Source organism: Sceloporus undulatus, chromosome 8 (genome assembly GCF_019175285.1).
Source record: "Sceloporus undulatus isolate JIND9_A2432 ecotype Alabama chromosome 8, SceUnd_v1.1, whole genome shotgun sequence".
NCBI classification, from domain to species: Eukaryota; Metazoa; Chordata; class Lepidosauria; order Squamata; family Phrynosomatidae; genus Sceloporus; species Sceloporus undulatus.
The window spans coordinates 37,021,383-37,093,471 of NC_056529.1; positions in this window are offsets into that span (position 1 = coordinate 37,021,383).

Below are 72,089 nucleotides of genomic sequence, written 5' to 3' on the forward strand. Positions count from 1 at the left end.
GTGTCGCTGCCGTTTTAGAAGATGGAGGAAGAAGAGAAAATGCCAGTGAAATTCTGGAGAGAGGAGTGTGAGAAATATGCTCCTATATACTCCTATATTTTTAAATGTGTGTATGAAGGGGTTTATCACACTGGGACTAATTTTGGCATTGAAGAGAGATGAAAGCACCTTTAAAGCATCCTGCAAATAAAGTGAAAATGATAAGTAATTGTGTGAATGGTTATCACACGCAGTTGTGCAAATAAAGTAATATCGGAAATGCATTGCCGCTGAAATCCCAAAAATAAGAAGATGTGTGTTAATGCTCCTTTGTGACCACTTTAACACCAAGTTTTGTGCATTTTGTGTAATTACATGATTTTTCTAGGATAAACTCCCAATCTCTTTCGTGTGATAAACTCCTGTGTGTGTTAAAGGGAGTGATTCCCAAACTTTGCTCCTCCAGATGTTTTGGACTTCAGCTCCCAGAATTCCTAACTGTTGGCCAAACTCAGATTTTATTGTACGAAGCTGAGAGCAAATGATGGCAAAAGAGAGCAAAAGGGATGGATCAAACTACGAAATATTCAGGTAGTGTTCTTATAGTGTGTGGGAATTTACAAGGAGTGACCAAATTAAGAAAAAGTGGAAGCTTTAGATATTTCAAATAAATACTCACAACTGATAATAAATCCCCAAATCTTTCTCATGTATCAGCAAATAGCTTGGTTTTCAACATCCAGGAGGGGAAAGAAGGTAGATGGTCATTTTTTGCACAGAACGTCTCCGCTCCTTAAAGGTTCAGCACAGCTTTCCAAGTTGTACAGTCAGCCCTCCTTATCCACGGATTTTTTTATCCACAGATGCAAGCATCCATGGCTTGAAAATATTCCAAAAAAGTATACATTCCAAATAGAAAACCTTGATTTTCCATTTTATATAAGGAACACCATTTTACTATGCCATTGTATTTAATTGGATCTGAGCATCCATGGATTTTGTTATCCACGGAGGTTCCTGGAACCAAAGTCCAGCGAATAACAAGGACCCACTGTATTCTCTTTTGAAATCTTTGAAAATCCCTGGCACTTTCTCATCCGCACATAGGTTAGACTTGATCTCATTTATGATTATTGTTTCCAGCTGATGCTTTGACACTAACATTTCATACCAAGTCATTCGGTGGCAAACACTTAGATCTGAGCCCAACGTTCTCAGCTATGAGTAGCTTTTCTTGGTCAAATGTGTTTCAGATGCCTATAAATTTTACTTTCTTATCAAGACCTGGGAACACATTTTTGTTGTTGCTAACCACCTTTGCATTGACCCTGACTCATGGCGACGCTGTGGTTGAAACATCTCCAAGACTCCACTGCTCCAAAGGTGAACTATGACTGGTGAACATTTTGATGAAGAAGGTGATAGATAGCTGTTGACTTCCATCTCAGGGCTGCAGTGAATGGACTACTCTGGGTTTTCTCCCAGGCTTTAAAGGGTGCCATCCAAAATCCCAGTCCCTTTGCCCATGGTTGGTTCAGCACCTGAGATAGGCCCTTTAAAGTGTGAAATCATATCCAAAGTAGATTTGTTACAATGCTGATGTGGGAGCCATTGCTACCGACTGCGGTTTTGTCACAGTTTCTTGTAGATTGCACACTTGTGGTGTCAAAGCTGGGCTTGTTGTGGTGTAATGTGTGATACAGTCTAGCTACTTGCAAAAATTCAATCTTCTATTGGAATTTTTTCTTCAACAGAAGAAAATTGGGGGCAGATACAACAAAGACAAATAGATGCCAGCTCACACAAAACCAGGGTGCTGTCTGCCATCCCCACTGATGGCATTGCAGAGGATTTGAATCTTCTTTCGTTGGTAGGAACTTACTGGGAATCAGTGGTGGATTTATATCCGCCATGAATATTCGGATATCATTTCATGCAGGAAGGCAAAGGCAGGCGAAGGAAATCCTAGTGTTGGGAAGCAAATGCCGACAGAAACAATGGAGATCAGTTCAGCATTTCAGAGACTTAAGCAGGAATGCCTCTTTTATAAAGTGAAACAGGAATAGAAAGAGCTTTACGTTGCATTAGAGCAAATCCAGGGATGAGGCCGAGAGAACAATATAGCCATGTATCTTTCATGCATGACTGCTGTTGTAAAGCAGGATGAGAAATTATTTGACCTACAAAAGTACAGCGGAAAGCACATACATTTTTCAGAAAAGCAAATTGCAGATTTGCTTTGGAATTCTTAGAGGCATGTCAGAGAACTAGGGAAGGGGGTGAAAAACAGACAAAAGAATAGGGGTATCCAAAGGCACAGAGAGCTTCTGTGGACATTGACGAACATAAGAAATTGGCTTTTGTGGAGGTCCAGGATATGCTGAATGCAGAACGTTCAGAAGTGTCTTAGTTTTTACCTTTGCTTAACTGGAAGGGCAAGAAAGGAGATGTTATTTGGACCACAGCATACAGGATGGGGAGATTTATTCCCCTCTTCTCTGGCCACGAATAAGTGTGTAGCCACAGTGAAACACTGGAGCAGTTTGAACATCATGGCTCCTTGCTACAGAATCCGGGGATTTGTAGTTTCTTAAGGTACTCGGATGTCTTTAGCACACACCCCAGACTACAGGCCCATACAGACAGGCCAAAATAAAGGTGCTTTGGGTCACTTTTGAAGTATGCTGCTTAAATGATGCATGCATCCTAAAAGGCCAGAAGTCACACCAAAGCCATGCTCCAGTCCTAAGGAAAGAATGCAGCTTTGGCGCAGCTTCTGGCCTCTTATGATACATCCATCATTTAAACAACATACTGTACCTCCAAAGTGACCCAAAGCACCTTTATTTTGGCCTGTCTGTACGGGCCCTACATCACCTGCAAGCTTTTGATAGAGAGTCTCATTCCCTTAAGGAATTACAAATCCCAGGACTCCACAGGATGGAGCTATGGCACTGAAAGTGATAGCAAAGTGTTATAATTGTGCAACATCAGTCCCATTCCCCAAGTTTCATGTTGGGAGTTCTAATATATAGGTTTTACACTCCTGGGCCACCTAGTTCCATAGAACCTGCCTAGAACAGATTCATTTCTGCACAGCTCTCTCCTTCTTCTTCTTTGTACTTAAATTCATCAACATATCCTGTGATGAATTTAAGCACAAACTAAGAGAGCTATGATATTTTTTACAGGGGCAATGGCTACTCTTTACCGTTTCAGGGACCTTCTCTTCAATTTATGAGTTGACATTAGTGAAAAGATTATAGTGGAGGAATCTCTTGTATTTTTGTCTTGGGATGTTTTCTCTCCAAAAACATGTGGCACTTGGAATAATCTGATTCGTATTACTTTGGGGGATTTTATCACATGAAGCTTGAGAATAAGAACTAGAGCAGGATAGTAGCACTTGTGGCCGTACCTTATCTCACAACGCCATGTCTGTCTTGTAGCTGCGTTGTCTTCCATCTGTTCCTGGAGTGCTTCTTTCCATTAATGGGGAAAACCCATGAATGCCTCCCAATTGCGTGGCTTTTCCATGATGGATTCACATGTGATAAGTTCCTCTCACTGTAGTTCCAATATGCAGAAAGTCACATAGTGCAAATAGGAGTGATTCTGCTTTTCTCCTCTTTGCTGTCTCCTCCTCACTATTCCCAAGCAGACTGTTTTAATTTTTTTCTAGAACTAAGGAAAAAGTCACCAGGTTTGACATTTAGGCCATGATTTTTGGATCATTTAGACACTACTAGGCCATCCACAGCATAATAATAATAATATAGGTGGGATACAGACCGCCCAAAAAGGGCGGTCTCCTGCCACCCTGGTTTGCTCCGTGATGGAGCCGCAGTGGACAAACTGCGTGGCTCCATCATGGAGCAAAAAGAACCAGCAAAAAGCAGGTTCTTCTTGCGGCTTATTTGTGATGCCTCAATGCGCCAATGGCGCACTTGGGGCGTCACAAAGGCGCCGGGACATGCGGACACTAGGAGTCCATCACGTCAAAATGGCGGCGTCCATATGTACAGGGCGCTGCCATTTTGAGCCGCCAGTATGTACTAGGCTAACCCTAGTACGTCCTAGGGTTAGGGAGTATGTGAATGGTGCGCGCTCCCTAACCCTAGTACGTCCTAGGGTTAGGGAGTGTGTGAATGGTGCGCGCTCCCTAACCCTAGTATGTCCTAGGATTAGGGAGTGTGTGAATGGTGCGCGCTCCCTAACCCTACTGCCGCCACCGCCATGCTACAAAATGGAGGTATGTATCCTGCCATAAGTCCCCAAAGCAAACCACTTTATATAAGGGGCACCATTTTGCTATCCCCTTGTATACAACAGGACACGAGCATCCACGAATTTTGATATCTGAGGGATCTGGAACCAAATCCAGTGAATATCAAAGGCCCACTGTATAGAGGTGTAAAGGCCATAACCACCATAATAATTCTTCTATTTTCACAACTGTACATTTCATTTTGGAAAAAAAAGAATGCATTCCTCAATTTGCTCTATTTGCAATGGTTTCTCTCTCAACTAGCCATCCGCAGATGGCTCAGGCATATGCCTTACTTTGAGCCTTGCTCTCATTTCCAACCTGAACACTTAAATGATTCATTATCCCTATTAAAAACAAACAGTAGCTTTCATTTGCTCAGAGAGCCAAACAATTGCAGGTAGTAAATTTGGGCTGGGAAGCACATCGGGGTAAGATGTTATTTTTACCAAGTGAGGAAACGCTTTTTGGCAAAGCGGTAAACATGAATACAACACACAACAATTTAATTTAGTAATACGGGCAGATGAAAAATGGAAACTTCAGGTTTAATAAGAAGGCGGGGGGGGGGGGGGGGAGAGAAGAAGAGGAAGACAAGCATATATCACCCAAAATGATAATTATGAGGAACTGTTTTGTCTGATCCTGTCAAATCAAAGCATTTAATGCTTTCTTATGTTGTCAAAAACAAGGCGATGCAGTGTCTTAAAAATTGAGATTTTGCAGACTGTGGTACCAAGAAGAAATATCCTCCTTTGATAAAATATGGTGGGTCTCTCTAGTTGGATAGGGAAAAATACAGTATATTACTTTTGAAATAAAGACAGCTACAGATGTTCTAGTATCTAGGACCTAGTTCATGGTTGCTGTTATTACTTAAAACCCATTTTGTGTGTTCTTCCAGATTTGATTTGGTACATTCCTTACCTTCCCCTTTCAGCCAAATAAGGGAGGAGAATGTGAACACACAAACACATGTGTTCACAAACACACAACCCACATCTAAGTTGAAAAAGCTATGAACCAATGGGAATGTTATATTATCTTGCCTCCTTATCTTTTTCTTCCTCTTCTTCCTCCTCCTTGTCCTCCTCTTTCTTCTTCTTCTGCCATGGCCATTGATGGTCACGGGTGGCTGTTGTTTGCTCTTGTTGTGTGCCTTCAAGTTATATCTGACTATCACAAGATATTCTTGGCAAGTATGCCATTGCCATCCTCTGAGGCTGAGAGAGTGTGACTTACCCAAGCTCACCCAGTGGGTTTACATGGCAGAGCCAGAAACCGAAACCCTCTCTCCAGCGTCATAGTCCAACGCTCAAACTAATATACTACACTGGCTCCTTAACAAAACAAGTACTAACTAGCATCTCTTGGGTCTTCCCCACATCCCAATATACCAGCCAGCAGACATTGTGAGTGGGGGGATCACTGTGGGATTTGAACCCTGGTCTACAGAGCCACAGTTCAATGCTCAAACCATTACACCCCACAATATTGATGGCACAGACATGGGCCTCATTCCTGCTGCCTTTTAAATTGGATCTTGAATTGCTTTGAACTGGTTCAGACATCCCTGGTTCCCACTTAATCTGAATCGCTGAAGCGATTCTGAGAGGGTGGGCCATGCTCTAGACCCATTTAACCCACATCTTTTTTACACCTATTTTTCCCTGCTTCTTTTTTGATACATCAATTTCGTGCAAGTGGGAACCACAAGCGGGTCGGAATCGATTCACATTTCCCCTTCGGGCGGCTGGAACTGAATAATTTTGATTTGATTCTCGTGTGAATGGGAACCACAACTGGGTTATTTTGGTGTCAGAAAAGGACAGAAAATGTGATTGGGGCAAGTGTAGTGTAAACCACGATCTGATGTCGAATTGATCCATTGATTTGGACTGCAAGGGCTGTTGCTGTGTTTGCTGGGCGGCTCCCTGGGTTTGGCTGGAGACCTGCACAACTGCGCACCAACTCAGGGAAGCCGCCTTCTGACTTCTCCATCTTCCAGCGCTCCAGCAAGCAAGCAAGCCAGGACTGCAGGGGGACTTGGAACACCTGGGGGAAGGCGGGGAGAGGGGTGTGTAGGTGGCAGCGGCACGCTCAAAGCCAGCCTGCCTGGTCTCCTCCTACGCCCTGCCTCCGTTTGCCTCCCAAGGACTGTTGCTGTCGCTGCTGGGGCTGTTGCTGTGTTTGCCGAGCATCTCCCTGGGTTTGGCTGGAGACCTGCGCAACTGCGCACCAATGCAGGGAAGCCGCCTTCAGACTTCTCCATCTTCACAGTTGCGCAGCTGCGCATTTGCACAGTACCGGTGGGGGGCATGAGAGGCGTGTCCCTTGTTAGCGTTGCAGCTGTGGAGAGCAACAGTTGTCTTGCTTTTCCACTGTTATCTTGTACGGTGAGGGAGGGAGGAGGTTATGGATAAGGGGAATGTTCTGGTTGGGGAGGAGGCGATGGTTGGTATGAGCGGGGCACCTATTGGAGTAGTGTGGGTACAGGGGGAGGTATGGCGGTAGGAAAGTGGAAAGGCGTTATAGGGGAAGATGAGATCGATGTGTAATATCTATCTCACCTTCCTTCCACCTTCCTAACCAAAGAGGCCTGAGGGTCATCCAACCGTACCACAAACCCTGTCTCTGCTCCTGTGCAATGCCAGGTCTGTGAAGAACAAGACCCACATTATATATGATCTGTTAGAGGATAAGAACTGCGACCTGGCTTGCATTACTGAGACCTGGCTTGGGCCTGGAGGTGAAGCTGTGTGGGCACAGGCCTTCCCTGCTGGGTTCTCAGTCAAGGACCCGAGCAGGTTAGGTGGGGGGGGGGGGGGGGAGTTGCCTTGATTTACAAAAACACCCTTCCTTTAACCAGGAACCATGTTCGGCAAACGTCTTATATCGAGTTTGGGGATTCTGTTGGTCTACCGGCCACCCTGTGCGCTAACAGACTCCCTGGCTGAGCTGGTCTCGGAGCTGCTGTTGGAGTCCCCCAGGCTTCTTGTCCTGGGGGACCTCAACATCCCCTTCGTGGCCAGCCATAGTCCATCCGGTGCGGCTTGGGTGTTCATGGATTCCATGTCTGCCATGGGCCTGTCTCAACTGGTCATGAGTCCGACGCATTCTGCTGGTAATACACTCCATATGGTCTTTTGTATGGACATGGCTATACACAGTATGGCTCCCAAGCATCCTCTCAGGCCTGCTTCCAAAAAACAGCCCTGGTATACGGAAGATCTCCGGGCAAGGAAGCGGGTCCTGCGACAACTAGAGCGCAAATGGCGGAGACACCAGCACTTACCCGACAAGGCACTCCTGACCTCTCTTTTGGAGGACTACGGAGTGGTGATAGACGCAGCAAAGAACTCGTTCTATGCTGCGCGTATCGCGTCCGCGGAGTTGCGTCCAGCAGAGCTGTTCAGGGTAGTGAGGGAGCTTACACAGCTTCCCTCCTCTCTGAACCCTATTTTGGAACCATCCAAGGCCTGCTGTGACCCAATTAACAACTTCTTCGTGGATAAAACCTCTCGGATAAGGGCTGATCTCAACGCCATTATTGGGTCAGAAACCAGAGTAGAGGTCTCCAGAGCCTTCGTGGACTCAATTGTACTGGATCATTTTGAGTCTGTAAGTACCGAGGATGTGGACAAGATCCTTAGAAGTGTTAGGAAGACAACTTGCTCTCTTGATCCCTGTCCCTCGTGGCTAGCGGCTCAGGGGTGTGTGGTTGTATCTACTTTGTTACACCGCATAATTAATACATCACTCAGGGATGGGCAATTCCCATCCAGCTTAAAATTGGCCATTGTGAAACCACTGATTAAAAATCCCTCCTTTGACCCCCTGATGCATAACAATTATCAGCCTGTTTCGCTACTGCCTTTCTTGGGAAAGGTGATCGAGAGGGCGGTTGCATTCCAGCTTCAATCGATCTTGGATGATACTGATTATCTGGACCCATTTCAAACCGGATTCCGGGCGGGCTATGGAGTTGAGACTGCCATGGTCGCCTTGGTCGATGATCTTCGTCTGGGCATGGACAGGGGTAGTGTGTCCCTGTTAGTGCTCTTGGACATCTCAGCGGCTTTCGATACCATCGACCATGGTATCCTTCTGGAACGCCTGAGAGAGTTAGGAATTGGGGACACTGCACTCCAGTGGTTCCGTTCCTACCTCTCGGGTAGATTCCAGATGGTGCAGCTGGGAGACGTGTGCTCCGATAAGAGGGCACTTACATCTGGTGTCCCTCAAGGAGCCATTCTGTCTCCCATGCTATTTAACATTTACATGAAACCACTGGGAGAAATCATCCAGATTCATGGGGCGTGGTGTTATCAGTACGCTGATGACACTCAAATATGTTTCTCTGTGTCTCCGACTGTTGCAGTGACCAGGGATGGCATCTCTCCTCTAGATGCTTGTCTGGACTCGGTAATGGGCTGGATGAGGGAAAACAGACTCAGCCTGAATCCAGAGAAAACAGAAGTACTTGTGATAGGTTCCCCGGGTCCAGGTTTGGAAATTTGTCCACCTGTCCTGAATGGGGTCACACTCCCCCTGAAGGACTCTCTTCGTAGTCTGGGGGTGCTCCTGGACTCGTCGCTCCACCTTACATCTCAGGTGGACGCGACAGTCAGGGGAACCTGTTATCAGCTTCGGTTGATACGCCAGCTGCGACCCTACCTGGGCCGGGGGGACCTTGAAACAGTGGTACATGCTCTGGTAACCTCTCGATTGGATTTCTGTAATGCCCTTTACATGGGGCAACCCTTGTACCAAACCCGGAAGCTGCAATTGGTTCAGAATATGGCAGCAAGGCTGGTCACTGGTTGTTCCAGGGCCAGCCATATAACACCGGTACTTAAAGATCTACACTGGCTGCCTATTTGCTTCCGGGCGCAATACAAGGTGTTGGTTATTACCTATAAAGCCCTAAATGGCTTGGGCCCAGGGTATTTGGAGGACCGCCTCTCTCCATACAATCCGCCCCGCACACTCAGGTCGGCCGGGAGGCAAATGTTAAGAGTCCCAGATGCTAGATACGCCACCACTGCACAGACAGCTTTCTCTATCTCAGCCCCTAAACTCTGGAACTCGCTTCCCGGCAAGCTCCGCTCGACCCCCCTCTCTAGACCAATTCAAAACAGGGCTAAAAACATATATTTTCCAGCAGGCATTCCCCTAATGCCCTGATGTAATACCTGCTCCCCCTCACTGTTGTTATATTGCTGCTACACTGTTGTTGTTATATCATGCTAGCTTGGAATTGATATTGTTATTTTTATATTGTGAATTTGTGAATTTTGTGATGTATTTTGACTGATGTTATTATGGATTTTATGTGCTGTAAGATTGTACAATTCATTACTGTAACCTGCCTTGATCTATGGAAAGGCGGGCTAGAAATAAAGCTTTTATTATTTATTTATCTGTAAATGGGAATGAGGCCACGGAATCCTTCCAGGGATGATACAGGAGGTTGCCTTCATCCCCTTTCCAGGCATCCCTGGAGTATGACTATAGGATGAAATGTTCTTTTCCAAGGAGAATGAATAGCATTTGGGCTGCTCATATAAATGTTGCTACTATTAAAGCTATACTCTCACCCTACTTTGTTTCTTTCTTTGCCCAGTGTTTTTATTCATCAATGGTCAATACAGTTCTGAGAGTGGAATGGTCTCTATTCTTGGCTGAAAAGTGTGTGCATGGAAGGGAAGAAAAGATTGAATATGGGTTCCTTCTTTTCCCCTGAAGGGATAGCAAGCATATCAAACAAGGTGGATCTCCAGCAGATGCAAGGATTAACTAAGATATCCCACCTTGCCCCACAACAAGATCTGCACATCTTGATAGATCTGCTTTCCATTAAGTTTTTAATTATAAATCATTTTGGAAAGTGAGCATTCCTGGCTGCAATAAAAGGCATTGAAATAACGATAGCAATGGTAACCGGCAACAACAAGGATGACAAAAACAACCACAATTTAGCTGTTTATAATAGTAATAATAGTAAACTGAGTCTTGAGAAGACAGGACCCACTAGAAAAGACAATCATGCTTGGTAAGGTGGAAGACAGTAGGAAAACTGTGTGTTTGAGAGTGAATTTTTTTGAGCCTGTGCCTTGCAAATAATTATTAATGAATATTTAAATATTAGTCGCATTTGCAATTTAATAGGTCCATGTGAACATTTTGTACATTTTGTATTTCTGTAGTCTATGGCTTGCCTGCAATTATTAATGCTCGCTTAATTATTAATTGCCATTGCAATTTAATATACATAAGTGTACGTGGTGGTATTTTTTGTATTTCTTCCATCTATGCCTTGCCTAAAAATATTAATGCATATTTAATTATTAATTGAAATTAGCATGAGGCATAAATGTATATAGCTGGCCTGAATCTTGTTAGTTACTCCAAACTAGAGTAGAGCCCTTGAATCAACTGGTGTATAGTGAGTCTACACACAGGTAAATACCATTGGTTTACAGGGTCTACTCTAATTGAAACTAACGGTGGGATTGAGGCCATTTTTCCTGGTATTTCTTCTTGCCTGTAATTATGATTCATTGATCTCCTCTTTTTCTTTTACAGCTCTTTAAGAAGGACATGCAAACATGCATTGGTGTCAGAGTGCGAGACCAGAATCCTGGACAATCAACCAGTTGGCTTGATTGATAAATCAACAGCACTTTATTGATAGTTCCAGAATCAACAATTCTATATCACTCAGCTTCTTAGCTGAGACTGACCTCTCCCAGCCAAACCAATGCATAAATTCCCCCCTGAACCAAACTGCTCCACCCCTAGCAAAAGCTCACTCAACAGGACCCCTCCTTCCCTTCACTAGTTCTCATCCTCCATTCCTTTTCCCTGAGCTGCTCTTCTCACAGAAACGAAACTGCATTCCCAGCCTCTGCAAGCCAGATCCTCAAGGACACCAGATAGCCCACACCTGGTCCAGCCTAGCACTGCATATCACTATCTCTAAAGCCAAGCTAAAGCGCAACTCATCCCCCCAGCATCCACAGTCACAATACATCTGATAGAATACATCAGGATTCTAACAGTCTGCCCCCTAGAAAAGAACCCCCCCCCCCAGAAAAGAAAAAGCATTATTCCAAAGTAGAAACAGAAGGTTTGACAGGGTACAGTGAATGAAAATGAGCCACCAAATCAGGCGTGTTCACATATGCAACCGACACCCAGTCATCATGATCCGTAGGAAAGTGTTTCCAATGGATCAAGTACTGAAGCTTGCCCCTATGAACTCTTGAGTCCAAAATTTTTGCAACTTCAAAATGCTGATGTCCATCAATCATCATGCGAAGTGGCGGGGAGTCGGGCCCTCCTCCACTGGCCCGTGCTCCGGTCCGGCTTCAGCAACCTGAAATGAAAAACTGGGTGTAGATGTCTGTAGGACTTTGGGAGGCACAATTCAGTAGTCACCTCATTGACCAGTCTCTTGACAGGAAAAGGGCCAATAAACTTATGTCCCAGTTTCTTAGACGGGTGCCTAATTTTCAGGTTCTTAGTGGACAGATAAACCATGTCCCCAGGTTTAATTTCCCAACCAGCAGACCTTTTCCTGTCTGGAGACTTTTTGTACTGTTCCTTGGCTTCTTCTAAAGCCTTAATGATTTTAGGCCAAGCACCTTTTATCTTGTCAGCCCACTAAGTCACTGAAACAGGGTCAGAGGAGTCTACAGGCAGGGCTGGAAGAGTCTTAGGCTCAAAACCATAATTAATTTGGAAAGGGGACTGACCAGTACTGCGATGAATGGCACTGTTAAAAGCCACCTCAGCATGTGGAAGCAAATCATACCAATCATCTTGAAGGTAGTTGGTATAACAACGGAGGTACCTTTCCAAGGCCATATTAGTCTTCTCACATTGACCATCAGATTCAGGGTGATAAGCCGTACTCAGTGCCAACTGCACCCCCAATTTTTTATGTAATACCCTCCAAAACTTAGAGGTGAAGGTGGTCCCTCTATCGGACACAGTTCTGTCCGGGAGCCCGTGAAATTTGTAAATATACATAATAAACAGGTCAGCCAACTTAAAAGCTGTGGGCATCCCTTTGCAAGCTATGTAGTGGGCCTGTTTGGAAAACAAATCGACCACTACCCAGATGGTGTTTCTCCCCTTGCTCTCAGGCAAGTCCGTGATAAAGTCCATAGCAATGTGCTTCTAAGTCGCCTCAGGAGTGGGCAAAGGGTGAAGCAGTCCTCTGGGTTTGCCCATCACTGGCTTAGCCCTAGCACATGTGGCACAGCTCTTGACATAAGCTTCAACCTCTGCACGCACCCCATCCCACCAGTAGGCCTTTCACAACTTATGTCAGGTCTTAAGATATCCCCAATGTCCAGCAGATCTGGAGTCATGACACAGTTTCAATACCTCTTCCCTCATAGAGGCTGGAAGATAAATCATAGTCTTTTACCCAAAGCCCTTGGGCATTCAGGGTCAAGCGGTCTTTATTATTATGCAACCACTCATCATTTTCTGAAGCTTGCTTAATCTTTAGCAACATGGTGTCTAATTCTGTAGGAGGTATGACCTCCTCCTTTTTTGCTCGACTGCATGTCACCACCGCTAGGCCCAACTGTTCAGGTGTGAACATAGTCTCAAGGGAGACAGTCTCCTTCCCCATGTGCTGGACAATGCCTGGACAATGCATCAGCCAGAATGTTTTGGTGTCCTGGAAAGAACTTTAATTTAAACTTGTACTTGTAAAAGTCTTTGGCCCACCGTCTTTGTTTGGGGGTGAGCTTCCGAGGAGACACCAGATAGCCCACACCTGGTCCAGCCTAGCACTACATATCACTATCTCTAAAGCCAAGCTAAAGCGCAACCCATCCCCCCAGCATCCACAGTTACAATACATCTGATAGAATACATCAGGATTCTAACAATTGGCCAAGAGAGCTTTTGCATCTACTTCCTCTGTTGGAAGTCAGAGTTGTATGTAACCTTCTTGGGCCATATAACTTCAGTTATGGTGGACTCTCTACTGCCATATAAAACAAAATCCCAAATCCATAAAGCACACTACACTACTTTTATTGGACCAACCAACATACACAAAATACATCATGCAAGCTTTCATTGGCGTCTTCATTTGACAAAGAAGTTAAAGGTCATATACAGCAGCAGAAAAGCAATGAAGTCCCTATTGCTGGCGTTGGAATAAGATTCAGCTGCTCATAGAGTTACTGCCTTTATTGGGTACCATCATGCCCTTTACATCAAACAGCAAGATTACTTGGGTCAGACTTGCTCAAGTAATCCCTTTAATACTTGTTTTAAGAACAAACAAACTAGCCTGTACATTTACATCTTGTCTTGCTGACAATAAGGCATCTTAGTCCTCTCCCTGTATTTTCACATGGAAGTTGAGATCTTGCACCAAGTAGTTGGAGAATAACACAAGGTGGAAAGAAATGAGGGTGTGTTTCCAGGTGACATGTGCCATCATTTTCCTTCCCCTCAAAGCTGAGACCTACTGCATCTTTCTCCTGTGAGTAGCTCCCCTTCCTTCTTTGCTGGGAAGCAACAACGGAAGAGGCCACAAGGAGTAGTTTTTTGGACAAAGTGCAAAGGGCCATTCAAACAGACACATACACTTGAATAACCCATACTTTCATGCTCATAAGTCACTAACAGGATTCTAACCGGAGTCTCTTATGACAAACTACACCACAACGCAACCTTTCACATTTACAGAGGGGAAAGCTCTCTTTCCGTTTGCTTTTTTTGTCTGACAAGAACTGAGTTGAGAAGAAAGAGAGTAGTATGGCCTGATTTAAGCTGAAGGTTTTGACACAATTTCTTGGGGAGTGCAGTATGTTCTCCCATTTATCTTCAAGCCTAACCTCCTGGCCTCTCTACAAAGCTATTTCACAAATGTATGGTGGAGGCAATATCAACTCTGGCAACCCAGGTGACCCTTTGGAAATGTGATGTTTTTGCAGGACAAAGGTTTTAAAGGATTTGCTCACAGATGAGTAAAGGTGTTATCAAGAGAGTTAACCTTGCTAATTAAAAAAAAAAAGAACGAAAAAAGAAATCCCCAAGGAAATTTCAGCCCTGGCTCAGCCACAAGAAACTGGGATTAACCATAATTTGAAATAAGACAGAAGCATAGGTTGCAGTGGATCATAGGACACTGAAATCTGCTCAGAAGGAAGCCCAGTTGACCATAGTGGGATTTACCTGCAAGTAAACAGACATGGGATTCCCCTACTAATTGGAGGCTACCTCTCTGTGGATAATAGAGGTGGATGAGAAGTTTCTCTGAGTTTACTCAGGGACTGGCTTCACCCCACTCCAAAATAACAATTTGGAGAGTGATATCGCAGATCATGCTGGCAGAGCGTAATGCTATACCATGCACAACTATGTTTCCTACCCATGCTCCTTATTTACTGTTCTGCAGTGTCCTATGCTCCAGTCAACATGTGTCCCAGGCATAAAGTAGTTAGAATATAAGAGCTGTTGAACATTTACTTCAGTTCAGGTCATTCATGGAGTATATGGCAGGAGGAAGGGAGAAGCAAGAAGGTGGTTGTCAGTTTGTCCAGGAATCATTCAGCAAGCCAGTAGTCCAGATAATCAAAGCCAGCAAGAAATAAAACAGAGTCTTAAACTGTAGTTGGTCCAAGGTCAAAAACATGAACTCTGGAAAGTATTGCTAGTTGCCAAGAAAAGCAGGCTGAAAGCCACAAGCTGCCAGGGAGGAAGATTTATAGGCAGCCGTTTCCAGATCCCAGGTACCTAATTAATTCAGTAACACTGACTTAATAGCTGTTGGCAGCTGTACAATCTTTCCTTGTCTTGCAGTCACTTGGTGAATGATGGTCATTGGCCTCCAGTGTCCTCTTGAGCAGCAGGGTGTCTCTCTCTCCTATCTCCATCTCCAGTTCCTAAGCGAGAGCATTGTTATCAGGAGCAGCAGATTCCTGGCAATCTTCCTCCTCCTCAGTGTCTGAATCATCTGACTCCAGGGAGAGTTGTGACATGCAGCTGTGGTACCCCTCACAACAATTTAGGAGCCAGGGATAAAATGCCAAGAAAATGGGTAGGCTGTATCTTCTTCTCTTCTTGCAGATGGATGCATGAGGATGATATCATCCTGTTCAACTACCTAAAAGTTCTTGAAGGACTCCTGGGAAATCCAGGAGGAGGTCTACTTCTTTGTGGATCATGGATACAGCTGTTTATGTCTGTCCTTGTCCTTTCTAGATCTCTCATGGCCAGTAAATGACCATAAGGAGGCACCTGGGCTACCATCATTATGGGCATCATTACTGGCGGATGTGCTGAATACCTCTATCCACTGTGACTAAAAATAGACATAGAACCCTACTGATCTCTGAAAATGGCTGCCAAAGCAGTTTACAGAACCCAGGACGGATCTGGGTGGCGATTCGGTGGCGATTCTTGTGCGATAACACCTGGCTTCCTCCCGAATTAGGACTGAATTCAGAAAAGGTAAACATCGGTTTTAACCCCATGCGACACCAATTTAAGTGCTGTTAACTCCATTCTATGGAACCCTGGGATTTGTAGTTTTAAGAGGTCTTTAGCCTTCCTTGCCAAAGAATGCTGGTGCCTCACAAAACTACAAACCCCAGGATTCTGTAGGATGGAGGCATGACAGTTAAAGTGGTGTCAAGCTGCATTATTTCTATAGTATAGACACACCCCAAGAGTGCAGTCTTAATTATTCAAGAAAGCTAAGGCCCGGCTGTGTTGACACTAGAGCAGAAGAAGCTGGGCTGAATTCAAAACTCAGTCTAGGGCTGTTGGGAATTATCTACAACTACTGTGACTTAACCTTGTATTGGCATTGTGCCTGTATCTTCCTGTCCCTTCTCCACCTCCCTCTCTTTTTGGCTGTTCTACCAACAGATCTTAGCCAGCAGAGCAGTTTTGCCAGCAGTTTGCTCTTTCGCAGATCTCTGAAGTCACCTGGCACAAGAGGGTTGTGTTGATGGGTTTGTAAATTTCCTTTGGCAGAAGAGAATTGTGACCTATCTAACTGCCCTATGCCCAGCACCTCTTTGAGTTAGAACTGGGCTCTTACTTCTTTGGAGACCCCCTGCCCCTTGGCTACATTGTTCAAACAGCAAAAGGAACATACTTGGAAAGCAGGTATGAAATATTTTCTCAGCTTCACTTGATGATAGCATGCACCATTTCCTAGCCGTGCATGTAAAGCTCTCTTTGCTCCTTTGGCAAATTAAAGCAATAGGTCTTATTTGCTATATCCCCCGCGAAGCTGAGTTCATCCACTCGGTGCCCAGGGCTATTCGCACGCTAAGAAAATTAGATACAATAGACAATACCTATTGTACGGCATAGTGTTTTAAAACTAGACAGTAGATACTGGATGTACAAATGGTTGTCACAGCCATGCTTACGTTGGAAAAGAACTTAAGGGAATCATAGAATCATAGAATTGGAAGAGACCACTAGGGCCATCCAGTCCAACCCCCTGCCATGCAGGAAATCCAAATCAAAGCATCCCTGACAGATGGCCATCCAGCCTCTGTTTAAAGACCTCCAAGGAAGGAGACTCTATCACCCTCCGAGGGAGTGCATTCCATTGTCGAACAGCCGTAACTGTCAGGAATGTCTCAAAAGTAGTTGTTATTGTTGGCAGCCCAAGCTTCACCTTAGGGTTGCCATGAGTTGGAAACGACTGGAAGGCATAGAGCAACAAAGCTGAGTTGAAAATGGCATTCTTCTGGAGCTTTCCCTAGGAAATCTTGGAGGACAACGTCATCTTTGTGTGTTTAGCTCTTATAGAAATGGCACCATATGACATATTTGATGCAATTAGGTATTCTTCCTCGGAGACAGAAGAGGACCGGCTATGAATGTATCATAATGTCAGGTTCTGCTATTACAAAGCAAATCTTTAATTCACGACCCCCTGGCCGACCCTGCAAACACACTCACGCAAAGGTAAAAACACATGGTATGAGAAGGCGCACTCTTTATACAAATATACTTTCTTCTTCTTCTTTTGCTACCCATTTGAGATGGAAAATGGGTGTATTGTTAGTCTGAGTGATGCTTGCATTGGGGGATTCAAAGATGAAATTACATGCTCGGAGACTGACACATTTCATGGTAGGAGATAGAATTTTAAAAGTGTTTTCGGCAAACCAATTGGCAGCCTGAGTTCTCCAGCCTTGTTCTTTAAAGGCAGAACTTTTTTAAAGGGAGGTGGGAGGGAGGGCAATTTGATTTACTATAATCCATTGCTCACAGAGCTGGGAGAGATATACTTTTTCTAATCACCCGTTGAAAGTGCCTCTCCCCCATCCTTGCTTCCTCTTCCAAAACGCTTCCTAGGCTAGAGATTAGAAGGAGGAAGGTGAAGCTTAGTGGCAAAGATGAGGACCTTGGAGTTTACAAGATGCCATTTCTGTTGATGAATAGTTTAATGACCCTGTTGAACCAAGAGGGACACAATTTGGAGGCCGCTTCAAGGGAGGAATTGAGCTGAAACCACTCTGCTTTTGCATCCTTGAGGGATGGGGGACAAAACTCCAGACTGCCAGAAATATAGTGTGAGTGAAACTAGAGAGGCTTTCTTTCTTTCTTTAAATATTCACTTCTATTCTACATCAGCTTCTTAGTTATGTATTACATACTCATAACTAAGGGGCTGAACAGATGACCCGAACCTGTGCTATTCTGGCCCAGGTGCTCACACATGTTGGTCACTGGTTTGGCATGGGAATGAGTGGGTGTTCACATGCCAATCCCCAGGACCTGCTACGGGTGCATGCTCCTTACCTTGCTGCTTCATCATTTCTACTGAAAAACCACAGTTGCATGCCTGTCTGCATTCACCTGACCAGCCACCTGTTTCTGCATCAGATGCAGTGATGGGGGCTTCTCAGTAGGAGCAATGGTGCAGCATGGTAAGGAGCGCAAGAGGCATTTAAACAGTCAGGGTTTGCCACAGTGTCAATGGCTTTAAAGGTAAAGGAAAGATCCTAAAGAGTACTCAAGTTAGGATCATCCAAGCCATTGTATTCCCCTTCTTCACGTACGGATGTGAAAGCCAGATGGTGGAGAAAGTGGATAAGAAGAAAATAGATTCAGTTGAGAAGTGATGCTGGAGAAGAGTGCTGAGGGCAGGCAGAAAGACAAACAAATGGATCTCTGGGGCTGTGTAGACCAGCTAGTAAGGCTGGCCTGGGGCAGATTTGGGGCGTGGTGTCCACATGATGCACACCCTGACCCCGCCTCCGTGACAGCATGACATCACGCACCGCACCACATGGTACATGGTGTCACAGTGCTCCTCTGGCACTGCATCCATATGACGCAGTGCCCCTCTGCAAAGCCATGGCACCAGCAGCTACAGTATCCTTTCCAGGGTGCAAAAAGGAGCTGCTTTTTGTGGGTCCTATTTGCACCGTGGACAGACCAGATTGGGGCCATGGTATGTGGTTGCAGCAGTCCTGATCTGGGAAAGATGCAGGTGGCTGCAGGCTGCCCCTTTGAGAAGACAAAGCCTGAAATTTCCCTGGATGCCAAAATGGCCAAATTGAGGTTTTTGTACCTTGGCCGCATCATGAGAAAGAACGAGTCATTAGAAAAGACAATAATGCTAGGAAATGTAGAGGGTTGTAGAAAGAGAGGAAGAACTGTAAACAATAAAATTAAAACAAAACTTTTAAAACTTAAAAAAGAAAGAGAGGAAGAATACATACAAGATGGCTAGACTCAATCAGGGAGGTTGCAAGTGTGAATGTACAGGATCTAAGCAGAGCAGTGGAGAACGGAGTTTGGAGATGTCTCATCCACAGGGTCGCCATGAGCTGAGGTTGACTTGAGAGCAGCTAACAACAACAACAACAACAATGGCTGTTTACCGGGGATTAGGACAGATCCATAGGATCTGTGTCTGGTCTGCCAGGGTCCACCCAGATCCTGGTCCTGGGGTTTGGCCTGCATTGTCAAAATGGGACAATGAAAGGTCAGGGGACCTTTTTGGCCTGTGTGGTCAATCCCTAAGTAATGTCTCTTAGTCTCATCCCCACTAGCCCACCTTAACAACCAGTAGGTCTGTTCAGCTGCTGATGGAGGCATAAGGAGAAGGATGTTTTCAACCCTGTTCCATAAGTAAATGGGGCTGCCAGGAGGCAGCATTAGAACCATTAGCCCTGAGTTTTTGTGGGTTTTTCGGGCTATATGGCCATGTTCTAGAAAAGAAACTCTTCTAGAATATGGCCACATAGTCTGAAAAACCCACAAAAAACTATGGATGCAGGCCATGAGAGCTGTCGACTTCACATTATCCCTGAGCAAGTCGACTTCATGAATGCCAAATGGACCAATGTTGGACCCGGCATGACCAATTTTATTTGGCTCGGTTACTCGTCTAGCTTCCTTCTTTCGTTTTTTCCTCTTCAGCTGAAGGTAGGTTTTTCATTTTTTAATTATGTTTCCTTCCTTCCTCCCTCCAATTCAGGCTTATTTAAATGAATTCAATTACACAAAACACAGCTATAATGGTGATATAATGGATGTTATTTTATTTCGAAATGTAATATCTTTAGCAAATATTAGTCATCCTTAAATAGACAGAATAAAACATTTTACCAAATTAGACCAATAAAGATCTAATATATAACAATTTAGCAAAGTTTCTTTCCAAGTAGCATTATGCTGACTTCAAGGAAGGACTCTGGTCCTGAATTGCTCATGTACTCCTTTCCTCCTGATATACAAAGTGTTTGAATGCCATGTTTTGGAATTTGCATCTTTGATCTCTTTCCATCAGATCAAACCCTTCCAAGGTTTGGTCCCAATTGGATATAGAGTGTTTTTGGTTGCAACTACACTTGCTGAATTAATGCATTTCGCTTTAAATGCCATGGCTCGGTGCTATGGAATTCTGGGATCTGAAGTGGTTTGAGATATTTAGCCTTCTCAAAATAGGCTCAAATGTCAGACATTTCTGAACCGGAGACTCCCAAACCTGCAGGACCTATGCAGAGTTGGGTCTTGGAAATGTCTCATCCACAGGGTCATCATGAGTTGAGGCCAACTTGAAGGTCATTAACAACAGCAACAACCACACAACGTTTGCATAAAGCCTGGATTCCCGTGTAACCGGCCCTGTAGTTGTCCTGCCTGTGTTTTTTGCCCAAAACAGCCCAGTGATTTTTCTGCAGAAGTGCATACTTTCTGTGCCAAAATGTCTTTTATGTACAGGAAAGCTTGCAGAACACATATTTTCCCCAACCAGGTTCCAAAGTGCATAGAATCTTCTGGCTGGTCCTCTTTTCCTCGGCAGGGTGCCTTGAGTCTAGAAAGCCAAGACACCTTTTTTTCTTTGTCAAAGATGAAGTATTCTTTACATTCCTCAGAGGGATAAATTGGAGCCTCAAGTTTCGTATCTAAGGGCCAACACTGCTAAGGATGGAAGAGAAAAAATGGTGATGCTGCTGGCTCTACAGAGCTGCAAAGCCACAAAGGCCTCCTGCTCCCCAAGTCCCCTTCTCGTCTCTTTGTTTGAAAGATGCTGGCTGTGGTTGTGGATGGAGGCTGCACACCAGGAAAGAAGGGGAAATGTTACATGAAACTGCAGGTATGAGGAAGGGAGAGAGGGAGGCTTTGCCAATTACTTTTCTTCTCATGACTTTTCTGGGATGCACAGATTCCTCTCAGCAGTTCTCCTTGTTTGGCGCCTATAAAAATAAGTTTAATGATGGAATTTTCCTTAACATAATCCAAGGCTGTCTAATTTATGCCTCTAACGCCCGTTTGCAGCCAGATGTAATTCTGCTCAGAGTTGTAACATTACAGTTAGTAATGGCTCTGGCTGATTGCTGTTTTGGAAGAATTTGCAATTTATTTAACACTTGACTGAGCAATGACCCCATATAATATTGCCATAATCAAAGCATGCCTTTAAAAATAAAATAAAGGTACCCAAACAGCCCCCTCTCTGCTAGTGGGAAGGCCTGGGATGTTACCATAGGAGATGAATGATGGATAGGAAAGAAAGTCAAATTTGGCGCATTTTGGATGGGCAACCTGCAGCCCACAGGATAATTTTAAAAGCTCCCTGCAAGGGATCTATTCAGATCTCGAAGACAAACAAGCTGTCTCTCCAACAAAAACCCACTAGGCTAGGATGTTACCCAGGCTGTTTAATATAAATTTTGGAATCAATGATAACCCTTGGATGACCCCTGGCCAGACTCCAAGCCTGTCCTCCATTACTGGCAAAGCGAGAGGACATGTACACCTCCCCTAAGGGAGTTCCCATATTAACATCTTAGAGGGTCCAGGGAAGTCGCATGAAGGGATTATCTCAAGGCTAGGAAGAGTAAAAAGGATTACCTTCCCTGAAGCTATCACCCCCTCCTCAAGTCTGTTGTCCGAACAACTTAAGTCATTGATACTATCAGATCCAGACATCCAGGTGAAAAGATAATAATTAAACACCTTTGTTTCGGCCAAGCCAGCCTCTTTGCCTCAGGCCAGATTTGGCCTATAAAAAGTCCCCACTTTGGCTGCTCAGCGCGCCATTTTCCAAGGTCTACTTGCTCCATGTCAGTCAGACCTCTGTTTTGGTAGCCGGCATTTCTGCTCAAACCCAGGTTGCGGAGCAGACTTGTCTCACTGTCCATCACTCCATTTGCTTCCCGGAGGGAATCTACATTCTGGTAAGCATCACCATTAGTAACGCCTGAAATCTGTTCCTATTTTCCAACCCTAATTTTCCTGAGTCCTGAGTGTGTGTGAGTGTATGCGCAACGCATGTGTTTTCCCCCTGTTTTAATAAATTAGACATCTAGTTATTAATATCCGTCTCAGCTTTATTTATTGGGATCCCCTGGTCCACTCCGTATACATATCGGGAGGGCGATTTCGGTGGGCTCTTGTAGCCAGCCCCTCTTGCAATATTTGAGCTAATAACAACAATAATAAAATTCCCCTACGGACCCTTGGCTACAAGGAAGCCAAGAGAGAAAGAGGGTTTGGAGAGAAAGCGGTGACAGAAAAACAGAGGAAAACAGGAGAAATGGGTAGAATCTGTTGGAAAAAGTGAAAGAATGAGATACAAGGAAAGACAGGAAAAAAAGGTTGGAAATATAGAAGGTTTGCCAGGGAAAGAGCAAAGGAGAATGAGAAAGACAAAGGATGTAAGGAATGCAGCTGGCCCTCCACATTTGCAGCTTTGATATTTTCAGATTTGATCATAGAATCATAGAATTGTAGAATTGGAAGAGACCGCAAGGGCCACCCAGTCCAACCCCCTTCTGCCATGCAGGAACTCTCAATCAAAGCAACCCTGACAGATGGCCATCCAGCCTCTGTTTAAAGACCTCTAGAGAAGGAGACTCCACTGCACTACGAGGGAATGTCTTCCACTGTCAAACAGCCCTTACTGTCAGGAAGTTCCTCTTAATGTTGAGGTGGAATCTCTTTTCCTGCAGCTTGCATCCATTACTCTGGGTCCTAGTCTCTGGAGCAGCAGAAAACAAGCTTGCTCCTTCCTCAATATGACCTCCCTTCAAATATTTAAACAGGGCTATCATATCACCTCTTAACCTTCTCTTCTCCAGGCTAAACATCCCCAGCTCCCTCAGTCGTTCCTCATAGGGCATGGTTTCCAGACGCTTCACCATTTTAGTTGCCCTCCTTTGGACACATGGCTCCAGTTTCTCAATGTCCTTTTTGAATTGTGGTGCCCAGAACTGGACACAGTATTCCAGGTTGATTTGATTAATAGGTTATCTCTAGGAATCTGTAGCTCCTCCAGGGTGACTCTATAGACAACGTCCACAGAAGTCATGCTAGAGGATATAGAGATTCCTAGAGAGAACGCTTCTTTAGGCATTTGTATGTCCTCTGGTACAATTCTATGGTCAGCCTAATGGCAGATGATCACAGTTGCACTAGAGGACCCAGAGAGTCCTAAACAGGTGTTATCTCAGGTTACTTTTTTAAATTTGTTGATTTTCCAATTTAATGGGGGTCCTGCATTCATCCCAGTGAATGTGGAGGGTCCAGTGTATCTGCATTTTTTTTGTTCTTGTTCAGAAAGCCTATCTACACATGGCATGTTTATTAAAAAGGTCAACCACAGCAAGTTTTTCCATCCCTGAACAGAAGCAAAAGGTGATGGGGGAAAGTATTTGTCCTTTTGCTTATGTTCCAGTTTGTGCTGTTTTTGCATGCCGCTAATGCATGCAAAAACAATTTTACTGTTTGGCATTAACACGAACCACTGCATGTGCTTTTTCTGGCCAAAAAAATCCCCACGTTTATGCAAACAGTATATGTAAAAGCAAGAGCTAGTATAGTGTAGTGGTTTGAATGTAGGACTAGGGGCCTTATCACACTAGGCTCTTGTACTGGTACAACAACACTACTGAATTAGGTTTATTCTCTTTCCTTTTGCACCTTGGGAATCATGCATACATGCTGGGACTGTAGTGTTCATCTGCGGTAGAAGCTTTCCTTTTGCCAGTAAGCAAAAACATTATTGTTTAATGTTTAAGCAGGAAAGGTTCTTCATGCAGATGTATGTTTTACCTGGTTTTAGCTTTTGCACTGGAAATCATGGCATGACAGAAGCAGGGAAGGGAGACATTAGCAGATTTTTGGTTAATTAAAAGAAGCACATTTCAAATGATCTCCCAAGGGACAAGAACAGAATAACAACAGAGTCCCGGAAGTGCCGTTATCCAGATGATATTTACGTTTACTTCCTTGGTGCAATAAATCTCTTGGACTTCAGCTTCCAGAAATCATAGCCAGCATGGTCAATGCTCAGGAACTCTGGGAGATGAAGTCCCAAAAACTTCCAGGACCAAAGTTTGAGAAGTATTGCTTAAAAACACAGAAAAATAACTAGTTACAACAGGACAGATACCCCTGACACCCATCAACATGTTAATATATACTGGACAGATTTTTTTTTACACTTGAAGGCAATGATGAGAGCTCTAATTTGGTTTCTGTGTTTAAAAAACAAATGGTGAAAAGTCATATACTTCCATCTCTGCTTTACTTTGTTTCTTTTTTGTGGGTCTGTTTTCAAAGTTTATGGGACAAGAGGCTCCGACCACCTGGCTGCTATATGGCTTCTGTTTCTGACAGCCCTCTTCGTGATAATTTGCCATCCTTCCTATTAATCTTCGAACAAAACGATCCCTGTTTTATTGATAATGTTCAGCTGGCTCTGAGAAATAATGGGGAAAAATAGTCCCAAGGTTTTCTTGAGCTGCTCTCCTTGATAAATCTCCCAACTTTAAGAGTTCTCATTTACTGCTCAGATATATTCAGGCCTTCAAGCGCTATCTAAAGCTCCCCCAACCATCATTAGCAAGGAGACGAGTTGGTAATTTCTTCCTGTAAATTTGTTCTTGCTCCATCAGCTATTTTATATGGAATTTATTTGTTTTTTATATATCCAGTATTCGTCTTCAGAAGTGGCGTAATGTTGGGGATGGCGTTAGCAACAACTCAAAGTTATCCGCAACAACTTGCTGAAAGAAACACGTTTTTAGTCAACCCAGTGGCAAAACCTTGCAAAACTCAAAAACTTCTATTACACAGTAGCTCATAAAATATGATTTGGATGGTAAATACATAAAGGACGGAGCAGGAACATTACTAGGGATATGCATGGATGTGGGTCATATCAGGTGACATTGTAAGTGAGGATGATACCATTGCTTCGCAAACATTTGCCTTTTGGCAAAACTCATTGTAACGTTTGCTTTGTTTGTTGCTGTGTCCTTCAAGTCATTTCTGACTTATGGCAACCCTATCATGGGGTTTTCTTGGCAAGTTTCTTCAGAGGGGCTTTGCCATTGCCATCCTCTGAGACTGAGAGAGTGTCACTTGCCCAAGGGTCACCCAGTGGGTTTCATGGCCAACTGTGGAGTCGAACCCTGGTCTCCAGAGTCACAGTCCAACATTCAAACCACTATGCTATGCTAGCATTTACTTACATCCCTTTAAAATACTGAAGATGGTGTCACTGGGGTAAGGCTCAGTGGAAGGAGAAAGGCAAGGCCTTGGGTTTTTATTTTTATTTTATTTTTAAAAAATTAAAATTTTAAAACCTTTTAAAAAAAAATTCTAAATTTTCTCTTTAAAAAACCCACCACATCTTACCAGGTATTCACTTTAACCACATGAACCTATCTATGTTCATGTAAACACATTTCGGCTGATATTGCTATTTGAAGGTATAATTTTAATTTTGCAAGTTTTTTTTAATGTCACAACTATTGCCATTATGTGGAGTGATATTCAGGAATTAGGATTTATGAGTAACATATAAGACAAAAAACAAAAACAAAATCGTTGCTAAGGATTCTGTTTTGCATGATATGAAAGGGATCTAGGAGTCCAAGTAGACCACAGGTTGAACGTGAGTCAACAGTGCGATGTGGCAGCTAAAAAGGCCAATGCAATTTTAGGCTGCATCAATAGAAGTATAGTGTCTAGATCAAGGGAAGTAATAGTGCCACCCTATTCTGCTTTGGTCAGGTCCCACCTGGAATATTGTGTCCAGTTCTGGGCACCACAATTCAAAAAGGACATTGAGAAACTGGAACCATTGAGAAACTGGAGCCCAAAGGAGGGCAACTAAAATGGTGAAGGGTCTCGAAACCATAAAGCCCTATGAGGAATGACTTAGGGAGCTGAGGATGTTTAGCCTTGAGAAAAGAAGGTTAAGAGGTGATATGATAGCCCTGTTTAAATACTTGAAGGGTTGTCCTAGGCGCTTTACAGACCGCCCAAAAAGGGCGGTCTGCCGGCGCCTCCGTATCTGCCACCGGGAAGCCTCAGCCTCCAAATGGCGAGGGTTCCCGGCGGCGGAAAAAGAAGCCGCAAAAAGCGGCTTCTTTTCCTGTCACGCTTATGATGCGGCAAGGTGCCAATGGTGAGACACTTGCCTTTTGGCAAAACTAAGCGTCCGGCATGTCAAGATGGCACCGCCATTTTGTACGTGCTCAGCACATACTAAGGTTAGGGCGTCTGGAAGGGACGCCCATTCGTAACCCTAGTAAGTGCCAAGCATGTACTTTTTGCCCATGTGGAACGGGGCATATTGAGGAGGGAGCAAGCTTGTTTTCTGCTGCTCCAGAGACTAGGACTTGGAATAATGGATGCAAACTACAGGAAAAGAGATTCCACCTCAACGTTAGGAGGAACTTCCTGAGAGTAAGGGCTGTTTGACAGTGGAACACACGCCTTCAATGGAGTGCAGTGGAGTCTCCTTCCTTTAAACAGAGGCTGGATGGCCATCTTTCAGATATGCTTTGATTGAGAGTTCCTGCATGGCAGAATGGGGTTGGACTGGATGGCCTTTATGGTCTCTTCCAAATATATGGTTCTGTAATTCTATGATATGGGCAACTGGGGAGTGACACCATGAGTTACAGCACCAGGTGATGCCAATCCTAGCAATGCCACCAGTGATAATCTTCAAGTCATTCTCAGAGAACCCCAGTGGTTTGGGCCAAGATGAATGTTTCTATCAGTGAACTTATTATTGATAACTTGATGAATTAAACTATTTTGATTAGTAGAAAATTTATGCTAGTGAATTAATTGCCCAATTTCTAACACTTAATGTTCAATTTGTTAACTTTCCCAGCTCTGTTTGACTCTCTTTTTATCCATCTATCTCCCCCATTGTTTCAGGTTATCTGTTACAGGCTGTTGCTTTAATTCCCAGACATCAATATGGAGGATGCTTTGTGTTATTTGCATCTTGTCTGGAGTTTATCTCAAGCTATAGTTTGAATTGCATTCAGAATTTAAAGTCCGCTCCAGACAAGGAAGAATATAGGTGGATAAATGATGACACTACATCTCTACTTCATAGGGGACTACATTAACTCAGATAACAGTAGGTTCGAAGTATTCAACAGTAACAGCGTATTCCATTACTCTTTACCCAAAAAGGACATTTATTTAATGTCCATATGTTAGATCACTGTTAATAAATTGCTAGATTTTATCATTCTGGGCGTGATGTTGACTTCCTAGAGTTTAATAAGGATGTAAAGAATTAGCTGCCTGCTTGCTGAAAGTCTCTGCAGTTGGACACTCAGTGGAAAGCTTTTCACCTCTACATTTTACTTACTTTAACAAATTTATAGTACTTAAAAGTGTAATATTCCAGATTCTTTGACAAAGAATTGAAACCAGAAGACAAAACAAAGTTAAAACACTGTGGCAGGCATTCTGGAGTGCCATTACAAATGCCGAACCTGGAATTATGGATCCATAACTGCTCTGCATTCAGTAAGATTATGTAGTCTTCTCATTCAAGAAGTGATTTGTAATCTGAGTTGATGGATCGATTTGACAGCAGAGCGTGGTTCCCACTATGTTTCCCCCAATCACATTTTTTCCCTGTAAAATAACCAACTTGTGGTTCACATTCATGGATCGGTTCAAAATGGACCCGCTCTAGGCGGCTAAAGGGCAAATTTAAATCAGTTCCAATCCACATCTAGTTCACATGTGCGCAGAATCGATTTATCCAAAAAGACGCGGAAAACATCAGCGTCAAAAAGACACGGGTTAAATGGGTCTAGCGTGTGGCCCCCCAGTGAATTGATTCAAGTGGGAACCAGGGTCATTTGAACCAGTTCAAACCAATTTGCAATCCGGTTTAAAACGTAGTGGGAATCAGGCCTTACTATTATTGTTAACTGCGTTTGAGTTGGTCTCGACTCATGGCATCCCTGTGAGTGAAACACATCCAAGATCTCCTGTCCTCAACTACTCTGCATAGTTCTTTCAGACTCAAAGTTGTAGCTTCCTTGACTGAGCCTATCTAGTATTCCTCTCTTTCTCCTACTGTCCACCTTTCCTACCATCATTGTCTTTCCAAGTGAGTTGTGCCTTCTCTTGATGTGTCCAATGCATGACAGTCTCAATTTGGTCGTTTTGGCTTCCAGGGTTCATTCAGGCTCTAGGACCCATTTGTTTGTCTTCTTGGCCATCCATGGTCTCCTCAGCATCTCAAATGAGTTGATGGTCCTTCTGTCATAAAAATATTAAGAATCGTAGGAAAATGTGCACAATCTAAAAATCTCACCCAGCAGCAGCAACAAAACGACAACAACAAAATTGTCATCCCTAGCGTCCCTATCGTGGGCTGGTGAGCTTTTTTTTACAACTGGGCAAAAGCAAATGTCTTTATTGTCCTGGGCTCAGCAGGAAGGCAGGCTCCATAAAACCCCCACGGGACCGACCTGAAACAGATGAACAAATCCTACATAAATTTGACTGCAGTGGAAGTATTGTATTCTGCAGTCAGCAATTTCGGGACTGAGGCCTTTGGAGGTAGCTCAAGGGCCCCTGCGAACACAATGGGAGAAAATTACATTAAAACTGTGCGCCGAGCTAATAAATCATACAGTAGCCTTGTAGAAGCCGATGCCTCCAGAAAGAACTGTCTGCTCCTGAATGAAAATAGATTAAAGCTTTCTTAGGAATCCCAGGGTTCAGCTTATTTGCTCCGTTTTGCCCATAGCGAGTCTTCTTAATTCTCTCGCCCTTTCTGCAAAATTAATAAGGGCAGTTCAGCCAATGGAGGAGCAGAAGTAATAACATGTGACTAATGGAGCCAATTGCAACAGGGACGATAAAACTACCAGGGGATTGTCAATTACTGGCATGCGGAGAAGAGAAGTTAACTTTTTCTCAGATTGTCCTTGGTCATAGACTTGGAGCAGAAGGCACTCCGGCGAGCGAAGAAGACGCTGACCTAGCTTCAATGTTATGGATGCTTGCTCAGAAAGAAACATCTGAGGTTCTTGAACAGTTAAATTCAAGGAAAAGCGTACTTCCAAGCAGGGCTGGCCCTACTGCTAGGCAAGGGCCCTGTCTGTATGGGCCAAATGCAATGGCCTCCTTGCAGTCCCTTGGTGGGGAGACTGGATGATGCATGGCCTGAAGCTTGGTTCTGGTGTGAGCAGACTGGCACTCTTTGGCAGCTAAATAACCCTGTGAAATAAATCCCAGGATTCCATAGGATGGAGCTGCAGTGGTGACCAACTGCACAATTTCTATAGTATAGATGCAATATTGGTCTCTACACACACACACACACACACACACACACACACACAGAGAGAGAGAGAGAGAGAGGGAATGTAAATGTGAGCAGCAGCATCACTACAGTCAGCCCTCCGTATCCATGGATTTTTTTATCCACGAATTCAAGCATCCACAGGTTGGAAAATATTCCAATAAGATATATATTCCAAAAGGCAAAGCTTGTTTTATATAAGGGACACCGTTTCCTCAGGCCATTGAATTTAATGGGATGTGAGCATCCATGGATTTTGGTATCCACAGGGGTCCTGGAACCAAACCCCAGCAGATACTACTACTACTACAACTACTACTATAGTCTGCCTTCTGTATCCACAGCATCCACAGTTTGAAAATATTCTATATATATATATTCCAAAAGCAAAGCCTGATTTTGCCATGTGATATAAGGGATACCATTTTATTATGCCATTGTATATAATGGGACTTAAGCATCCATGGATTTTGATACCCACAAGAAGTCCTGGATCCCAACTCCAGCGGATACCAGGGGCCCACTGTATTATAGAAGCTATTTCCCTTTTCATAGATAGGGAAGAAAGAGCAATCAAATGTACTAGAAGCTCTCGACACCCCCATTGGGAGCAAAATAAACAATAACATTAACCAGATCCCAAAAGCATGGCATGAATGAAGAACAAGTGCACTGGATGCAACTCGAAGCAGAAGGGGAAAAAAGTCCTAAGGCTCCGAAGTAGTTTAATTTCCCGAGCTGGTTTGGGTGATATTTGTTTTTTGAACACCAGATTAAATATCACCACTCTGCTGCCAGCATTTTAGGGCAACAAATGCTTTCAGGGCAAAGAGCAGATAAGCTCCTGTGTTTGAAGACTCTCTTTTCCACTCGCTCCCCTCCCTGCATGGAAATGGCTTGCATAAATAACAAGCAAGAGCAACATAGTTCTGATTGAAAGGAGGAATGCATGATTTATCTTTTTCCTCCCAGCTCTTTATTCTATTATGTGTAGGTGTGATAAGAAAGGGAGGGTGAGTCCCTATGAGGAGAGGAAACAACTATAAGGTATGGCAGCAAAACCCAGACCTGTTCACCATGGAGCCCACCTATACCAGATATTCCATGTTTGGAAGAGGCTACATCCTTACAATGCCTTGTACAACCAGGGGTAAGTGGCAAAATGAGGGCATTGCCTCCCCTATATATATCCCACCCCCAGTTAAATGTATCTTCATTCTCATAATTCTAGCATTGCAGCAGGGGAGACATTATTCACACCTACAACCCTTATATTCGCTATGCTCTCCCTCCTTTGGTCCCTTTGCCTACCTCTTTTCTTTGGATGGCCCAACTCTATTTCTAGATGCTTAAGTGGTGTTCGATGCTGCTGCTGTTAACAACGTCAAAACAATAAGCAATTGCGGTCGATAAGGCCACACAGATACAAAACGTTGATCAGATTTGAGCTAAGATCCAGTGCTGTGTGGAGGGGGTATAAGACTTTGCATGTGTAGTTCCTCTGGGCTATTGCTTCTGCCACCACCTTTTGCAGATGACAGTTTTACCTTTTCAGATTCCAGGTGTTGGTACAAATAGATACTCCATTGCACAATAAATTTAAAATGACCCCAGGCTACATGCATGCATGCATGCCACCAACCAAATTTTGGTCATGGTATCCATGTTATGGTTACTTCCAGACTGACCACTGCCTTGGAACTAGGTGACTGTTGTTGTTAACTGCCCTCGAGTCATCCTGACTCATGGTGACCTTATGGATGAGACATCTCCAATACCCCCTCTCTTCTACTGCTCTGCTTGTTGTTTCTTTTGTAGTTGCATGCTTTCAAGTCATTTTTTACTTATGGTGACCCTAAGATGAATCTTTCATAGGGCCTTCTTGCCAAGATTTGTTCAGAGGGGGTTTGCCATTGCCATCCTCTGTGGATGAAAGAGAGTGACTTGACCAAGGTCACCCAGTGGGTTTACATGACCAAGCTGGGATTCGAACCCTGGTTTCCAGAGCCATGGTTCAATACTTAGAATACTACATCATGCTGGGTCTATTCTTCAGGCCTATCTATCCATCTGGCATGCAGTCTTCCTATCTTTCTACTGCCCTTCACCTTTCTTAGCATTATCATCTTTTCTAGGGAGTACTGCCTTCTCATGATGTAGCCAAAGCATGACAGCCTCAATTTGATCATCTTGGCTTCTAGGAAGATTTCAGGCTTGACCTATTTGGGGACCCATTTGTTTGTCCTTTTGGCTGTCCGTAGCATCCTCATCACTCTTCTCTAGCATCACATCTCAAATGAGTTGATTATCCTCTTATCTGCTATCTTCAGCGTCCAGCTCTTGCATATATACATGGTGATGCGGAATGCAATGGCTTGGACAATCCTAACTTTGCTGTTCAGTCGTATATCTTTACTCTTTATGACCTTGATGACTGTTAGTGGCAGACTAGCAGTGGTTCTGGATTTTCAGATTACCGGAAAAAGCATGTGGAGTCTGTGCTAGTATAACTATTCTGCAACACCTGTGTTGCAAGTACTGATCTGGTGGACATCCTAGACTGACTCCCTTCACAGCCCTGTGGACATGTTGCCTATCACCCTTTTTATATCTGAGCTCTGAGATCAATATGTTAAGAGCTATGGGGATTGCTCTGGTGCATAACAGAGGGGCTCCGAGGTTGGATCCCTCCTTTTTTGAAGGTGGCTTCTCCTTCTACCGCTGGAGGGAGATATGCAATAGATGCTACACTCCTTGGGAAGCCTTCTCAAGAAACAAAAGTTAGCAGTTTTATTTTACTAAGAATATTTGGGTTAATACACCATCTAAACAGTTCTTTCTCATAGTTTTTTGTGGGTTTTTCGGGCTATGTGGCCATGTTCTAGAAGAGTTTATTCCTGACGTTTCACCGGCATCAGGAATAAACTCTTCTAGAACATGGCCACATAGCCTGAAAAGCCCACAAAAAACTATGGATGTCGGCCATGAAAGCCTTTGACTTCACAGTTCTTTCTCATTTTGGAGTGGTATGCAACAGAGAGCCAGCATGGCACAGTGGCTTGAACATTGGACTCTGGAGATCATGGTTCGATTCCCCGCTCAGCCATGGAAACCCACTGGTTGACCTTCAGTGAGTTGCACACTCTCAACACTGCCCCCCCCCCCCCCAACCATCATAGGTTCATCTTAGGATTGTCATCAGTCCGAACAACTTGAAGGCACACAGCAACAACAACAAATTATATAACACTTTTTTTGCGGGGATGCGTTATGGGGCAGAAAGAATTGGAATTTTCCATTCCCTCCAACACATTGCACTTTTAAAAAAAGTAAGCGATTCAATGCAATACAGCAATAATGCAATCTGCGCAAAATCTAGTCAAGCGTATCACTTGTCAGTCATCTTTCCATGCCTTTATGTAACTGTCATTGTCCAGAGGCTAGCCTCCACCATGAGAAAGTCCCATTAATTTCCATGTCCCAAAGGAAGAACAAAGATCACATATATTTCTCTCCGCTTTGCAGTTCATCCTTAATAGGCATTCCATGGATGAATAGAGTTGGTTAGTAATTCATGGAGGTATTGATCACTGTATATTAAATCAAGCACATGTCAACTTTTGACCTTCAGCTCCTCCCTTCAGTATGAGAAGGAGAGCACTGAGTTCTGCTCCAAAGCCTCCAAAGAGCTTTGATGGCGGAGTAGTGCTCTGTCCTTCTGGAGACACAAAGTCCCAAAGAGGAAGAGTTAGAAAGAAAATCTCTTTTCTTTTTGAACCCAACAACTCCTGGATGGCCTCTTTTGAAACAGATGAGCCCACCAGGAGAAGTTAAATATTCTAATAGCAAGTGGCTTCTGACAAAGATACAAGGGTCCCTTGTAGAGCCATAAGAAGAACATTATATTAAATGGCAATTGAAAAATATTCAGGAAGCACCTGTTTGAAGGGAAGAGAATTTAGTCATCGAAGGTGAGATAATGGGACAGGGATGGAAATATGTATTGCTAAGTAGATTTTTAATACAGACCATGTGAGAAGTCAGCATAGTGTAATGGTTTGAGTGTTGGACTAGGACACTCGGACCAGGGTTCGAATGCCGGCTCGGCCATGGAAACCCACTGGGTGACCTTGGGCGAGTCACATTCTCTCAGCCTTTGAAGATGGCAATGGCAAAAACCCTCTGAAGAAATTTGCCAAGAAGACCCTATGATAGGTTCGCCTGAGGGTTGCCATAAGTCAGAAATGACTTGAAGACACACAACAAGAAGACCATTGTTCTTTTATCATCATGCTAACACAAATTGATACGGTTTCTCATGGGAAGAAGATGTAAGTTTACTTTTCTGGAGATCTAGTGACAAAAAACATCCAGCTGGTAGAGCTTAGCAGAAAGTAATTGATCCCTTCTCTACTCTTAGACATGGGGGCCATGCTTGGCACAACTCCACCAACAACATCAGGTAGGCTTTTCTCTTCAGGTGTCCCATTGTTACTGACCCGAAACAAAGGAGAAAGTGGCCTACCTAATTAGGGTTGCTACAATTGTCCACTAAAACCAGGGACAAAATGTAGGACAAATTCGAGAACAAACTGTAGGACAACTGCAGGACAAAACTCAGCCCAAAATGTAGGACATTTAAGGTCCTCCATTTTTCTTGAATGTCCTACATTTTTGGCTGCGTTTTGTCTTGCAGTTGTCCTACAGCTTGGTCTAGAATTTGTTCCATATTTTGTCCCTGGTTTTAGTGGACAATTATGGCAACCCTAAACTTAGGACCTCCAAACCGGGGAAAATGTAGGACAAGGTTTAAAAATGTAGGACCTTTTTAAAAAATTTCTTTCCTGGCCAGGAAATTAAAAAAAAGGTCCTACATTTTAAAACCTTGTCCTCCTTCCCGGCTTGGGAGGAAGCCTCGGCCTCCTCTCAGGCCGGGAAGGGGCGTGGGGGCCGCCCGTCATCGCAGCCATCGCCGTGGTGGCAAGCGGCCTCCTCCTCCTCCCAGGCCCCGGGGGTGGGGCCAAACCGGGGTGGGACCATGCGGACCCGCCCCAAACCGGGAAAGTCCCGCCCCCAGGCAGGATATGGCAGCCCTACCTAAACTGTCCTTGCTCAGCTTCTTTCTACTAACTTCACATTGCTGGGCTCAGGCCAACGTGGGCCTTCTTAGGTCCTCCTAGGTAGTGATTTGTAACTCTCCATGGAGATGTGAAGCTAATACCCAAAGTCACTTGTCAGGCTTGCTTCATGCTGTGTCCAGTTCTGGGCACCACAGTTCGAAAAGGATATTGACAAGCTGGAACATACCCAGAGGAGGGCAACCAAGAGGAAAACATCTGGAAAACATCCATAAGGAACTGCTTAGGGAGCCGCCTATGTTTAGCTTGGAGAAGATGAGACGGAGAGAGGATAAGATCGCCAACTTTAAATATTTGAAGGGATGCCATATAGAAAATGGAGTGAGCTTATTTCATGCTTCTCCAGACTCTAGACGGTCAGATCTAGCACACATTCAAATGAGAGAGACCTGGTGAAAATACTAAGAGAAATTAATAATAATAATAATAATAATAATAATAATAATAATAGGGAATGAGTTAAACAGGAAATTCCCAAACTCTGGTCCTTAAGATGTTTTGGACTTCAGTTCCCAGAAACCTCAGAGATCTTGACCAATGGTTTGGGATTCTGGGAGATAAAGTCCAAAGCACCTGGAAGGCCACAGTTTGGGAATCCCTGAGTTAAACCTACCTTCCTTCCTTCCTTCCTTCCTTCCTTCCTTCCTTCCTTCCTTCTTTCTCCTTGTAGTTTTGGATGGTGATGCAAATTATTCATTGCTGTTGTTATGTGCCTTCAAGCCATTTCCAACTTATGGGGACCCTAAGGCAAACATATCATGGGGTTGTCTTGGCAAGATTACTCAGAGAGGGTTTGTCATTGCCTTCCTCTAAGGCTGAGAGTGTGTGACTTGCTCAATGGGTTTTCATGGCTGAGCAGTGATTTGACCCCTAGAGTCCTAGTCCAGCACACAGACCAATATACAATACTGTCTCTCAGACCTTGTTTCTTTCAAAAATATGTCCGAGTCACTTTAAAAGCCATCTACTCTAGTAGAGATATGGAAGGGAAAATCTTTTAGTCCTGATTTCGTTATGTTTCTTTGAATCCCATCTGTATTTTCTCTGCATCTCGATTTCCTTTTGGGTTCTGAGACACTGGGTTCCCCCCCTTCCCTCCCTGAAATGTGTTCAAACTTTTAATACATTTTAATGCCTAGTTTGCCAACTTATTTGCAAGGTTTACCGAACTTTTTACCCAATTTGCACAATTTACCTAACCAATAACTCGACTCCATTAAGTAGAGAAAGCCCCTGTGCATTTTTTCAATTATGCTCCTTTTAGCTTGTGCCAAAGTGTTACTTTATTCATACTTTCTTCTGAGAAACTTTGTGTAAGAGCCTCACAAAGAAGTAAATACTCGAGGAAAAATATACACAAGTTATGGTGCCGACTCTCAAGGAATTATTGTTATCACTATAATTACAGATGTACCTGTTTGCTTTCCATTTACTCAGAACTAATGAGTAATTTCCAAATGGTGGCAACACTTACCACAGGATTTTTGCGGGAAGATATATTCGGATATATTGCCATTGCTTTCCTCTGAGGCTGAGAGATTGCGATTTGCTCAATAGTTTTTTATGGCTGGGTCAGGATTTGAAACTTGGTCTCTCAGCCTTACTGCAGTGTACTAGCTCTGTACAATGACATGTTCAAAATACACTCCATATTTGAGGATTTGATATTTGTGGATCTGATTACTCATGGATTTGATATGTCCTCTCTAGGAATCTCTAGGTCCATCAGTGCAACTCTGTGGTCAACTTTAATCAAAAGTTGCACTGAAAGACCTAGAGATTCCTAGAGAGAATGCTCTACTAAGCCTTTGAAGCTCCTCCAATACAACTCCATGGTCAACTTTAACTAAAAGTCGCACTGAAAGACCTAGAGATTCCTAGAGAGAATACTCTACTAGGCCTTTGTAGCTCCTCCAGCGCAGTTCTATGGTCAGTGTCTGTCGGACGTTGACCACAGAGTTGCACTGGAGGACCTAGAGATTCCTAGAGAGGTGTCATCTCAGGTAAAAACATGGCGTCTGTTATTTGCGGTTTTTCCATATTCACGGGGGTCTTGTGCCCCTAACTCTAGCAAATATGGAGAGACAAGTATAGTAGGTTTTGTGTCTTGAGCGGTGATCGAGGACAGGCACATCTGTGCCCCCACATTCCAGTTTTGCAAATTTGGGGAAATTCGGATCCAAAACGAATTGAAACAAAATTTCGGACTCTTTCCTAAGGTCTGGGCAAACCAGTCGCTTCGACTTTTCTAATTTCAGAATTTTGTAGAACCGATAAAAAAAGCGAAGTGAAAATAATGGCCACCTCTACAGTGGGGATTTGAATATCGCTTCTCGCGCTCAGACGATGCATGCAGAGAATCGACCCTGTGCATTTAAGCTGAGAAATTACACGTGTCCTATTGAAACTCTTTTTGCATCCATCAACATTCTTCTGAAGTTTCTTTTTCCCCAAAAGGAGGCTTCCAATTTCCTTTGAATGAAATTCACTGGCAGCTTGTCAAACTAAGTTTTGTGCTGGGATACCACACTGGTGTCTATCTATGGGGCTTGACTGTTTCCTGCCTGCCATCCAGTTTTCGGAAGTTCATATTTTTTTTTTGCTGTGATGAGTTTCTTTTCCAGTCATCTCCATCCACACTACACAGCGATAGCACTATTATTCCACTTTAACTGCCGTGGTTCCATTCTGTGTCAATTGGTGGTTTAGGGCATTTCAAATTATCAGCTGGAGGGAAGATTTTGGATGGGCTTTCAGAAGCTACCAAGTAGCCCCTTTGCCCTATGCAAAAAAGGGCAATGCCTGCAAAAAGCATGCATACATCCCTAAAAGTATTCAAGCCCTCTTCTCTCTATTTATTAGGAAGGTAAAGAATAATTGAGAATGTTCATGTTTTCAGTGAGACAGGGCATTTTGACACACTAGGGTGCATCCGCATTGTAGAGACAAATGCTGTTTGACACCTTTTTAAGTGCTGCAGCTCCACCCTTTGAAATCCTGGGATTTGTAGTTGCACAAGGACTTCTTGTACATCTCTGCCCAAGAGTCCTGCAAAAATCCAAATCCCAAGATTCTGTAGGATGGAGCCATGGCAGTGAAAGTGGTGTCAAACTACATTGTTATTACAGTGTGGAAGCACCCTGAAGCATTCCATTGGGGGTAAAAGAAATGGTCAACTGTGGTGAGTTTGCATACATTTTAAGAAAAACGTATCTGTACCAATGACATTGTCTTGGTGCAAAACCCAACTCAAAATGCATTGTCTTTTGCATGTAAGAGTCCCCATATATATATATATATATATATATATATATATATATATATATATCACATATATGTTTTCAAATGTGTAATGCAATCAATTTCTCAACAGTTTCGCTTGGGACATACTCCAGATCCAGATGCAGAAAAAGGACATCTCTATAGCAATCCATTTGATCTGGTGATCTGAATTTCTATTCTGTTCATAATGTTATAAATCCTGGCCAACTTGTCACCATAACTATAGAATCATAGAGTAGTAGAGTTGGAAGAGACCGCAAGGGCCATCCAGTCCAACCCCAAACCATCCCTGACAGATGGCCATCCAGCCTCTATTTGAAGACCTCTAAGGAAAGAGACTCCACTACACTATGATGATGGAGTGCCATTATCATGCTTATGACTGGCAGTGCCCCCAACCTACCTTTGCAAGTGGGCACTGCTCCAATTGAAGGATTTCTGAGGTGCTGGAGATTGTGACACTGGGACAATCACCTCCCCAACATGCGCCTGGCCATGGGGTTCAAGATGCCTTTCCATCCCAGATCCAGCTGAGTTCATCTTTGGCCATTTGGACTCCTTGTCATCCAACCCATTGCATCCGTATCACACTAAACTACAAACAACAACCATCCATTAATGGAACTTTGGTTATCACTCTCACCGGAGCAGAGAAAAAAACCCCACAGTAAAACATCCAGCAGACAGTTCGGATCACCGCCGTGTGCCAAGATGATAAGTAAAGAGCAAAATGTAGTCTTGCTTAATCCAAGATTTTAGGGTTGCTTGGCAACAGGGAAATAGCTGCTTGAGAGCCCATCAGAAGAATTATTTCCTTGTTTACGTTGTCAGTATACGGTGCACAGTAAGCACTTTCCGACAAAGCATTGCACAGAGAAACCAGAGGAACTCTCCCAGGAAAACTTTGCCAGTTATATTGAAATACTTTGGAACTCACTGGAGAGCGCTCCATTGGTGTTCACCCAAACAAGACCCTGTAAATGCTTCACCACTAAATTTTGCTTTGGGTAAAATGTGGTGTCGCTTCTAATGCCACTGCAGAAATATTCCAATTTGACACCGCTTTAACTGTCATGGCTCAATGCTATGGAATTCTAGGATTTGTAGTCTGTTATAGCATTAGAGCTGTCTGACAGAAAGGGCTAAATACAGTGGACCCTTGGTATCCGCTGGAGCTTGGTTTCAGGACCCCCAGTGGATATCAAAATCCGTGGATACTCAAGTCCCATTAAGTACAATGGCATAGTAAAATGGAATCTCTTGTATACAATGGCAAAATCATAGTTTGCTTTCTGGAATTTATATATATTTCTGAATATTTTCAAACTGAAAATACTTGAATCTGTGGATGAAAAATCCATGGATACAGAGGGTGACCATATTTCACCAAACGAGATTCCATAATTCCATAGCATTGCGCCATGGCAGTTAAAGCAGTGTCAAACTGGATTATTCCTGCAGTGTAGATGCAGCCTATTAATGTAGTAAAACCCTTATTAGAATCCAAAGGGGTATAGTTCAGATACAGTTGTTCTACTCATCTGTTATGAAAGACCCAAGCCTAAATCCAGCATGTTTCCTTTTCTCCCTTTTTCATTTTCTTAAAAATACTCCTCTTCTAATTAGCATTCCAAAAGCAAAGGCTGTAAATTGATAAAGACAAGACAAATGAATGGGGAAAAAAACCTTCCCTTGCACATATTAATAGTATGGATGCTTTTGGAGCTAAATGGCCTGTTTGCTCAACGGTATCCTTTCATTACTCCGCCGTTTCAACATCTCTCTCCCCCCCTCCCCTTGTGCTAAAATTGTATTTTGATTAAATAAAAATTCCTGGTGCATATTTCGACACCGCTGAGTCGAGATCTTAGCACTGATGCCTTGATGCGCTTGGCCCATAAATGCAAATTGAAGCAATCACGCAAACACAGGAGCCAAGTGAAAGGGAGCGAGCGAGCCGAGAAGCCTTTTTTTTTTAAAGAAAGGGAAATATCCAAACAAGCGCCGTCATTTGATTAAACTTGCAGTAATTTGTCCTTCCTATCATTTCTCCCCCATTATAAAGAGGGAGCAGTAAAGAGAGGAGGCTTCGGCTCAGCAGTAAAGATGTATCCGAGGAGAAACCATAGGAGAAAACCTCCACGAACCTCTCCAGCGGAAAAAAAGTTGCGTCAGGTATGGCTGCATCCCACCCTTTCCCTTTAAAAACGCAGCACCTCAAATTTGGAGGTGAAATGGATCTCGTGAAAAGTGCCTGCGGAGTCCTCTTTGTGGTTCCTAACTTGGTACATTTGTCCTTGGCTAGGAAAGAGGAGCCAAGATTCAGCATGACATTAGGGAGCATTATAGTTCTCTGTGTGGAATGGTGCTACAGTCAGCCTTCTTTATACACAGATTTTTTATCCACAGATTCAAGCATCCACAGCTTGAAAATATTCCCCAAAAGTATAAATTCCTGATAGCCAACCTTGATTTTCCATTTTATATAAGGGACCCCATTTTGCTCTGCCATTGTATTTAATGGGACTTGAGCATCCACGGATTTTGCTATCCACAGGGGATCCTGGAACCAAACCCCAGCGGATAACAAGGTCTCACTGTACATCTCTCCTATCAACACTACCTAGATTTGCTATAGAGCCCCTGAAGACCTCCATGGACATCCTCAGGCTGGTTGAGAGCAGAGCAAGGGAACTGAAGAAGTGTATTGTTATGTTTTATAGCCAGAAAAGATGAATGGCATAATCTGTTGAGATCCACCAGGATCCTCTGGAGGTCTCAGTCGATGATGATGATGATATGATCATTTTGCGTTTGGCTATGGGTATATGGTCAGATACTTTGCTAATTCCCTCCATGCTCCTTCAGATGCAGAATGGCCATGGGGAGGTTATAGTAACTAAATGGTAAGTCCTGAGTGGGATTGTTGTATACGGTGGTCATGTGAAGGCGGTGAATCTCCCTGCCTAGGAAGTTCTTCTTGTTCCCTCCTTGATGGTCTTCCATTGCCTTGTGAAGACTATTGCATCATTATATTTTGACATGTATTTTTGGGCGAGTTTACATTCCCAGATTTTTGTTTCTCTTTATCAGTTGATGGCTTTTGATCTTGTACAGTTGGCCATCCGCCTCCAAGGATTTTTTATCCGCCGTGTGAAAATATTCAAAAAGTATAAACATTCAAAAAAGCAAACATTGATTTTGCCATTTTATACAAGGGACACCATTTTACTAAGTTGTTATATAATGGGACTTGAGCATCCGTGAATGTTGGTATCTATGGGAGGGTCCTAGAACCAAACCCTAGCAGATACCGAGGGCCCACTGCGTTATAAACTGTTTACAGAGCATGCAAATATAAAGATGGAGAAGTTTTTGAGCCTGGAGTCCTGTTGGTGACAAACATGTTCATAACTCAGGGTTATGGGTCCAGGTGTCTTTCTTTGGGTGGTGTGAAGGAGATGTTCATTAGTTCCTTGCGCACCATCCAAGGCTCTTGTGAAACCCTGTGGCAAGAGTTCTGCTGCAGCCATTCACTGGAAGGGAGAAGGGGGAATTCAAGTAACCCAAAAAATGGCCTATCTGTTAGCCTTCCCATGTTAAGAGTAAACTCACTTTTCCTCCTTGCAGCCAAAAGACAGCTTCTTGGTTGCCGAAGTTGTTTCTCTCCTCTCTCCAGCCAACAGCCGCAGCATCCCTTCTCAACTTGAGAAATGCATAGAGTAGAAAGGAACGGACCTGCACATGCAGCGCATTATGCTCTATAGATGTAATCAGGATTTTAACTGTACATTTTTTGTTCTTTCCTTAAATGTAAGAAGACTGGATAGAAAGATGGCACAGAGTCAGGGCCTTGCCAGGACCATTCAAATGCCTGGAGCAAGAGTTGCCTGAAGTTTGAGCAATGCTAAATGCCACTTGCTCCCCCCCCCCCCCCTTTTCTTCTTCTTCTAGGGAGTTGATGCCTGGGAGAAAAGGTCTATTTTCCAAGGTGTCACTGAAATGAGATTGAATGCCTACCAGTCTTTTCTTCAGTTACTGGGAAAGCAATTTGGTGGTCATTCGGCTCCTTTTCGCTGCCCTTAAATGGTCTGTTCATTCGCATCCAGGTTCCCTCATATCATCCTTATCACACCCCACAGAATTAATTGAGCGCACGATTTTCCCCGCTGCACTCAGCGCCCCCGAAGCAGACCTCCCCCTCTTCCCAGCTCCAGCCGGAGTCAGGAATGATTAGCATTTGATGAGCTTCTGTTTCAAGACTTCAGTCTGGTGTATTTTGAAATTGAAATTCCTTAGCCTGCAAGGGGACCCAGGCTCTGACAGCTGACTTATTGAACTTTCCTAAGCTGGAACAGCAGAGCAGGTAAATCTATCAGTGCTGCCTTGTACAGGAGCAGCATTTGTAAAAATAAGAAGAAAAGAGGGGACAAGAGAGAGACTGAGAAGGCAAGCAAAGAGGTAGCCGTAAATTCTCTTGGAAGACCTGTGCTCCCAAATTAACCTTTGCTTTGAAATCTTGCCTGGGTTTAATTAAACAAGAGGAGGTGTCTTGTCTCAGTTTGGTGTCCATTCTCCATGTTGGTTTCTGGCAGAAAGCTCTTGATACTTTTCATATTCCTTGTGCATTTTAATTATTTGCTTTATATCCTGGTTTGGACGGATCCAGATTGAATCTTTTCCATCTTTAATGAATGGACTGGTAACAACTGGTGGCTTCTGTATTAGTGGGGCAGTGTATCCACTCTGGGTTTTACTCAAAACCTTATAAAGAAACTATCCAAGGTGTTGAAATATACCCCCTATATATGTTTAGCACTTTGGATGAATATGAAAGTGACACAGTGAAGAAGATCAACTGAATCGAAATGCAGTTCTGGAAGAGAGTTCTATGGATACTCTGGACGGCTAAAAAGACAAATGAACGTGTCCAAGAGTAAATCAGACCTGAACTCTCTCCAGAAGTAATGATGACTAAACATAGTCAGTTGGACTTTAGACAAATCATGAGTTGGTAGAACTCATTGGTTAAGATTCCCAAACTACGGTCCTCTGGATGTTTTGAATTTCAGCTCCCAGAATCCTTGAATGTTGGTCAAGCTGGCTTCTGGGAGATAAAGTCCAAAACACCTAGAGGATCAGAGTTTGGGAACCAGTGGTTAAGATGATAATGCTTGGTAAAGTCGAAGGCCCAAGGAAAAGCGGAGCGTTACATTACAGGTACATTGATTCAACCAAGGAAACCACAGCTGCTGAAAAATTGCAAGACCTGAGCTGAGTAGTTGATGACTGGGGTTTTAGAGGGTTCTCATTAATAGGGTCACCGTAAGCTGAAGTTGACTTATTGACAACCATCACGCCAAACAGTTGCCTATTCCTGTTCTGGACTATTAGAAGATATGTGTGGTTTCAGTTTCAAAGGTTTCCATCTATTCATTTTCATTTAGCTTATTGGATATATAATAGTGCACAGCAAAGTGGAAGGCAATAGGAAAAGAGGAAGGCCACACTGCCAGTGGGTGGATTCAGCCAAGGAAGCCATGGCCCTGAGTTTCCAAGACCTGAGCAGGGCTGTTGATGTGAAGTCGAAAGCTTTCATGGCCAGCATCTATAGTTTTTTTGTGGGTTTTTCGGGCCATGTGGCCATGTTCTAGAAGACATTTCACCAGCATCTGTGGCTGGCATCTTCAGAGCTGTTGATGACCAGGGCTCTTGGAGGTTTCTCTTCCATAGGGTCATCATACATTGATATTGACTTGATGACAAATAACAATAAAGAAGCTCCTTTAAATTTAACTAAAATATGTTCTTTACTTTGGAGTACTCCTTTACCATGCAAGCAAAACAGATTGAGCACCCTGGACTGTCCCTTGAAGGTTCAGTTCCACTGACATAGGTGCCACCAGCTGCCACTGTCCCAAAGACTCCTCTATTTGGGGACTTCTCTTTGTCATTTCCATCAAATTAAAAATGTCTCTGTTTGGGTGCAGAATATGTGGGCTCCTAGATGTTATTGGGTGGCAGCTCCTATTAACATCTGTTACTGGCTAACTTGGCTGGCTTTGATAGAAGCTGGAACTTAATCTGATGGGGCCTGTGTTCTCCACTCTTGATCTAAGTGATAGATTTAGTTATCCTCCCATCATCAGTACAGTGGTGCCTCGGGTTACGAAATTAATTCGTTCCGTGGCACCGTTCGTAACCCGAAAAGCCTTCGTAAGCCGAATTGCCATAGGCGCTAATGGGGAAAAGCCGCGATTCCGTGCGAAAAAGCCGAAAAAAGCACCAAAAGTTTTTTCGTAACCCGAAAAAACATTCGTAACCCGGAACAATGTTTTCCTATGGGATTTTTTCGTATCCCGAAAATTTCGTAACCTGGGTATTTCGTATCCCGAGGTACTACTGTATACCACTTGAGAGTATCTAGCAGCTACATATGTAGATCTTTGCTTATTTCACTCTCGCATGGGAGAAGAAAACATTTCAATAGGTTTCTCCCCACTGGTTGTGAATCCACACTGGAGACGTAAAGCAGTTGGGCATCAGTTTAACTGTCACGACTCTCTCAGGGATGTAGCTAGGATTTTAGGAAGGGGGGGGGTCCAGACTGAGTGCCACCATTATAATGGGGCTTGAGTGCAGCGGCGCAGCAGCACACATCATTCATTTTTCTAATGGAAGGGGGGGGGTCTGGACCCCAAGAACACCCCTCCCCCCGGCTACGTCCCTGACTCTCTTCTACACAATCTGGGAGTTCGTAGTTTGGTAAGGGACCAGAGCTCTCTGACAGACCAGACTGAATATGTCACCGAATGATAAATACCAGGATTCTGCAGTCGGAGCCGTGACCATTGTAGTGGTGTCAAACTGCTTTATTTCTGCAGTGTGTTAGATCTGTTCATGACCTTTTGTGTGTTTAGGAGCAGTTTTTCTCATTGTGAGGAGCTTTGGGGGCCACAAAATGGCCCAGGAGGCTATATGTGGCTCATAGGCCTTGCATCCCCGGCCCTTAGTTTGTGGACAAATTTCAAGGATGTGATTGCTAAACTGGAAAGCAGTTCCTTGTGAAGGACTCCTGGCTCTCCCAGGTTTTTCTTCTCTCCCTTCCTTCTCTGTCTTCGCTTGGCTGCGGCTGATTAATTGGCAAAAGCAGCTTCAACTTTAGACACTGAGCCTGCAGGCCTCAATTGATAATTTAAGTAAAACCTAACATCTGACACTCCCCTCTTTTGTAACTTTTCTTCCTTCCTCTCCTCGGGCATTTGCAGAAACCTGCTCCTAGATCAGCCAATAAACCTCTGACGCTGAAGCATTTTGAGGCCAGCGTCTCTCTTAGATCAAATGCGTCTCTTGATTTTTGGTGTACTTCAATTATCCGCAGCCGCTCTTCTGCACCGGCTTCATCTCCTGCTGATAGAGAAAAGAACGCTCTGATGAAGGAATGGAGGGCTAAGTTTATACAATCAGACCTGAAGCTGTTCTGGAGTCCTCCATCCCCTTGGTGTGAACGATAGTTTCGAGAGTGAGGAGAAAGTCTCACTGACCTTCCCGGGGGTACAGTTAGCAATAGCAAATACATTTCTATACCACTTATCAGTGCACTTAAGCGCTCCCTAAGCGATTTACAAAGCGTAAGGTAATTGCCCCCAACAATCTACAAATGTGCAAATCTACTATATAAATAAAGCATAATAATAATAATAATAATAATAATAATAATAATAATAATCTGGGTACTCATTTTAGCGACCTCGAAAGGATACAAGCCTGAGTCGAGCTTGAGCCCCTGGCTGGGACTGAACTCGCAACCGAATGGTTTGTGAGTGAGTGGCTGCAGTACAGGCATTGAAGCACTGCGCCACTATGGCTCCATACTCCAGTATGGAGTATTCCAGTTTTCCAGTTTTCCAGTATTCCAGTACTCCATAATCCAGTTTTCAGAATACCATGGGAATAGTGTGAGGTGATAGCTTCGCTTCCAAAATGTTTTAGGAAAAGCAGGTTTCAAGATATTTGACAAGATGAATGGCAACTGCAAAAGGGGTCGCATCCCCCCCATGGGTCCCACACTTCTGATTCAACACACGAAAAGTGAGGTTGCATCACTCCCACCCACCATTTTAGCTGATTAGGAGCTTTTTGAGGGTTTCTTGTTGGGCTCTAGCAGTGAGGGAAGTAAACCCTTGCATGTCATGTTGTTTTTGAACTTATTCAGCCAGCCCCAATACCCCCAAAACTGGCACGAAATGTAATTGTTTCAAGGGTGAGGGCTTTTTCAGGTCACCAGGAGCTTCTGTGGTCACGGATTGGTGCCCCAAAGTCTGCAGGTGGTCCAAGGGGGCACACTTTGCTCACACGATATGCTCCTCGTACTGTAAGGGTCATATTGCACGTTTCAGAGAGTGTTCCACCTTGATAAAAAGAAGGGGGGAAAAGGTAGGTGAAACAGAAAACCCCAAGCCTGCCTTGTAGGGGTAAAGTTTCAGTCAGGGGATTGACAAATGCAACATGTCGAGGGAACAAGTTCCATCTCAGGGCCTTCTGGGGTCCATACAGATGGTCAAAAGGGTCCCAAAAGAACATAACAAAACCAGAGTTGGATGGAAATCCACTTCTGGGTTTGCACAATGGGTATTCTGCAAAGTTAAATTATAAAAGAAGAGCTATGATCTATTTCAAAGGCAATTTGCTTCTTGGATGCCTCCTGCAAAAGCATTTTCATCTTTTGTTTTTGACTACAAAACGGGCACTCATTTTGAAAGCCACAAAACAGCTTTGGGGACCCATACATGGCCCCAAAGGTATAACTTGCCCACCATTGCTATACAGTTAGTCCACTTGAGACACCACTAGGGTTACTTCTAAGTAAGGACTACACTGTAGGTAAAGTGATGTCCTTGTTTTTGTTGTGTGCCTCCAAGTCATTTTTGACTTATGGCAACCCTAAGGTGAACCCATCATAGGGTTTTCTTGGCAGGTTTCTTCAGAGAGGGTTGTCACCCTTTTGCGACTGAGAGAATGTGACTTGCTCAAGGTCCCACAGTGGGGTTTTGGGCTCATGTGATGAATTGAACCCTGATTTCCAGAGTTGTAGAGGGATGTTCTCCCCTATCAAAATCAGGTTGATTTTTCATTCCTCCTGAGATCTTCCAGGGAGAGTTGTTAGTGGAGAAGAGACTAAACAAAAATTTGGATAAGTGGGCCAGGCATACAAGCGAGAACCTACCGAAAGGGTCACAGAGAAGAAACAGACTGACCCAATCCATTGCTACTTTTCCTGAGTTCCAGTCCATGCCCCAGATGAAACTAAATGGGTCACCCTATCTAAGCCATCATGACAAATGCAGCCTTCAGAGGGATGGGTTGGAGCGTAAGCTATTTGTCAGGACGAGAAGGAGGGAAGCATAAAATATTTTCAGGAATTTGATTCCTTCTCTGCCAGCTCAAAATTGATCCAAAAATGTTCCACCTCATTTATCCCCTACAGATTTTCACCCCCCCCCCCCACAGAAAGAGAGACCGAGGAAGAAGATAAACCAGTCTCAGGAGTTATTGTCTTGTCATCTGTGTGGAAATCTATGACCTTCCTGGTCACAATTCATACTTAGGTGAAGACAGTCACAGAACGAAGGTTGCACTGACACCAGAAAGCCAGAGCTGTTTCATAGCGAGAGGGAAAGCGGGTACAATAAGGGCAATGTGGTCCTATGGCCTTAGTTCAACACTCCCTCAGTGTACTGTAAATATCTACATAGGAACCTATATTATGCAGAACCATATATCATCCCACCGACATATTGTTAAGCCCCAAAGCCACCTTCCATGACATTATATGCTTCGAAGGTCTAATCAACACTGCAAAAATAATGCAGCTTGATATCACTTTAATTGGCATGGCTCAATGCTATGGAGTTTTGGGCTTTGTAGTGACACCAGAACTCTGATAGAGAAGGCTAAATAGCTCACAAAATTACAGAGCCCAGAATTCCATAGCATTGAGCCATGGCAGTTAAAGTGGTGTTGTGTTCCTGTTTCAATAAAGGCTTCTCCTGGGCAGTAAATTGGCCATGGGGGCAAAAATGTTCCCCATATACCCCTTTGAGGGTACTTAGTGACTAAAATAGGATTTTCTCAGTGGAACAGAATGTCCTGGGATTTTTCCCAGGGTTTTCTCCTTCTTTGAAAATGTTCCAATAAAGGCTGGGCAGCAATTTGTAGACGTTGCTGTAGTTTCAAGATTTCTGTGCTGCCGAAGTTGGATCAGATGTCCTTCAAGGTGCATTCCAACTCTGAGATTCTGTGACTTAAGCTTTTGGCTGTTTTATGAGTACACAATATCTCTGCATATAGCCCCCCAAAAGAAGAGTTAACATTGTCATCGATGGTTAGGACATGGTTTAGTATAATTTACAGCGAGCTATTGGAGTCAATGACAAAGTGTTTTACTAATGGCAGGGGTGCTTGGTTTTGATGCATCCATTTGTTATAGTTTTCTTCTTTTTTCCCTCTCCCCATGTCTAAACTGTAAAAATATTGGCTGAAAGAACTGACCCATGTCCTTTCCCTTCCCCTGCTCTTTTCGCTTTGATTTATGGCATGGTGCACTGCCAGGTACTCGCAACACCTACCGCAGCTGAGCATTGGCACTCTGCAAATATAAATATATAATCATAATAAATGGATGGAGAATGTCCTTTCAGCCCCCTGGATTGAAACACAAAAGGTGTCAAACTTCGAGGCATGGCTTGGGGAGTTGGCATAGCTGGGCAGTGTAAAGCTCTGAGCCTGATATTGAACCAGGCCCCATTGAGCAGCCTCCTTAGTAAACATCAGGAGCCCTTGCAGGGAGAGCAGAGGCATTCAATGCATCTGATCTCTTTCCTTGCTAAAACCTTACTCCTGTCATCTCCCCATCCAAGACAAAATGACATCCAGATCTCCCCTTAGTGGGGATGGTGGGAATTGCCAGGCCTCAGGATCAGCTTCTTAAATGAGAGAAAATGGGCTCCAAACCATTGTTGTTGTTGTTGTTGTGCCTTCAAATTCTTTCCGACTTATGGTGAACCTAAGGTGAACTCGTCACAGGCTTTTCTGAGGCTGAGAGTATGTGACCTGCCCAAGGTCATCCAGTGGGTTTCCATGGTTGAGTGGGGAATCAAACACAATGGAGTAGACCCATTCAATCAGCTGTTGCATGGTGAGTTAATATGTACAGTTGCCCCTTTGAACTCATGCAGGATCCGTTCCACCACCCCCCTCCCCGTGCAGGTTCAAAATCATGCACATAGGCTTGAATGGGAGGCATGCATGAGGAGCGCGAACATGGGAGTACGACTTATTAAGATTAATAGCGGTTCAGGTCCATGGACTTGGAGGGGCAACTGTAGATACAGTATATTCCAGTGATGGTGAACCTTTTAGAGGCCGAGTGCAAAGTGCCATGTCCCTCTGGCTTTCTAGTAACAAACTTTGGCAAACTCTGTGCTGGGGTGACGGCACATGTGCCCACAGAGAGGGCTTTGAGTGCCACCTCTGGCACATGTGCCACAGGTTCGCCATCATAGTTTCAACAGGTCTTGTTGAGTTCCTTCAGGCCATTTCTGACTTATGGCAACCCTAAGTCAAGCCTATCAAGGGGTTATCTTGGCAAGATCGGTTCAGAGGGGTTTTTGGCATTGCTACCTTTGAGACTGAGAGTGTGTGACTTCTCCAGAGTCACACAATGGATTTCTATGGCCATGGGAAGATTTGAACCTTGGTCTCCAGAGCCATAGTCCAATACTCAAACCACTACATCATTCTGGCTCTGTCTAGTTAACAGCCCTAGTCAGGGTTAAAAGAGAATTAAGGCCAATAGGTCTTCAGCTACAAAAAATCAGATCAGTTCAGGATTTGTCACATCGGGGTTTCCCAGCTCTCAAGAAACATATTTTTCCAAACGTTGTTTGAATATTTCCCAAAACTTCTTTCCATCTCAATGGACTGCAAGTGCAATCTGGACCTTTGCACCAAGTCTGGCGCTAGAAACACTTCCTTTTTCTTACCAGGCCATTGACTTTAGTTTGTTCGTTCTCTTTGACCGGTTAATTGTTGAAAAGTTCTCCTCTTCTTTTTTTAATATTTTTTTTTTCATTTGAGTTGGGAACTAACATATACTTTGCATTTTCCCCCCTTAATGTCTCCTCCTGGATCTAATTACTCTTTAATTTAAATGCAAACACCGACCCGGTATGGCTCTTGAGAGAGAAGGAAGAAATGCCGCTTGAATCTTGTACATGACGACCTTTTATGATACCCATTATATAATAAGGAGCATCTGGAGCCTTAACAATAACACTTCCTTGAAGTGCAACCCTCAACCGCCCCAAACCCTGTTTAACCTCCCCCTTATCTGTATTCAAAGTCTATGCAAAGTAGCTTAGGGATGCAAGGACATTTTCTTCGCAGCCTCTTAGAACTTCCACCACAAATTGTTATTGTTATTTCTTTGAAAAGAAAGCAACTTTAGGGGTGTCGATGAGAATGCCTTCCCTGACTTTCATCTTGGCGGAAAGAAAAGCAAACTTTTTGGCTCGGCTTCAAAACCATCCCAACTGTATCCTTCTCTGCGCTTAAACAATTCGCAGCCTCCTCTCGCGTTGGTTCAAGGAGACAAGGGCATGAAAAATCAAAGGGATGTTTCTTCCTTTGAAACGTTACAATTTTTATTTTTATTTTAGTTTTTATTGTTTGCAAAATTCCAGAGTTCAAACTGAGGTTGGTGCATGCATCCGTACACACGAGGCTTAACTCATCTTTATTTGGGAACGGTGGTTTGGTCTTCTTTGTTCATTTACTAAACAAACAGGCAGCGGAGTTTGTCACACGGGAGGAATTTCTCTTAATTTCGAATGAAAAGGAAGTGGGGCCAGAACGCATTCAAGTGAATTTATGTGAATGCGAATTGTGTTCAAACTGGCTTTCCATTGCCCGAAAATAGCATGTCATTGCCCAAATTTGTGTGTGGTAGTCTATCACGCAATAACGCTAAACCCCATGATTGCGTTCGGACTGACTTCCCATTGCCCGAATTTGCGAGTGGCAGTCTATCGTGCAATAACGTGAAACCCCATGATTGCGTTCAGACTGACTTCCCATTGCCCAAATTTGTGTGTGGCAGTCTATCGCGCAATAACGTGAAACCCCATGATTGCGTTCAGACTGACTTCCCATTGCCCGAATTTGCGAGTGGCAGTCTATTGCGCAATAACGTTAAACCCCATGATTGTGTTTGGAATGACTTCCCATTGCCTGAAATTACGTGTGGCAGTCTATCGCGCAATAACATTAAACCCCATGATTGTGTTCAGATTGCCATTGGATTATACTTCCAATTTCCCTTGTCTGATAAACTCCACTGGCTGTAATTCTCCTTGGAGATCCCCAAGGGGCTTTGTGCAACCTCTCAGTCGCAGAATTGAAAAATGAATCAAGAACCAAAAAAAGGTGGGGGGATATCAGGTCTTGACTATGTTTAGCTCAGAAGCTCAAACTTCATTGTAAAACAGGGAACTTTATTCAGGAACTAAAAGTAATTCACGGTATGGCAATGTTGTTAGGAACTAAGCAATTTGGTTACATGGGCTGCATCTGCACTGCAGAAATAATCCAGTTTGGCACCATATTAACTGCCATTGCTCAGTGTGACGGGGTCCTGGGAACTGTAGTTTTAAAAAAATACATTTTATTAAATAAAAGCTAAAATGGTTTCCACATTTTACATCTTGCATCTTTTACATTCCATACCTTCGTCAACCATGATATATATTCCCTAGATATAAACTATGAAGATTTTTACATATCTTATTGTTGCCTTTAGAAAAGCATAGAAATACCAAAGAACATAGTCCATATCGTTGTATATCTTTATCCAACCTCCTTGTTTTCTTCTTTCTTTCTTGTGGGAACTGTAGTTTTGTGAGACATTTAGCCTTCTGGTGCCACAACAAAACTATGACTTCCCAGAATTTCATAGCACTGAGCCATGGCAGATAAAGTGGCAGCAAACTGGATTATTTCTCTAGTTTTAACCTGGAGCAGATTCACCGCTCTGCTGCTATCAGATCCACTAGCTTCCGGTTCCTCTATTCTGGAAAAGGAGGAAAATCGAGTTTTGTATTGCAGTTCCAATGGGAATTCCTATAACCAGAGAACTTCTGCTATCAGGGGGCCACATAGGGTTTGGGGTGGGGGTCTGAACCCGAACCCCAAAATAGTTCCCCATCCTTGCCCTAACATTTCGTAGTGTGACTTTAAAAAATCTCTCGATCTGGAAAGTATGAACTTCCCAGCTAAAAGTATAGCAGGAAAAAAGGGTCATGAGGGCAGTTTAGAATATTTTTTTCACAAGGTAACCTGGATAGCTCTTAAGGTCTCAGTAAGCATCTGAAATATTGACGGGATCATGAAAAATTAATTGGTTCTAAACATTAAACATGGATTTATAATATTTAATATGTATGCCTAAGAGAGTTTGGGCAAATGAGAACTGGTCCATCTTCCTTTCCTCATCATCTAAAATATTTATTTGGGAGAGGCATTAAAGTGTAGTGAATGCGGGAGCCACAGTCCAACAACATTTAGCGCCAGCCATCATTATGTATAATCTTGGGTGGCATTAACAGCATTAATTCCAGGTCACTTGTTGGTGATAGACTATGCTCATTTCTGGGCATCACATTTGGAGGAGAACATTGAGATGCACGAATCTATCCAGAGGAAAGCAACTGGAGAGCAACTGGAGAGCAGTAAACATCTATCTAAGAGGGTTGTCCTTTTCCACCTTCAGGAGGGATGCACATGGAGTTGTGAAGGAGAAAGCACATTCCCCCAGTCACTGGTGATCAATGGAGTGACAGATGTCACATCCAGAGCATCCTCACATCCAAAAAATGGAAAAAGATAATGATGTTGAGATTCCTGGAAACCAAGCTCTAGAAGCAGAGAAGATTACAAAGGAACTGGCAAGTAAGGATGGAAAAATAGTTGAAAATATTTTTTAAAAATGGTCAAGAAACATGTCTTTCAAGTGTTGAGAAAACCTCATGAGAAGAATATTGGACTGACGAGAATCTTCGCAGTTCAGGACTTAATCTGCCCAAAATTCACAGTAGTGGTTGTTTTGCACAGAGCATTTTATGCCCAGGAAACAGACTGTATAGTGTCTAGATCAAGGGAAGTAATGGTGACACTGTATTCTGCTTTGGTCAGGCCCCACCTGGAATATTGTGTCCAGTTCTGGGCGCCACAATTCAGAAAGGACATTAAGAAACTGGAGCCATGTGTCCAAAAGAGGGAGACTAAAATGGTGAAGGGTCTGGAAACCATGCCCTGTGAGGAAAGACTTAGGGAGCTGGGGATGTTTGGCCTGGAGAAGAGAAGGTTAAGAGGTGATATGATAGCCCTGTTTAAATATTTGAAGGGATGTCCTATTGAGGAGGGAACAAGCTAGTTTTCTGCTGCTCCAGGGAACAGGGCCCAGAACAATGGATGCAAGCTTCAGGAAAAGAGATTCCAGCTCAACTTTAGGAGGAACCTTTTGACAGTAAGGGCTGTTTGACAGTGGAACACAGTCCTCCCTCAGAGTGTAGTACAGTCTCCTTCCTTAGAGGTCTTTAAGCATGGCAGAATGGGGTTGGACTGGATGGCCCTTGCAGTCTCTTCCAACTCTACGATTCTAAGATTCTGTGGAAGTACTATTTTGATGCAGAAACATTATTTCATGCACAGAAAAAAGCTGTTTCCTGAGCAGAAAATGCTACAGTTGGAAACTTATATGGTGCAAAATATCTGTACGGAAAAAGATATTTCTACGTGGAAATATTATTTTCCGTGCAGAAAAAAAAATGTTTCCCATACGGGAAGTGCTGTTTTCTGCAGGGGGAAGCCATGCGCAAATTTTGTGCCGAATAAGTTCCAAATTGCAGATAGGCTTCAAAAACCATTTAGTTGTTGTTGGTTTTTTTAGAATCATAGAATCATAGAGTTGGAAGAGACCCCAAGGGCCATCCAGTCCAGCCCCATTCTGCCATGCAGGAAATCTCAAAGCATCCCCAACAGATGGCCATCCAGCCTCTGTTTAAAGACCTCTAAGGAAGAGACTCCACTACACTTCGAGGGAGTTTGTTCCACTGTTGAACAGCCCTTACTGTCAGGAAGTTCCTCCTAATGTTGAGGTGGAATCTCTTTTCCTGCAGCTTGCATCCATTACTCTGGGTCCTAGTCTCTGGAGCAGCAGAAAACAAGCTTGCTCCCTCCTCAATATGACATCCCTTCAAATATTTAAACAGAGCTATCATATCACCTCTTAACCTTCTTTTCTCCAGGCTAAACATCCCCAGCTCCCTAAGGCGTTCCTCATAGGGCATGGTTTCCAGACCCTTCACCATTTTAGTTACTCTCCTTTGGACACGCTCCAGTTTCTCAATGTCCTTTTTTAATTGTGGCGCCCAGAACTGGGCACAATATTCCAAGTGGGGCCTGACCAGAGCAGAATATAGTGGCACTATGACTTCCCTTGATCTAGACACTATACTTCTATTGATGCAGCCTAAAATCGCATTGGCTGTTAGCTGCCGCATCGCACTGTTCACTCATGTTCAACTTCTGGTCTACTTGGACTCCTAGATCCCTTTCACATGTTGTCTCCTTAAGCCAGGTGTCCCCCATCCTATATCTGTGCATTTCATTTTTTCGCCCTAAGTGCAGTACCTTACATTTCCCCCTGTTGAAGTTCATTTTGTTAGCTGTGGCCCAGTTTTCTAGTCTATTCAGGTCATTTTGAATTTTGATCCTGTCCTCTGGGGTATTAGCCATTCCTCCTAATTTGGTGTCATCTGCAAATTTGATAAGTATTCCCCCAATTTTTTCCTCCAAGTCATTGATAAAGATGTTGAATAGCACTGGGCCCAGGACAGAACCCTGTGGGACCCCACTGGTCACTTCTCTCCAGGATGAAAAGGTGCCATTGTTGAGCACCCTTTGGGTTCAGCCGGTCAACCAATTACGAATCCACGTAACAGTTGCCTTGTCTAGCCCACATTTTACAAGCTTGTTTGCAAGAATGTCATGGGGAACCCTGTCAAAGGCCTTACTGAAATCAAGATATACTATATCCACAGCATTCCCATCATCTACCAAGCTAGTAATTTTATCAAAGAAAGAGATCAGATTTGTCTGGCATGATTTGTTTCTCTGAAACCCATGTTGACTTTTTGTGATTATGGAATTGCCTTCTAGATGTTCACAGACTCTCTGTTTAATGATATGCTCTAGAATCTTTCCTGGGATTGATGTCAGACTAACTAGACGATAATTGTTGGGACCCTCTTTTTCCCCTTTTTGAAGATGGGGACAACGTTTGCCCTCCTCCAGTCTGCTGGGACTTCTCCTGTTCTCCAGGAGTTTTCAAAGATTATTGCCAATGGCTCCGATATTGCATTTGCCAGATCTTTTAATACCCTTGGATGGAGTTCATCTGGTCCTGGTGACTTAAATTCATTTAGATTAACAAGGAATTCCTGTACTATCTCTTTACTTATTTTGTGCTGAAATTCCCCTATTCTGTCCTCTGCTCCATTATCCTCAGGTTGAGCACCCTTTGCCTTTTCTGAGAAGACTGAGGCAAAGAAAGTGTTGAGTAATTCTGCCTTTTCTCTGTTAGCATTTTGCCATCTTCTCCACACAGTGGCCCTACCGTTTCCTTCTTCTTCCTTTTGCTGCGGACATATCCATAAAAGCCCTTTTTGTTGTTCTTAACCTCTCTAGCAAGCCTGAGTTCATTCTGTGCTTTTATTACTTTTTAATTGACTGATGCAGACCATCCAAGTTCAGTTTAGGGTTTCAGAAGGGGAGTTGCCCATGTAGGCCCCAGTGTAGATGTGGATGCGACTTTGGTTGTGCATTCAGTGAAATGCCCTCATTCAACATAATGAAACACAATCAACATACAACTCTGTGATGTGTTCAAAAAGTCCCTTGGGGTTATGAACCACACATTTTTGGAGGGGCATTGTACTTTACCGACCCTTGTCCTATTTTTTTCTCTGTAATTCTACAGGTCATGATTAAATCCAATGGACCATCAATGCAGATTTCAGCTGAGCATTATGAGAAACGTTCTGGCAGTGAGAGCTGTTCAGAAGTGGAACATACTGCCCCAAGAGGGCTCTCCTTAGTTGAAGATATTTCATCTGAGGCTAAACAGCTGTCTGTGAAGGATGCTATAGCTGGGTTCTGCTTTGGAGATCATGGATAGGACAGGGGTCAGGTTATATGATCTCCGTGTGGGAATAGAGAAATGTTTGTTGGCAGTCTTGACAGCTGGAATCTTGTTGGGGACTTGCATCTTCACAAGTAAAGTTAGGTCTGCAGGAGTTAGAATTGGTCACTTCTGCAATGTCTGTATCCAGTAATGGGCTCTGGTTACATTACTAGATAGGGAAGCCAGCAAAGTGCTTGATGTACCTTTGGGCTGATGCACAAGGTGCATCAGGAAACCATTTTCTTTAAAGACGCAAATGTTTCTAATATGGGAAAAATTGCCAATGCAAAAACAGGCTTTTTGTCAAGGGGGAAGAGGTAGGTAATGCTTAATGCATAAATAAATATGCACATTGGGAGAAGAATACATTAAAATGTGAACAGATTTCTATATGGGGAAACAAAGTCTTGGAACCTGATACAAAACAAGGATGGGAAGGAAATGCAAGTGGGATTTAGACAAAGGCAATGAAATAGAAACTGAGAGCTGTTCATATCTCTGCCTTCAAATTCCTGCCCAACTCTATGATGTTATGCTGTGCTAGTAATACAACAAGTAAAAAAGGCTGGGGCATCAACTTTGATGCTCTTCTTATCTGTAAAGAAGGAGTAAATTAAGGCCCAAGGTAGAGTGTTTGTGGCCCTCCAGCCTTCCCAGGCCCACTTCTCTTAACCCAAGCCACTATAGTCTATGAAGAGGAAGCATGGAAGTTGTAATCCAACAAAATGTGGAGGGCCATAAGTTCACCACATCTGGTATAAACCATTACTCTTTAAAATACTTTGGGATGAAAAGGATCAGATAGAAAGATTAGTCTCCATTGCAAAGGTGAAACCTTGGACAAACCTGCCCTAGAGGACAAGGTGGTACCACTGACTTGCTTGGTTTTCCTATGGAGCTGGCTGGTCCAACTTGGCCAATTCCAGAAGCTGAAATGGTGTTCATTGGAATGCAGCATGAACTGAAGGAAGCACTACATCTCCCAGAATCCCACGAGAGGCAGCCATAACCGTTAAAATGGAATAACGGCACTATAACAGTGTAGTGTGATGTTGCCATGTGTCTTTTCAAAAGAGAGTTTTCCCTAGTGTGCCCCCTGATCGCCACCTCGACTTTCACGGATTGCAAATATGCCATGTGAGAGGGGAGAGGAGGGCATTTTTGCTTCAACCCCAAACCTCGAAATGCCCAGTGAGTGATGCCCACGAAGAATCGGAGGGTGACTGACCGTGGCACTGCGAAATTACTTCCAGGGATTGTAAGAGGGGTACAATCTTTGGAGGTCAGCTGGCTATGGAAAGTTACACAGCGGTTTGAGACTGAACAAATTGACTTTTAGAAGCTGAAAAGGACACGCTCTTAAACTTTCTAACTGCTGGAGGGTAAAGCCAAAAAAAGAAGAAGGGGGGGGGGGAGAAAAGAATCCCTTGTAGGAATTATCATTAATATTTCAATAAAAGGCAAGATACAAAGTTATAATAAACTGGGTTAAGGCCAGTGTGATTAGCTTTATTTTCGGCTTAATTGCTTCCTTGATAGGACTTCAAAGTGATCTGTACGCTTGTTTTCAACTCCCACTTTTTTTTTTAAAGGGGGGGGGGGATATTATGTTTATAAAGATGCTTGTTCCTCTATCAAACATTAATTCGCTCACTCAGAATATTATCAATACTGGACCTATAGTTCTCCAGAGGCAAAAATTCAGTTCCCCACCTCTTGTGAAGTTGACTGTGGAACACACTGGTGAGACATCTTCATTGTAAAAAGAAACTGGAAAATGGTGTGGTGATGATCTTATAGAGATGTTAGACCTGAAAAATGGTATGTATATGTGTGTGTGTGTGTGTGTGTATCCATAAAATATACCCCCAGAAAGCTATGTGTGAGAATCCTGTTGTTGTCTTATGAATGTTATGTTCCCCTAGGGCAATGGTTCTCAACCTTCCTAATGCCACGACCCACAGGTTGAGAACCTTAAAGGGGTCGCAACCCATCAATTAGAGTATTATAGCTTATGGTGCCAACCCTAGATCTTAGGAGACCCCTGTGAAAGGGCCATTTGACCCCCAAAGGGATCGTGAGTGTGACCCACAGGATGAAAACTGCTGCTCTAGGGGCATAGCTAGCCTACTCTCAGCCTTAGAAGAAGGCAAAGGAAAACCTGAATAACTCTTATTTGGAGTAGACCTAAAGGTGTGTGACAACAACAATATGATGAGCCACACTTCATAAATACATATAGAAGTCCTTATTTTAGAGCTAGCATGGTGTTGTTGTTTGAATGTTGGACTAGGATTCTGGGGTGCTGGGCTTCGGATCCCCATTGAGCCACGGAGACCTCCTGAATGACCTTTGGCAAATCACACTCTCTCTGCTTCAGAGGAAGGCAATGGTAAATCTCACTAAGAACAGTCTGTGATAGGGCCACCTAAGGGTTGCCCTAAGTCAGAAATGATTTGATGGCACATGACAACACTCAAATTCCCCTATGAAAGCAGCTGTCTGATGTGGAAATCTGCATAATCTTGGAGTCCAAGTAGACCACAAGTTGAACATGAGTCAACAATGCGATGCGGCAGCTAAAAAGGCCAATGCAATTTTAGGCTGCATCAATAAAAGTATAGTGTCTAGATCAAGAGAAGTAATAGTGCCACTCTATTCTGCTCTGGTCAGGCCCCACCTGGAATATTGTGTCCAGTTCTGGGCACCACAATTCAAAAAGGACATTGAGAAACTGGAGCGTGTCCAAAGGAGGGCAACTAAAATGGTGAAAGGTCTGGAAACCGTGCCCTATGAGGAACGACTCAGGGAGCTGGGGGTGTTTAGCCTGGAGAAGAGAAGGTTAAGAGGTGATATGATAGCCCTGTTTAAATATTTGAAAGGAAGTCATATTGAGCAAGCTTACTTTTTGCTTCTCCAGAGAACAGAACCCAGAGCAATGGATGCAAACTGCAGGAAAAGAGATTCCACCTTAACATGAGGAGAAACTTCCTGAGAGTAAGGGCTGTTTGACAGTGGAACACACTCCTTCAATAGAGAGTGGTGGAATCTCCTTCTTTAGAGGTCTTTAAACAGAGGATGGATGGCCATCTGTCAGGGATGCTTTGACTGAGAGTTCCTGCATGGCAGAATGGGGTTGGACTGGATGGTCCTTGGGGTCTCTTCTAACTCTACGATTCTATGATTCTATAATACACATCCTTGATGTTCACCATGGCATTATAACATTCGAAAAAATCTGATATGTCTGGGGTCCACCAAATAACTTTGATATTTAGAAGAGTTGGAGAATGAGTCTTTTTGCCTTCCAAACTCTATCTCTCTCTCTTCTATCTACTATCTGATATAGGCTAGCATTCAGTACTGAAGCTATGGTTCATAACTTAGATTTATGTATCCATAAGTGCTCTGTATTTACTACTCCTGCATAGTCACAGCCCACTTTTTCCATTTTTTTATTTAGTATTTTTGAGATTTTACAAAAACAAAACAGATTTATCTACTTTCCATACATATACATACTTTTATATCTTAGTCATTTTTTGATTTTTTTACAAAACCCCCTAAATATCCCCTCAGTGCACCCCACCCCCGGAGCCATTCCCGTCTTTATACTCCATCCAAAATTTTAACTCCTCCTGTGGAGGTAATTTCCCATCTTCTTTTCTTAGTACATTTTCACTAATTTTTTTCCATATTTCATCAAAATCATTTCTTTTCCATAATCCTTTTTTTACTTTCAATTTACATGTTAATTTGTCATTAATTACTAACTTCCAAACTTCTTTATACCAATCCTCCAATTTCACATTTATTTTTGTTTTCCAATTTCTTGCTATAATTAATCGCGCAGCAGTAAACAAATTTGTTACAAGGTTTTTTTCTTCTTTCCATTCTACTTCATTGTATATTGATAACAATACTATATTTGGTTTTCTAACTATCTTTATATTCATAACATTTTCTATCTCTAATATTACTGTTTCCCAAAATTTTTGTACGTATTTACATTGCAGCCCACAGTATTTACACTGCAGCCCTAAGTAGCTCCAGGTCTACCTCGATCCAGCCTTTGGACTGGGTGAGAAGATATCCATTTAAGGCACAAGGAGGAGGATGTTTCCACATCCTTCACCATGAAGTGACCATCAGAAGCAGGACTTGTGTTTCAAGTCCTTGTTGCAGCAATGCTTGCTGGAGGGTGCAGGGATGGAAACATTTCCTCCTTGCACCAACTGAATGGGCCTTCTTCACCCAATACAGTTGCTGGCTTTAAAGGTGGACTAAGGGAGGAGGGTTGGGCAAGGAGACATTATTTAGTAACGTCTCCTTAACTAAGTAGGTGATATGGAATTCCAGTGCAAATTCATAACAAAGGTTGGAACTTCAATAGGCACTCTCAGGATGCATCTATACTGTAGAAATAATGCAGTTTGACTTCTCTTTAAGGGCTGTAGTTCTAGCCTATGCAATCCTCAGATTTGTAGTTTTACAAGGCCTTCTCTGCCAAAGAGTGCTAGTGTCTCACAACACTACAAATCCCAGGATTCTGTAGGCTGGAGCCATGGCTGTTAAAATGGTGTCAAGCTGCATTATTTCTCCAATGCAGATACACTCTCAGAAAGGCGCCACAAATGCCAATGTATGATGACCCATCCAAAGACAGTCACATTGGCTCTGCCTTAGCAAAAGCCAAGCACTGTCTTTGGAGGTGACTTTTCCCACCTCTTAATAATACACCTGTTTATTAGCCCATCTGCACAATATCCCTGCTACGTTTATTGCCACATTTACACTCTGCGATTACAAGGAGAGGTAACAGTAGTTTCAAGGTGACCATTATAATTCAAGGTAATCATGAAACTACTATAGTGTTGTTACCCGTGATTATGAAGAACATTATAGAGTAATGGTAGTCAATAAGGGCAAATGGGTTTTGCTTCATGCTCAGAATCTGAGGGTGGCAAGGTGCAGAGGATGAGATTGTAGCAAGGGGTGGGGGAGCCAGAAAAAGGAATCACTGTGGGGGATGGACAATATTAGGAAAACAACAGGCAGCCACACCCCATGAAAAGGGGCGTAGTGTCCATCATCTTGCGAGCAGCCCAACGTACTAGTTAAAATATTTGGAAGCTTTAGCAGAAGGGTGCAGCTATTGTATACTGGCTGCTAGACTATTTCTAGGTACAATTCAAAGTGTTGGTTATGACGTATAAAGCTTTCCATGCCTAAATCCAGGGTATCTGACTGACTGTTTGTCTCCATATCAGCCTGCCTGGGTTTCAAGATCCTTAGGTTCTCTTTGGCCATTTACAGACCAGCCTGAAAGGCCAGCTTGGGGGCAGAGTCAGGGCGTCTTGCCCAGATGACACATGACCTGACTCCACCCCCGGATCGCCATGATGCCGCTCGCTGCTCCACATGATGTGCAGTGCCATGATGTTCCTCCGGCGCTGCGTCCATACGATGTAGCTCTGAAGGAGCGCCATATAGCTGTACTGCCATGGCTATGGCATTCTTTCGAGGGTGCAAAAAGAAGTCACTTTTTGCAGCTCCTTTTTGCATCCTTGAAAGGCCAGATGATGGTGACACCTCTCTGCCCCTTCGGGACCATCTGTAAAGCCCCTTCGTCCCATCACCTTTGGCATGGCTTCTGGGATGTGAAATAGGGCCTTTTTGGTGCCTGCCCAAGTTCTGGAGTCTCTTTCCAGAGTGATCAGAATGACCTCTGTTTGGTATCCTTCTGTCAGCAGGTGAACACCTTTTATTCCAACAGGATTTGGGAACTGAAAGTATTTAAACAAAAGGCTTTAGAGGACACTGTGTTGTTTTTAATTGAAGTATTTTAACTGTTTTTTGTCCTTTATATATATATCTTTTAAATTGTTTTAAAATTGGGAATATCTTACTGTTAGCCCTCAAGTCGTTTCTGACCTATGGCAACTCTAAGGATAACCTCTCGTGGTGTTTTCTTGGCAAGATTTGTTCAGAGGAGGTTTACCTTTGCCTTCTTCTGAGGCTGAGAGAGTATGACTTGCCCAAGGTGACACAGTAGGTTTCCATGATTGAACAGAGATTTGAACCAGGGACTCCAGAGTCATAGTCCAATGCACAGACCATGCTGGGTCACATATTGGGAATAGTTTAATTCTGTGACCTGAAATATGTCTGTTTTTGTTTATTTTATGTTGTACTTGTTTAAAATTGTATGTCACTTTGAGTCCCAATTTTGGCAAAAGGAGAGTAAGTAAATAATGATAATGTCAATGAAAGAATGGTGCATTCATTGCATCTCAGATGCTTGCCCTCTTCCATCAACATCTTGTCAGTAAGAGTGGTTTGACAATGGAAGCAATTGTCTAGAATAGTGGTGAGGTCTCCTTCTCTGGACATCTTCACAAAGAGTCTGGATAGCTAATCTGCTGGGGTTGCTTTAATTGAAGATCTTGCATTGAGCATTATTATTATTATTATTATTATTATTATTATTATTATTATTATTAACCTTTATTTATAAAGCGCTGTAAATTTACACAGCGCTGTACATACAATCTTTTTAATTAGACGGTTCCCTGCCCTCAGGCTTACAATCTAAAAAGACACGACACAAAAGGAGAAGGGAATGGTGGTGGGGAAGGGGATGAGGTCCAGCAGTGGACAATGTGACCTAAGAGAACCCTTCCAACTCTATAACTTAGAGATAACAGGAGAAATCAGGCCAGTCCCAGCAGAAACATGGTCCTGACAATTCAAGTCCTGAGCAGTTTCCAAAGCTGACAAGTGAGTTGCCTATCCCAACTGGTCATTGGGCCCACACATTGTGCAGGTCATACACTCAATGCGGTCTTTAGTACGGAACAGGAATATCCGTGGGCGGAGGTGGTAAGTACCTCCGCATTGTCATGGATGGATCATTTCCTGGTCAAGACAGCACTAAGAGCCAATATCTGCCCCACCGGGGGTGGTGGACCCATTCGAATGGTCCGCCCTCGAAGGCTAATGGTTTAATGGTTGGGAATGCCGGTGACCCTGTCGATGCTCTGGTTGATACCTGGAACACCGATCTTACCAGGGCTATCAACACGATCGCTCCCAAGCGTCCTTGCCAATCCGCTTCAAATTGTAGGCCATGGTATACACCAGAGCTTGGGAGAATGAAGCGGTTCGGACAACGACTAAAGCGTAGGTGGCAGAAGACTCGACTCCTATCTGACAGAACTCGCCATAGGAACTTTCTTTGTTCCTATCGGGAGGCAATTCGTGCAGCAGAGAGCTTTCTCCTCTGCATGTATTGCGTCTGCAGAGTCCCGTCCAGCAGAGCTGTTTAAGGTGGTGAGGGAAATGACGCAGGTACCTCCTGCGCCAAGTCCCTTGCTTAACCCGACGACGGCCTGCTGTGACGCGTTTAACAACTTCTTCGCAGATAAAATCTCTCAGATAAGAGCCGACTTAGACGCCACTGTTGCAACAGAATCTATAGGCGAGGTGTCCAGTGACTCCGTCGACGAAGTTATTCTGGATCAGCTCCAATCAGTGAGTACCGAGGACGTGGACAAGCTGCTTGGTAAGGTGAGGAAAACAACCTGCCCTCTCGACCCTTGCCCATCATGGCTGGCCATCCGGGGGGGGATGCATTGAGGAGATTCCTCACGGATATCATCAATGCATCCTTTAGGGAAGGGCATGTTCCATCTTGTCTGAAGGAAGCGGCTGTTAAGCCGCTTCTGATAAAACCTTCCCTGGACCCCCTGGATATGAACAACTACAGGCCTGTTTCTTTGCTGCCATTTTTGGGCAAGGTAATCGAGAGGGCGGCTGCTCTTCAGCTCCAAGCTGTCTTGGATGAAACCGATTATCTAGGCCCATTTCAAACCGGCTTCAGGACAGGCTTTGGGGTTGAGACTGTCATGGTTGCCTTGACTGACGATCTGCGTCTGAGCATCGACAGGGGTAGTGTGACCCAGTTGGTGCTCTTAGACCTCTCAGCGGCTTTCGATACGATAGATCACGGCATCCTCCTGGACCGCTTGGGGGGATTAGGTATCGGAGGCACTGCACTGCAGTGTTTCCAGTCCTACCTCTCCTACCTCAGAGGGTGCTGCTCGGGGACAGTAGCTCCAGAAAGAGGGAGCTCCTTTGTGGAGTCCCTCAGGGAGCTATTTTGTCCCCAATGTTGTTTAACATCTATATGAAGCCGCTGGGTGAGATCATATGGAGTTATGGTGCTGGGTGCTATCAGTACGCTGATGACACCCAAATCTATTTCTCCATGTCTCGTTCGTCGGCCTCGAATTCTAATGGCATCTCTTCTCTCAATGAATGTCTTCGGGCGGTAATGGGCTGGATGAGGAAAAACAGATTGAAGCTGAATCCGAACAAGACAAAGGTGCTCATGGTAGCGGCCCCAAAACCAAGAATTGGGTTGCAACCACCAGTCCTGGACGGGGTCACACTCTCCTCTAGTGACTGCATTCACAGTCTGGGGGTGCTAATTGACTCGTCGCTCCTGATGATAGATCAGGTGAATGCGTCGGTCAGGAGCGCCTGTTATCAGCTTCGGCTGATACGTCAACTGCGCCCTTTTCTGGAAGTAAGGGATCTCGAGACTGTTGTGCACACGCTGGTAACCTCACGCCTTGACTTCTGTAATGCACTCTACATGGGGCTACCCTTGTGCCTGGTTCAGAAACTACAGCTGGTTCAAAACATGGCAGCCAGGCTTGTGTCAGGAACATCCAGAAGGGACCATATCACTCCGGTTTTGAGGTCCCTCCACTGGCTGCCTATTGGTTTCCGGGCCCAGTACAAGGTGTTGGTTATTACCTTTAAAGCCCTAAATGGCTTGGGTCCAAGCTATCTCAGAGACCGCCTCTTCCCATACAATCCTCCCCGTGCTCTCCGGTCCTCTGGGAGGAACTTGTTGCAGCCTCAAAAATCGAGGCTTGCGGCGACCTCCCGGAGGGCTTTCTCTGTTGTCACCCCCAGGCTCTGGAACAGCCTGCCGGATGAGATCCGTCAATTAACATCTTTGGACAGCTTCAAAAAGGCTGTCAAGACGGATCTCTTCAGGCAGGCCTTCCCAGACTGAAATATCCCGGCCTCAGGATCTCAGGATTTCCCCCCTCCTCAGTAATGTCTCCAAAGCCCCCTTTTCTTTAGAACTGAAGTTGCAGTGGTTTGTTGGTTGGTATTATTTTGTTTAATTTATTGTTATTTTAACTAGTTATTGTGGTTTTAAATTAGATATGTTGTTTAATAACTTTTTAAGGGGGGGGGAATATATTGTTTTTATGCTGTATGTTATTTTAATGTTGTAAACCGCCCGGATTGGTTCGCCACAGGGCGGTATATAAATAAAAAAATATTATTATTATTATTATTATTATTATTATTATTATTATTATTATTAGTCTGACATTACATGTGGAAGAGCAGAGGTCCATAAGGCCAGAGATGTCAGACAGGGTTGCATGGAAGTTTAAGTGTTGGTTTCTGCAGCAGTGGAATGGTCTGGGATGAGGTGATTTATACCAGGTAACCTCAGCTGCTCTCCTTAGCTCAGCCTCTGCTATTTAAAGGAGATCAGGGTTCTGCCTGGCCTTTTGCTCCCAGCGCTTTAGTTTACAATGCTTGATATAGTGAAGTACCTCTGCCTGTTTCTTCCAGTTAGCAGCTGTTGTCTAGGATGGACTGGGCCATTCTAGGTCTGCCAGCCTTCGATCGCTCCAACTGGGGTCTGTCCTCTGGGTTCTCCCTTTCCTTTTTGTCATCTAAGAAAATCTTCTCCAGGTAGGACATGACAACCAGACAACCAAAGGCAGCAAACAAGGGGGGAGAAAAACATCTTTCACAGATGGAACAGAAGGCTTAACCATATGCAGCACCTTCAGCATCAAGGAAAAGCACAGTTATATGAAAAGGTGAGGGACTCCCTGAACTGAGCTTCTTTCTTTTGGGATTTGGAAGTAATCTGCATTGTAATACAACGCATGACTGATTGGGGAACATCAGTCAAAATAATGATATTGCCTGCCAGTCAAGATCTAAGAGAGAGCTTCTTCCCATTAAATTCCAAATCCATCAGGAGTGAGGTTAGTGACATGCCTAATCTTTTCAGTGCTCTCAAAAGGCATCCTACAGGTTGGTTCTCCTTCTTTTTTCTGACAGTGCGAAGAGTGTGTGGGATTTATATGAAGACTCTGCATTCAGACAGAGTGCTGGGGCTGCGGTGAGTATCTGCAGAGGAATTTTGATGGGGCTTCTGTCAAGAAACAGAGCTAATTTGCTCCCAAAATTTCTCTCCCCGAGACTCACTTAGATGTCACACATTCGTTTGCGGCATATTTTCCTACTCGCTGATTTATATTTTGATATTTAGCAATAATCCTGTTGGTTTCTTATGTGTGCAAAAAATTCCTCTTGCAGAAGTTCCTTCTTCTCTTTCCCCTCCACTTTCTTTAATTGTTGCACACTGAGTTTAAAGCACAAAAGTAGTTTGCAGTCAATGAACACTGCAGGAGGGAGAAGAGAGAAGGGACAAAAGTCTCACACTCCTTAGTAAGTTCAGAGAAAAGGAAACTATGGCAGCCTCTCCTAGCTTGTGTGTTCTTTCTCGTTATTAACATTTGCTGTTTTGACAGAAACCCTGATATTGCCTGGCAACATGTGTCCTAGGCTGCATGTACACTGCAGAAATAATGCAGTTTGGCACCACTTTAACTGCCATGGCTCATTGCTATGGAATTCTTAGATTTGTAATTTGTGGTGGTGTTGGAGCTCTCAGACAGAGGAGGGTAAATATCTCATGAAACTACAAATCCTGGAATTTCATAGCCCTGAGCTATGGCAAACTGTATTAATTCTGCAGTGCAGATGCAGCCCAGGTTTTCACTTGTGAATTCTTGGATGGCATGGGGTGCCAATTTGACCGCCAAGGGGAGGACATTCCACAATTGGGGTCCAATAGCTGAGGAGGCCTTCTTCTATGTCCTTCCATACTATATTGACCCTACTGGTGGGATACACAGGGCTCTTTAGTTCCTGGCCAGGTGTATGTGTATGTATGTATGTATGTATTTATATATGTATATATATATATATATATATATATATATATAGAGAGAGAGAGAGAGAGAGAGAGAGGTGTTCTCTACAGGATCTCAAAAGTGTTGTAAAGGAATTCAATGCCTCAGGATGATAATTAAGCTTTATTTCTGCAGTGCAACAAGGGTGCGGTACAGACGTGCCAAATGCGCCATGCTGGTGGCGTACTAGGGTTAAGGAACTGCGCGGCAACTGCATGGTCCCTAACCCTAATATGGCGCGACGCCGTAACAATGGTGGCATCCCGTGTATATGGGCGCTGCCATTGTTACATGACAGACACATAGCGTCCGCATGTTGCACCACGCTTGTGACATCATGAGTGCACCATTAGCGCACTCAGGCGTCACAATGGTGGCGCAAAAAGAACCCGCTTTTTGTGGGTTTTTTTTCTGCCGGCAGGAAGCTGCAGGATTTGGTGGCTGCGACTTCCCTCTGGTGGAAAAAAAAGGCCACCACCGCTCCTCACATTAAGAAAGCTATGTATTGGGCCAAGGAAAGGCCAGGAAGCTGTTGGGATAGTCAACCATCTTGCTTCTTGAACACAGCAACAATGACCAGGATTTCTTGTTTCCATGTTGCTCCTTCCTACACGGCTCCTCTCACCTTTCCAACTCTTTACCAGGAAAGGGAAAATTATTTAAAATAGATATTCAAAAAACCAGGGATGAATAATCTGTTTCTTGGGTTTCAAAAAGCCTGAAGATAAGGAATTCTGGACTGAGGGGTACCTTTGCACTTTAGAACTTAGGGGCTTGACAGAATGACAGTTAAACCTGACCCGGGGGTGGAGTCAAGATGTGGCATCCACATGATGCATATCTTGACTCTGCCCCCAGGCTGGCATCACGCGCACACCATTCCACATGGTGCGCAGCATCACGGCTCTCCTCTGGCGCTGCATCTACATGATGCAACACCAAAGGAGCATGGAAAAGCTGCACACCAGTGCCTATGGCACCATTTCCAGGGTGCAAAAAATACTCACTTTTTGCGGCTCCCTTTTGCACCACAGAAAGCAGAGATTGGGGCCGCGGCATGTAGTCGCCGTGGCCCCAATCTGGCACTAAAAGGGTCGGCTTGTCTAGCCCTTTCTCTGTGCAAAATTTGCACTTGGTCGTTTTGTGCAAAAAAGGAACATTTTCTGCAGAGGAAACAGAATTTTCTGTTCATATTTTTAATCCCTCCCTAAAAAAAAAAAAATGCACAGAGAATGTTATATCCCGCACAGAAAATGATGCTTTCAGTGCAAAAAGGGGGCAACTTTCTCACAGCATAAGCATCAAACTGCTAACAGTCTTTCAAAATGGTGCAATTTCTGAACACTTCCCAGCAAGGAGAGAAGAGTTAAAATTTGAGGAGAAAACGAGCCAAGAATTGCATCCTTGCTCTATTCTTCCTGCAAGAAGAATACAAAGCAACGCCTCTTTTTAAGCTGCAGCTTCCAACTCCACCTGCTGAGTTGGGAATTAGGAATGCAACAATGCACACTTTCCAGGTCTGGGTTTGAGGAGGAATATGGCCAGGATGGAGGAGTTTTGAGCAAGCAGATACAAGGTTTTATTACCACTCTGTTTTCAGAGGCAGCCACATAGAAAACATTATCATAAATCTGTTCATGGCTGGAAAGCTGTGTGCGTGTGTGTGCGTACCTCTATCTCCCTATGTTGCTTAGTGTGTTGTGATGCAGGGAATTCAGGTGCGGTCTTTTATCCCTCTACGTCTTGTCTCTCCAAATCACATAAAGACAGCTTTCGCCAGCCAATTTTTTTTTAATGTTTCCTCCTCCCAATATCTAAAGTGAGAATTATATTTCTTTCTTTCTTTCTTTCTTTCTTTCTTTCTTTCTTTCTTTCTTTCTTACTTTCTTTCTCTCTCTCTCTCTCTCTTTTTCTTCCCCCTCCGTCGTCCGATGCCTCCTTCCACGATGGAGATTTAAAACACGGACCGAGCTAAAAAATTTAATATGCACAATAAAATTTAGTATGTAGCTGAGCAAAAAAGTCTATGCATCAAAAATCGGTCCAGTCCAGCAGTTTTCTAAATGATGTAGGAGAAAAATAATGCGGCAGAGTAACAGCAGCCTGACCCTTCTTTCCCATAAGGCTTGAAGATTTATCACCTACATAAGCAGAATGCTACAGAAAAGAGATCTATTGACCATGGCAATAACTCACCGGCCAGTAAAGCTAGTGGAGGCAAAGAATGCAGGGCTGGTACTTGCTGATAGAACCTTTATTACCGGGATGCTCAGAATGGTTTTAAATAGCCTTGCTCAACAAGCTTCAGTGTTGGTTTTTTTTAATATTACAAACTACCTTCACTCTTTAGATTCCCCATTTATTTACCATATTGTTATTGCGGGGAGGGAGGAGGGAAAGGAAAGAGGAAATTTGTAGTATACAGGATCGATTCTTTTTGAATAGAAAGCCTTCTTCCCAGGCTGAGTGGGAAGAAAACAAACAGCTTGGATGGCACACAAAAAATAGGGGGGTAAAAAAGGTGCTTCGCCATGCACATCTCTGTAATTGAATATAATATTTAATGGATTGTTATTTTTTTAAATCTATGCACACATCAAAGACCTGTTTCTTGCCTGATTTTAACAGCAAGCGTTTCTTTCTTGCCTTGTTTCTGTGATGTTTTGGATGGTTGGGTTGGGTTGGGTTGAGGAGTCAAAACAACACATCGGTTTGGGTGAGTGCCGCACCAAAATGGAGGAAGGATGTCTATTTTCTCTATTTCTCTGGTTCACATTGACCCTGAGGCTTGCCATTAGCAACAGAACAAGACAAATGCAGATCACTCCTGCCTTTTCCAGGTCACACAATATATATACCCAATTCCTTTCCAGGCCAGCATTCTCTGAAGATGCCAGCCACAGATGCTGGTGAAACGTCAGGAAGAAACTCTTCTAGAACATGGCCACAGAGCCCGAAAAACCCACAAAAAACCATGGATGCCGGCCATGAAAGACTTCGACTTCACAATGTCTATTTTATTTATTTATTTATTTTATTCATTCCCAAGATCTGTATCCCACCATTCTCCCGCAATGAGATGTCTATCCTTTTTTCAGGGTTGCTAATGCCTTGAAGCATAGATGTCTTGTTCAAGAAACAGTGGAGAAACCAAGCCAGTTCTGAAGGACCCTACCTGGGCCGGGGGGACCTTGAAACGGTGGTACATGCTCTGGTAACCTCTCAGCTGGATTTCTGCAATGCGCTCTACATGGGGCAACCCTTGTACCCAACCCAGAAGCTTCAATTAGTTCAGAACATGGCAGTGAGGTTGGTCACTGGATGCTCCAGGACCAGCCACATAACACCTGTCTTACAAGATCTACATTGGCTGCCCATTCACTTCCAGGCGCAATACAAGGTATTGGTTATCACCTATAAAGCCCTAAATGGCTCGGGCCCAGGGTACTTGGAGGACCGCCTCTCCCCATACAATCCGCCCCGCACTCTCAGATTGGTTGGGAAGCAATTGCTAAGGGTTCCCAAGACAAGATACACCTCATCTTCTCAAAGGGCCTTTTCTGTCTCGGCCCCACACATCTGGAACTCTCTTCCTGACGAGCTCCACTCTGTTACATCCCTTGACCTGTTTAGGAAGAAGCTGAAGACCTACCTCTTCCAACAGACTTTCCCCCATGCGTTGTGACATTTGTTCTCTCCCCATCACATTGCACTTTCAAGCTAGTTTGTTGTTGGTTTTAATGTCTGTAATTTTATTCTGTTTTTAACATGGTGTCTTTTTTATGATATTTTATGATGTTGATACTGTTGTAAATTGTAAGATGTTTTGTACCCTTGTTGTAACCCGCTTTGATCTCTTTTTCGAAAAGCGGGCTATAAATAAACAGTACTGTATTATTATTATTGTTGTTGTTGTTGTTGTTGTTGAAATAGTCTGGGGTGATTTTATTTCATGCTTATTCTTATTCAAGACTCATTGGAAAATAATGATAATGCTAGGAAAGGTGGAGGGATGTGGAAAGAGTGGAAGAGCACATGCTAAATGGATGGACTCCATTAAGGAGGCCATGGGTATGAATTTATAAGACCCAAGAAGAGCAATGGGGAACAAGGGGTCTTGGAGATGTCTCATCCATAGGGTCACCATGAGTGGGATCTACTTAAAGGCAGATGATGATGATGATGATGATGATGATGATGATCATCATCATCATCATCATCATCATCATCATCTTATTTTATTTATTTATTTATATCCTGCCTTTCTAGCAATATAGGGACTCAAGAGTGTTAAATGACAAATTTAAAACAGTACAATTTAAATGCAATACAGCAGCATTAAGAAGTATAAATATAACATTCAAAGACAATGAAACCATTTTAAAAGTTAAGCGAATGTGCATGAAAATGTTAAAATATATTTAAAACCGTATAAAGACCTTGATTTGCACAGCATTTGAAACCCAGACCTTGTTACTTTACAAACTCGGAAGGCACAAAATGGTTTTAGCAGCCGCCAAAAGGAGAGCAAGGATGGGGCCATCCTGGCCTTTCTGGGGAAGGAGGTCCAAAGCCTGGGAGCAACCACTAAGAAGGCCCTGTCTGCCTTGTTTCCACTAAATGAGCCTGCGAGGATGGTGGAATAGAAAGAATACAGTTATACAATATTGAATGTATACAAATATAAAACACATATTATTTTTAGTATTTTTATTGCGCTTGGGCTGCATCCACACTTCAGGAATAATCCAGTTTGACACCACTTTAATGGTCATGGCTCAATGTTATATAGTTCTGGGAACTATGGTTTGTGGTGGCACCATTGCTCTCTGACAGAGAAGGCTAAATATCTAATGAAATTACTATTCCCAGAAGTGTGGATGTTGCCTTAGTCATATACAGCATTCCAGGTGAAATATTTTATAAA